Below are 71,474 nucleotides of genomic sequence, written 5' to 3'. Positions count from 1 at the left end.
AGAGCCCTGTACATCAGATGCTAGAGATGTACAGACTTTTATTATTATGTGCCCTATATTTTCTCCCTTTTGTTGTTCTCACTCTTTATGGCGAAGAATATTTGCATGGACACAGAGGGCCAGATAGTCAGCTGAAGTCAGTAGAGCTACACTGATTTACATGAGCTGAGGAGCAGTCCCAGAATTTTTGGGCAAGGTCACCTCAGTCACAAAAATGACACAAGATGAAGCAGTAGACAGACACCATGAAGTGGTAAGGGCAGCCAACCAAGGGGTTGGAAAGCTGGGCTGTGAGCCTTCAGAGAACCTGGGTTTGATTTAGATCAGGGAGCTTTTGGAGACCCCGTGGTAAGTCTTGTGTCCTTTAATGCCCTTACAAAGAACATGAGGGGACTGCATCGATTCCCTCCCTTCAGATATGTTCTTTATTTTTCCCTTTTTTTGCTAGCATGCCTGAGTCTGAGCAGCAAGTAACAGGATTACAGCTATATCTAAAATAAATCATACCAGGCTCCAAATAGAACAGAGGAGCAAAGTGCTACATTTCTCATTTTATAAATAAAGCAGGGGAAGGAATATTTTTCAAGATTTTAAATAAAATTCCCTTAATTAGAGTTGTGAGAAAATCATCAGGTGCTAAGGAATTCATCAGGTACCTAGGATTTGCCTAACCTGCCCCTCTCCCATCATTAAACAGAGATCTGGGCTTGGGACAGATCCCATGGAATTGACCCCTGAGATTCATTTACTCCAGCCATCATACCCCATTTTAGCAAGGAATGGGAGTTAGGCACAGACATAGGAAATACACTCCTGAAATGCACCTAACCCGCTGCTATATCACCTTTATTATAGCAGACTAGACTCACTTTGAACAATGTCCCAGTTCACCCATAACACATTATTAACACTCTGCCTTTGTGCTGTACTGAACTGGAGTTACCTACACTCAACACTTAGCCTATTCCACAGAAAGAACATCACATCTGCTGAATTTTACCTAACTGCTGTCAATCCCCTGTGCCCCACTGCTGACACAGCTTACATAATGCAGCACTGAAATGAGGCATACTGGATCTCTCAAGGTATACATGCATCTCTTTCCTTTGATCACACAGTCAGGGATCAGGGAAAGGGGCTCATATACACTCACAGGGCGGCACAGCCCCTCAGATCACAATCAGAGCTCTTCCTTCCACACTACATCTAATACAGTGAATGCAGCTGGCATGCATGCAAATAATTCCCACTGGTTATTGACAGCTCCAGGAGAGCAGAGTTAAGGTTGTGTGGGTGCGTACCTTAACTCCATTTCCTGGATTTCAGAAGTGAGTTTGAAATACCTTGATTTCCTGGTTTTCACAAGTTTGAGTTTTGCTGAACTTGATGTTCTGGAAGGCCACAAGATACCACCGGGCAACCATGACTCTGCACGTTTTTTTGTCAGTGAAAAAAGGAAATGGGATGAAATGGGTTGGATACCCCAGAAATTTTGTAAGGAATATAAAGGCACATGATAATGTAGATGAGTCCTTTTCAAGTGCTGGGTTGATAGAGAAGGGCAGGGATGGTGACTCTGTCCTGTCTTGGTGTTGGGATTGTGGAAGGGAGGCAGTGGGGTCTTTACTTTTCAGGCATTGACATAGAAGCAAGGCAAGAGGGACTGTAGTCTCTCCATTGCAGTTCTTGGGAAGGAAGAAGGGAAGAAGTGATGATGAGAAGGAGAAGTGGGAGTGGGAAGGAGAGTTGACTTTTCAAAGCATATGAGTGGAGAGCTGGGGTAACTTTTCAAGGCATCGAGGATCAAGAGTAGAGGGAGAGTAGGGGATTTTTCAAGGCGCTTCTTCTCTGGAAATCTTCTCTTCTGTTTAGAGGAAAAAAAATCTGTTCAAAGACAAAATGCTCCCAGGCAACATGAATTTAGAACAGTTGAATGATGAGGCTGCTCATGATGAGCTTGGAAAACTCAGAAGTAGGTCAAGTTTTAAACTATATGAGAACAAAGACATTAACATTTTACAGAGGAGGCTTTCTTGTTCTGGTGGTAAATTAAAAACTGGAGGAATAAATGCAAAGGCAGTTGATATAAAACTGAGTGGGAAACATTCCAGCAGGATTATTGTATCACCCAGTCATGACTGCATTACTCAGGATTCTCCATCATTGAGACATGACTGCATCACTTTTTCTGTTAGAAAAACATCCATCACCTCTTCTGTATCACAGCACAGCACTCAGGAGCCTTCATCATCAAGACATGATTGCATCGCCTCTGCTGTAGCGCAGTACAGCATTAGGGAGCCATTTGCAGTGAGAAACAGCTGCGTGACTTCTGCTATTTTTCAGGCAAAGTGTCGAGAGACTGAGTATTGAGAAACTGAACAAGTTGAGATCTTGACTGTTCTGGCTCCATCCTGACCCTCATCATCCTGCTGGATTTTATTTCTTTTCTTTTCAAACCATTGCCACCCGTGTGTTTTCCCTCTTTGCTTGACAAGTGCAGCTCCTCCTGTGAACCACCAGCAAAGCCATGGCTTCAGTTCTCTCACCAGATACTATGAAGGGAATTGCCAGCCTGTCCCATGGGCCTCACTCCCCGTTACACACTGCTCACTTTCCCATCACTTGAGAAATCTATCACTGTCATCCAGGACAATTTGTGGGAAACAAAACAACACATTTCTGTAGTTCATGTTACTTTAAACACAACATTTCAGGAGTCCAGCATCACATGAGGCCCTCATTTTCTTCCCCACAGTCCTGCTCCTGACACAGCAGGGAGAACCTGCTTCTCAGACCTTGCCTGTCCCTCTTCTACAACATCAGATTCATACCCTCCCTCTCTCCCTGTTATTCTTTTTCTTCTCTTTAATCCCACCTCTTCCCCCAACTCTCCTGCCCCTGCAGTGAAGTTCCCCCATCACTCTTCATGTTTCAGGCAAACACTGGCAATGCCCCATTCACATATCCCCATTTCTCTAAACTGGGGCTCTCAGTCTCTCACATGCTCACTTGCCCTTGTTTCTCCTGCAGTTCAAAGGACATCATCCCCTGTTCTCTTGTGTTTGGGGCAGTCCCTTCCTCAACGAGGGTCCATTTGTCCTCCAACAAGGCCAGCACAAGCAAAGCAAGTTACTGCTGATGCCCCTCTTCTTTTGGAAGCCTCACATCCCATGCAAGTTCTGGAACTCCCACTAAGATATCCCTTATCTTCTTCTCTAGCAGCAGGACCAGAAAAAGAGGTGTCAGCTCACTGCCAACCCTACCCTTTCCCCTTACCAAAAAAGGAGGCACGTCATGGCCAGATTTCCCCATTCTGGCAATTTGGACACCTGCAAAGCACAAGGATGGCTTTGTCTCCTTTTGTCATTCCCTACTTCTGTCTCCATTCTCTCCTCTGGGGATGCGGAGGCAGTGCCTGGAAGAAAGGTGTATGGCAGGTCTGCTTCCTGCCCTGCCCATTATCTGATCACACTTCTCAAGGCTTGGAGAACAGAAATTCCCTGCATGGAGACTGAAGGATTTGTCCCTATAAGGGGACATGATCATCTCCATCACACATGGGCCACAAGCACCTGTTGAAAACCAGGCAGGCACAGAAAATAGTATGGACAGAAGAGGCTCAGGCCACTGGTGTCTCTGTTTCTAGATCCTCTTGAGAGTTTCTCTGGAATAAGCATTATTCTAGCTCACACAGAGATGGGCTTTTTGGGTGCACGTGGGTAAGAGGCAGAGACTTGTTTGTTTAGCCTCCTTGTCCCCCAGGTTCCTACCCTTTGAGAGAGAACAGTGTGTTCATTGCTTTTGGCAGCCACACTCAACCTGACATAGTTGGTTTGGTGGGAGCCACAGAGCAGGCAGGGATGACTCATTCTGCCTCAATGGCTCATGTAGGAGCTGCAGGGAGAAGCTATTTATAACCAGTCCTTTCAGGTTCAGTGCAGCAGCATCTTCAACACAGGGGAAGGGAGGGGATTTTTCAGTTAAAAATATAAACTCGACAGTGCCTCCAGAGGCACCCAGCCAGCAGCTGACCTCAGCCAGTCATTTATCCCAGTCCCTTCACCCAACTGTCTGCATACGTTCTTGTCCCATCTCAGGGCTCTGCCCATAACTCTGTAGTTCTCCAAAGAGAGCAGAGTCCCATGAACATCGTCCAGGAGCACAAAACACAGACTCTTGCCACTAGCCTATGTGACCCTTGCCCAGCACTCTGCCGATGATCCCAGCACCCTCACTCCACCCAGTCTGTCTTATCATTGAAGCAAGTTTTTTCCATGGATGCTCTCAAACAATATTCATACCAATAGGAAACCCCCCCAAAACATGGGTTGCCAACATTGTATTAAAAAAATAAGGGACTGTTTTCTTAACACCCCTACCTCATTCCTCCCAATATTATTATTATCATCATTATTATAATCATTGTTATTATTAATGATAATAATAATGAGCAGTACTCACCTACATTCGCCCTGGGTATTTCTTGCAGCTTTTTGTAGCTCTCAGCAGCTCCTGATCTTGTTGTACAGGGATGAAAAAATAAGGGATGTCTCTTGTAATAACGGACTGTTGGCAACCGTAGGTGTCTCTTGTATAGCAGCTAAAGCTGTAATTTATGGGATTCCTGCATTATTTTCTGACCCTGCTACAGACTCACTTCATCTCTCTGTGCCTTAATTTCTCCATATGTTAAATGGGGACAATGATATCCACCTTTGTTTAGCACATTGAGACCTATGGATGAAAAGCACCCCATGCTGTAATTATGAGAGAGAGGCACAGAATAATTTGAAATCATATCACATAATAGCAGGGGACAGCATGTTCAAGAGAAATATTTTCTATAAGCATCTACCTGTTTAGATCTAGATATATCTGTGGCCCACATCATGTAGCATCTGAGCATGTTTCAGGATTCTGAATTTTATATTAAAATAAATAGTTTGGCTTTTCTGTCCTCTGAGCTGCTTTTGAAGTCAAAGCTTCAACATCCTAATAAGCTCCTGTTGCCCTGACATTTAGTGTGTATCCCTGACCATATTCTTAAACCCACATGCATATTGGGAACAACTCAGAGATCGAAGAGCTGCATGGCTTGCATCATTCTGCAACCGCTCCCCACAGATTCTGCACTTCTCACCTGGCTCTGCAGCATCCCTTCATGGTGGGCCTCCTCTCTTTTCCCCTTCCCACCTCTTTGTTTTTCATCTCCACTTCCACCACAAGACCACTGCTCCTCCACTGTTTATAGCCAGCATATAGTGCCAGTGCCCTCCTGGGCCATCCATCACATCCACAGCTGCTGAACCTTATACCAGCAGACCATCTGCTCTTCATAGTTGCCCCAGCTGCCCAACTCCCTTCACTGCTGCTCCCTTTCCTGGCTGCTCCAAGTCACCGCACCCTGAACCTTGTGGGCATATTGGCCCTGTTTTCAGTGTAATTTTGTTCATAGTTTAGGCCCTGAAGCCCTAACATAAATAACTGACTTGTTCCTGTTTTCTTATCAATTTGCAATATGAGTAGCCCACACTTATAAAATAGCCAAGCAATGATGCTGCAAGAATAATTCCTTTCCCAGTGTCCAACTATGAAGTATATGGCTGAGATCAGTAAATGTGAAAAGATCTCGTATTCTTTAGTGGATGCCAGAGCTTGCACTGGGCCAGTAGGCGGTGGTATGGCAGACCATCACATCTCTCAAGCTGCTATCTTCTTCCAAATCTCAGCTTTCATTTCTTAAAAATTAAGGGCTTGTCTACACTTTGAAATGCTGCAGTGGCATTGTTGTAGCACTTCAGTGAAGATGCTACCTGTGTCGACAGGAGAGTTCCTCTACCTATGCCGATGGGAGAAATCCTCCCTCAACATATTGCTGTCTACACCAGGAGTTAGATCAGTATAACAGCATCCCTCAGGGGTGTGGATTTTCCACACTCCTGAGCGACATAGTTATAGCGACATAAATTGCAAGTACAGATCAAGCCTCAATCTCTGTCTGTGATGGTTGCAAAGAGAACCTCAAAAATATTAAATGAATAACAGATGCAGAGGTACATGAGCCTGCAGAGAGCTTGGGACAATATCTCTGAGAGGTGAGAACTGTCCCATTCATCTCAGATGACTAGTGATGATAAATTAAACGTCAACACTATTAGCTATTTCATTTCTCAACTCGTCTCACATAAGCCGTGAGATGGTACCCAGTGTTGTCCTTGGCCTCTGGTCAAGGGCTTACCCTTTCCAACAGCTGCCTTGCCCATTTCCTCTCCTCTACTCTGGACACCAGCTGGCACTTACCTCACCTGTTTCAGACCAAGTACTCCCCTGCATTTCTCACCATCTTCTCTTTGACTTAGGGTTGATGACACTCTTCAGGAAAGCTCAGGAGTTGAAAACTACCCTATCCAAGCTTAGGAGGCCAGGACTTAAGTGCCAGATGTGAGCTACTCCCAGTCAGTCTCCATGATCCCAGAGTTGTCAGGGCCATGGAGGGGAGATCAAGAGTGTGGACATGTCAGAGGCTCAGGAGGGATTTACCTTCCTGCAATTCCAATTGCTTGTTTTCTATTTGGGGAAAATCCCTTGTGACAGCCCGGGCGGAGAGCTTCTAATTCCCGTCTACGGCTCATTTTTCACTTCAATCCCTCAGTGAAAGGATTTTAATGCTTGATGGATTCAAACTAAATTATTTCCGTTCCTGTGGCTTTGCAAAAGCCTCTAGGGTGTGTTTGTATGCAGGGGAGGAGGGCGAGGGCTTGTTTTCGTTACATTCCGATAATCCCCCTCTCCAAGGGAAATGTAGTTCATTTCTTCATTTAGGAGCTTTACTGATGATCCCTCTCATGCTGTCTTTCTGGCTCTTAGATCACAGCAGTGCCCATAGGAGATCTGCCATTCCAGGGACAAACCAGCGTCCCTTTCCCCTGCTCCACACCAGTATTTCTAGTGCAAATGTGTACACAAATAAAACTACCATCAGGATGTGCTCCAGCAATGGCACTGGAGTGGTGGTTGGCTGTGTGGAAACTTGCATCTTCCCCAGTCCTGGCCTCTCACAACAGGAATTTTTGCAGGGAATGGGGAAGTAGCACTGGTTATGAAACTAGCAGTTACAGCCTGGTGCATGGAATCACCTTAGCTGAGTTCTATTCTCATTTCTGCCATTGTCTCACTAAGTGACCGTGGGCAAATCACACCCTCTCCTTTGCCTCAGTTTCTCTTTCTGTAAAATAGGGATAATAATGTCTTGCCTCACAGCAGGAGCTGTGGTTGTGAAAATTAATCCACACTTCTAAAGTATTTTGAGATCCACAGATGGGTGGGACTATTGAAGGGGAAAGTATTGTTATTTATTCCAGTCCCAGGTTCTCCCATCAGCAAAAGTCACTACAGGGAATGATGCAGGGGCACTGCCTGTGAGGGAACTTGTTTCAGGCCCACACTTTCCCAGCAGGAGGCTCTCTAAGGAGTAGAATAGCCACAGAGGCTATGGAAAAGCTTACCGCTCCTCCAATCCCAGTGTGTCCCGGAAGGCATCTGTTGGGTAAGTAAAATGTAATTTCAAAATGAAATTAGTGCTATATGCCCAATTATAACATGTTGCAAAGTGGTGTTTCTTTGCTAAAAACAACAAGCTGAGGCCACCAGAGTGGTTGTTTCCTGGACAGTGGCAGGAGAGATGGCCTGGTCTCTAGGGGAGATGATCGTCTGCTCATTCAAACAATCTATGGAAGACTTTCTTTCTTTCTTTCTTATATATATATATAAAGTAAATAAACATAATACAAAAGAGTTTGTTTAACTAACACTGAGCCTGTGAACCCTGGCTTGGGCTCTCTGCCTGGACATGTGGAGTAGGGAGGCGAATTCAAGGCTGAATGGGAAATACAGAAGGCCACATTCTGCTCTCACTTTCTCTTTTGCTGCCCCATGAGAGCCAGCAGGGCTATACAGGTGTAAATGAGAGCTGAGTTTAACCCCTTATTCACTGGAAGACATGACCACAGAGTGCACATGCCTGAGAAAAGGAAGACGTTCTAATCTCCACTCCCAGTTTCTCCTCTTTTTTGTTGCTTTCTCATGACCTCTACAGAGTGTTTTTGCATTGATGCTTGAGATTTCTGCCCCCCACACTGCTAAAGATGTCACTTCCCACCTCCTTATTTGCCTTTGATCACAGCCTTGCAGATGGCTCTGACATTGTGCACATTCCCTACACCAGTGCAAAGCCTTAATCCTTTTAATAGCTGGAGGTTTTCAGTTCAAGTCATTTATTAATATTCCATCTTAATTGTAAAGCATTTTAGTAACATCTGAAAATCTGTTTTATATAACACCCTTATCCATACTTGAGTCCTTCAGATCTGGAGTGCCAGGGAATAACTCCCTCTCTCTGTTTGATCTCCCTGTTCTGTCATTAGTCCCTGTGCCTTTAATGCACAAAATCATTAAAAATGTACACTACATTTCAAGAGTTTAAGCTCAATTAATGTATATTTAAAAAAAAATCCCGCTGTATTATGTGGAGTGTGATTTGCTGTCATGATTACATTTAAGTGCTGCAGCAGTTAGCAACAGGAGTAGAGCAAAAGACACTATAAAGTCTCCTAGGTGCCTTGTTATGCAGAACTAATTCACATGGGAAGGCCTTAGATAATACCATGAGGTATAAACAAACTAGGGAAATACAACCTAGATGGAGCTACTATAAGGTGGGTGCATAAATGGTTGGAAAACCGTTCCCAGAGAGTAGCTATTAGTGGTTCACAGTCAAGTTGGAAGGGCATATCGAGTGGGATCCTCCAGAGATCAGTTCAGGATCTGGTTCTGTTCAATATCTTCATCAGTGATTTAGATAATGGCATAGACTGAGAATACACTTATGAAGTTTGTGATACCAAGCTGTGAGGGTTTGCAAGTACTTTGGAGGATAGGATTAAAATTCAAAATGATCTGGACAAACTGGTGTGAAGTAAATAGGATGAAATTTAATAAGGACCAATGCAAAGTACTCCACTTAGGAAGGAATAGTCAACTGCACACATACAAAATGGGAAATGACTCCCTAGGAAAGATTACTGCAGAAAGGGATCTGGGGGTCATAGTGGATCACAAGCTAAATATGAGTCAACAGTGTAATACTGTTGCAAAAAAAGCAAACTTCATTCTGGGATGTATTAGCAAGACTGTTGTAAGCGGGACACAAGAAGTAATGCTTCTGCTCAACTGTGTGCTGATTAGGTCTCAACTGGAGTATTGTGTCCAGTTCTGGGCACCACATTTCAGGAAAGATGTGGACAAATTGGAGAAAGTCCAGAGAAGTGCAACAAAAATTATTAAAGATCTAGAAAACATGACATATGAGGTAAGATTAAAAAAACTGGGTTTGTTTAGTCTGGAGAAGAGAAGACTGAGGGGTGACATGATCACAGTTTTCAAGTATGTAAAAGGTTCTTACAAAGAAGAGGGAGAAAAATTGTTCTCCTTAACCTCTGAGGATAGGACAAGAAACAATGGGCTTAAATTGCAGCAAGGGAGGTTTGGGTTGGACATTAGAAAAGACTTCCCAATTGTCAGGGTAGTTAAGCACTGGAATAAATTGCCTAGGGAGGTTGTGGAGATGGGAGATTTTTAAGAGTAGGTTAGACAAACACCTGTCAGGGATAATTTAGATAATACTTAGTCCTGCCATAAGTGCAGGAGACTGGACTAAATGACCTCTCGAGGTCCCTTCCAGTCCTATAAGTCCATGATTTTATGCTGTAGAAAACTGTGAGACAGAGAGAAGATTTTTCTACAAAGTGCTGGGTGTTGCTAACTTTCTATATGCAATAGGTCTTGGGAATGGGAGCAAGTGATAGAGAACCTAGGACTTGGTGTTTTAGAGAGTTGGGGATCCTGGGGATTGGGAGCCAATAGCTCACTTATTTTTATAGATATTCCAGCACGGCACTGAGCCAGGGAAAGGGGAAAAGGATCCTACCTTGCCCAGAGTCATAATGAGCCTTTTTCAGTTAGAGGTTCTTAGGTCTGAACTCCCTGAAGATGATCATTCCTTTCCTGACCACAGTACTCTAGTTGGTTCAGCTAACTGCCAGGCTTTTCCTTGTGTCAACTACAGTGTTTGCATCTTTAAGTGAGTGCTTGAAGTAGTCTTTAAAACCAAATACTAGCCTCTTCACTGATGTGAACCTTCCTGTAGCTGATTGTAAAGACTTTCTTCAGGAGACAGACTCAGAGCGCTTTCAGACATGTCCTTAGCTCAGCGTAGTTGAATAATAGCAGCAGCTGGTATCTTGTACTGAAAATCTGTTCTCACTGGGTTTCTGGCAAAATTCTGCAGACTTTTGGAATGAGTTTCTGTAAAGCATCTAGATATTTGGGTTTGTAGGGAAACTAGACTTGAATTCCAAGGGTTTGGTCCTTCTCTCAATGACACTGGTGAAAATCATGAATAACTCCATGGAAGGCACTTGAAGCATGTTGTGTGAGATCAGTATCAGGCCTCTAATCTTTTGATATTTTCCCAGTATTAGTCCATGGGGAACACTCCTAAGTCATTGCAGAGCCTCCTTCCTCCCTTTGAGACTAGATAGTTCAAAACCGGGCTGTTTTTTCCTCCGAGCAAAGGACTCTACCAACAAAACTTGTTTTCAGTAGGATGCTGTCAGATGAGTTTGGCCCAAATCTAGCTGGTGTGTATGGGGGGAAAAAATTGATAAGATCTAAAACCAAAAGAATTGTTTCCATTGAATTATAAATGAAATAAAATGCAGTGGAAACAGTGTTGTGGTTTTTTAAAGAAATAAACAATCCCCTCCAGTGTTCACAATCCAAACATTGCTGCAGAGAGATAGAACATGAGAAATTGAAAGTGAACCTGACTTGAAACTGACTAGATACCCAAAGTGAAGTGACTGCTCTTTTCAGTTCATTGTTTGGCCTGAAAGAAATGCAAAGAGTAGATAAAGAGCATTGATGCTAAATTAGATTTTGAAAATTATTTCAGTTTTCATACACTATGGTGTTATTAGTAACTAGAGAAATTAGAGAAGTGACCTTGAACATTAAATCTGAACCTATCCCTTCTTCCCATCTTGGAAAGGGATGGGGGAATGGATTTGGACCTACTCATATAGTTTATGGGCAGGGTCACATAAAAAAACAAAAGGGGCCTGGTTTCTTGCATGTGGCTTAGATGCTGCCAGAGATGACAGGAAAACAATAATTTTAAAAACCACAATACTTAGTACTTTGTACTTAAATAGAAACCCTTAAATAGAAATCAAAAGGTTTCAAAACACTTTAGAAAGGTGGATAAGTGTAACTACCTACTTTACATATAAAGTATCCAAGGCACAGTGAGATGAAGGGGCAGATTGTTATAGGTGCCACTCACTATGAGAGAAGATGACAGAATCTTGTCTCAAGGATTCAGACAAGGTCACAGGGGATCAGAGAGGGGACTAAAACAAAGGTGTCCTAACTTTCAGCCTCCCTGCTGTATCCACTAATTTGTACTACCTGAAGGGGGAAAAAAAAGAGGGTGGGAGGATTTTTGCCATTGCAGGTAACTTTGAGCTCCTGTGTCATATCTCCTTACTGAGATGAAATATGGCTTGTTTATCGTATTTTCATCTAAAACATGCTATACTGTACAGTCCTAGATAAAACAGCTACTCTTTCCATGTGTGCTAATTTGCTCCTCTTTGCCCCTGTAAGAACTTGTCTCCTTGCTTTATGGAAAGTACTGTAGAGTTTAATAGGAATGAAACTAAGTCATTTCTCTATGTAGTTAGTAAGGTTCTGTAAAAATTGGTCTGAAAAACCATGTAAAATGTAATAAAAATGACAACCTTACAATGGAAGGTTTTTTAATCATCCTATGGAATTCAATAGAGAATGCTATCATTGTTATAGAATTCCATAGGATGGTTCAGAAAAAATCTATACTAAGGTTAACATTTTCTATTAAATTCTATAGGACTTTTCCATAAAAGTTAGGCTTCATCTAATCCAATCCAACCCCCTAGAGGCATGTTAGGAAATTGAAACATCGGAAATGGAAGTATCTCACGCCAATACCCTGTGAATTTTATTTTGGTTTTGTTTTGCCTGCTAGGATTTGTAACCATCCCACTTTCCATCCATTTTGACAAGGTGCTAGCACAGTCGCTCTGTGATGTGTATGTGAATTTGTGACATTTGAGAATGCATTTAGCATCTGGTTCCTTGTTCTTCACCTTAAATCCATCTCAGTGTGCAAGTGTCCAAGGTTTACTTTAGGCCTGCAAATGGGGCATAAAATATGCCTAAAGCACAGGTGTGTAAGTCAGGAGACCTGGAGTCTATTCCCAGCTTCTCTGCTGTCTTGGTATGTGTGCTATACAAATCATGTCAATGTCTTGTGCCTCAGTTTCCCCATCTGTAACATATGGATAATGAGTCTTATCTTCCTTTGGAAAGTGTGTTGACATCCTGGAAGATATAGTAAGTACTCAGATCTGGGTTGTAGACCCTAAAAAAGATTTTGTAATTTTTGCCCCAGTGTGGGAATGTTTCTTAATGCATATGCTCCTCATTGTTCAGTTTGTGCTCTAGTATATAGGATTCAGTGAAAGCCCAGTTAAGTGACTTGGGATTTAAATTCCCAGGGAACAGGGAGCCAAATAAGAGCTATGGCCTGAGGCAAATGTCATAGAGAATGCAGGTTTATCTATTGCAAGATTCAGTCTATTAATATCACTACTGATTATTATAACAATTTCTAGTTCGATAAACACTTTCCACCCTGAAAGATCCCAATTCTCTTTTCATACTGTATATCTAGAGATCTTTCTCCCACTGTTGAAATGCAGCCACCTCTGAGGTGGGACACGACAAGTGTTCTGTACTTATAACAATTCTGTAGGACACGTGAGCAATGACTTCAGTTGAAACTGAAAGGAAGATTAGGCAGAATGGCCCTGATCCTCAAAGGCATTTAGGTGTCTAACTCTCATTAATTAGGCAGTGAAATAACTTTGAGGCTCTGGGCCAATGTAACTATTCAAGCTATAATTTGCATAGGAAATTAGGATAGTACTCAAACTCTTGCAAAAATATTATTGGATCTTTTAATGACTATGAATCCTTAGTGTCTTTGTTTTATGTTTCATGTACAAGATGATACCTCCAACAGCATAGTGCCCCCTAGCACTATGCAAGGGTGTTGGTTCAGCATTGACTCAGAGGGAAGAGGACTCTGCTGGGCTCAAACTTTTCATATTATGACCTAGGTGTTTTTTTTTTCCTTCCTCTGTAGCATGTGGGCATCTCATTGAATGTGTGTCTCATTTAATCATTTTCCTGCCATTGCAGAGGCCTCAAACACTGGTGTACTGGTCCCTCCTATTCTCTGCCTGTGGAACATAATAGTCTCCTTTACTTTGTTCTCATTTCAATTGTTGGGTTTAGTGTGTGGTGCTGGGTGGTGTTGGTGGCCTGTGCTATACAGGAGGTCAGACGTGATGATCTAGTGGTCCCTTCTGGCCTTTAAATTCTATGATCCTATATTTGGGTGCCTAAAGTTAGGAACCTAAATCCATATTTAGGCACCTAAGTAAAAGTGGCCTGATTTTCAGAGGTGCTGAGCCACTGCAACTTGTATTGATTTCTATGGGAGTTGCGGGTGCTCAACACCTCTGAAGATTAGGCCACTTTTCCTTAGGTTCCCTAGCTCTGCTTTTACATGTATAATTTTAATGCCCAAGTTTGATAATTTTGACCTGAGTCACCAGCAGCACCTCTTGCAGCCCTGTGGGATTGCCTTAGACAACTCTCAAGTTCTAAACAGACTTAAACCTGCTTAGTGTATGCGAATTAGGTCCTGATCCTGCAAGAATCCCCTTGATTTTAAAGATCAGGATCCTAATCAGATCCCAGCCTGACGTGATGAAGCTTCAAGCTATTGTGGTTTATCCTCCTCTCCTCTGTGAACAGGGTTAAGCTGAAGCTGGTCAGTACATGTACATATTTTCAGACTCACGTTTTCATTTCTGGTTATTGGTTGTATGTACCAAACTGTCTCTCCGGAGCTATGTTCTAATGGCACCTTGTTGATTTTGTACTATTACATTATGTAAAATATTTGCATTGCAGGGAGAACAGCTGCCCTGGAGATAATAAGTGAACTACTTTAGCCAGTCCAAGCTGAGTTTGAGTTCAGGATATTTATTTTACATCCCTTAGCTCTTTTGCTGTAATAACTGATTTCCCCCGCCAGTGTCATGATGGCAGCTCATGTTTTAATTGTTGATAGTGGAGAGACTAATGGACAAAAATGAGCAACTGTTTGCGTCCCAGTTTCCCAAACACATGGCAGGGGGTAGCAGCATGAAATGGCACAAGAATCTGTCATCATCTGCAAATGGCACACACGGACACTTCATTCCCAGTGGATCCTGACTGCAGAAAGGAGCCTTTTCCCATCATAAAATCAAGAGGTGTCCTCTGGCAAGGATGGTTTGGCTGCAGCAAAGAACAGCATGCTAGAGTATAAGTAAAGGGAATAGCAATCCCCTTGGTCTTTCCCCAGTGCAGATCCTTCCTCCCACTCCACCCCTCAAGTAACCCCCCAAATGCAACCCTTCAATGTCTAGTAAATAGGGTCTGATAAATAGATAATAGTTTTTTCCTGGTTGGCACAGATTAAAAATATGCCTAGGCAGGCAAAAATGCAAGACTTTTACCAGATAGGCAAGGATACTTTCAGCTCTGCTCAGTTCAGCTTTCGACTCCACCTATGTCTCTGAAAAGAGGTCACTGCTCATGTGACCCAGGTGTCACTTTAGCCTTTCCTCTCTTCTCTTTAGGGGAAGAGATCACTCCATCACATGACCTGTTTCTCTGAGACTGCCTTACACTCTGACAGGCTGGAGGCTGTGAGCTCCCAGAGGAAGCAGGGTGTCTGGGAGATTTGGGCTCATGCAAGAGAGATGCCTGGGAGAGCAGGGCTCATCTGGAAGGAGAGTATTGTGAGGTCTCTTATGAAATCTTTTCCTCCCATGTTAATTGTTGTGCTCAATTTGAGCTAAAGATGAGTCAATTGATAGAACTTTCCTTTCCTGTTTACTGTATGGCACCATATGGTTTTTTGCCCTGGGACTTCCCCTTGCCATCCACAGACTGGCACCATGTGTCCCTGCTAGAGGCAAGCCAATGCTGTTTTTATTTTTTTGCATGGAGAATTCTGCTTTTTACACAAAGACTCCGAGATCTACACTTTAATGTACTGACCCAGCTGCCATGTGGTTTACCTTCCCCTTTCCCAACACCACAGTAGAGCCCTGCTAAGTAGAGGTGCAATGTGAAGTGGATCACAGTTTGGCAGGGAATGGGGCTGGCTTGAGGAAGCACCATAGTTGTCTACCTTGAGTGCATGGAGCTGCAGGGCCAACCCCACTGTAAGTATTTAATTAATTCCCTTCCCAGCTGAAGCTGGGTCTGTAAGAGGGAGGTCGGTAGGAAGCAACTCTAGGAAGATGTCTGGGTTTGTTACCAAACTGAGATGGGATGGGATGGGATGGGATGGGATGCTGCTTCTCAGGAGCGTGGGTGAAGTTAGGCCTTGCTCTTTGGCTCAAGGGAGCCCTTCTGTATTTTTCCCTTAGAGGGGCAGGGCATTTCTTACATTTCATTTTCTGCTTGGTTTGACCAACTGCAAAGAGGTTTAAAGTTCATTGAAGTGTCCAATACCATCTCTTCCTCTGAGTGGCCTCTCATGCTAGTAACACAGGGCCCTAGCCATGCAATGGTCTGCATCTTTCCCCAGCATCATCATGACAAGAAATGCTGTTTGCCCCTGTATCTTTCCTCTTCACCCCATTGAAGATTGCTCCTATCTGCCATGTCCCCACTGTCCTGCTAGGGTGGCACAACTTGCTTTTCCCTCTGACAGGTTCTTCAGTATCATTACCCACCCCCATAGCTAGCCTAAGAGGATAAGACAGAGTTTCACTTTCTCTCCTTGTATTTTTCCCTCCTCCTCTTTTCGCTCTCAATCACTCTAGTTTCTCTCATACTTTCCCTGTTTCCTACAGGTTCTCTTCTCTCTCGTAGACTGCTGTCTTTGTCTTTCCATCTCTATCTCCACTTAGGTTGCTAAACCCCTCTTTCTTTCCCATCCCTCCCCACAGAGCCACTTGTGTCCCTTTCCTCTTCAGAGTTATTTGATTGCAGAACCCAGTCCTCTCCTGTTTGCTTGCTGTCCTTGACCTAGTGCCGGCTGAAGTGAGCTTTCCCTTTCCAGTGACACTGCGTGTGTATGTAACCAGAGTGGATTTGAGCACAAGGATTACAGCCAGAACAATAATGCCTTTGTAATGCTGTGGGGATTATTCTTCTTCTATGGATTTAGACCTGAAGAGCAACGCCACATTGACAAGCAAACAGAACCTCTAGCTATCAGTGCGGTAGCTTCCTTTAGAGACAGACACATGCTTGGCCAACTGCAATTCCCCTGAAGGCAGACACTTGGCACCCTTCAACACACTGATTTTGCATCATCAGTTGACAGAGATAGAGAGATGGTAGAGGATATGAAGTGCCTTCTGCCATGAGACAAGTTCCCTCTCTAGTAACCCAGCATCTCTGTCTAGTCCACCTTTGCTTTCAGTTTGTTCATCCTTCTCACTCCTCCTTCCTTTGATGGATTTCTCCACCTTCTGGAAGAAAAAAATCTCTTCCAATTCCTACCCTACCCCCTGCTTCTTGAACTTCAGTTCCTACCCCTTTCCTGTACCAAAATGGGTCTCTGTAGAAGCCTTTCACAGATTCTTATCGTGCTTAGATCCCCATGAAGGCAATAACTTTCAACACTAAAACAAGTTCAGTTTCACTTCACTTTCCTCAGGAAAGGAATCTTTGTTCCTAAACAATCCTCAGTAAACATCTTTTTACCAATATCATTTCAGAATTGATTTTCTTTTCAATTGCAGCATCTGAGCCAGATTCTGGTTCCATCAACATCAATGGTAAAACACACATTGGCTTCACCTGGACCAGGAGTTGGTCTAGCACAGTGGTTCCCAACCTGTGGCCCATGGGGGCTTTCAAAGTGGCCCGCAGCTCCCCTCCTGCTGGCTGCAGAAGGGAGCTGCTGCCTAAGGACCCACACGAGATACGTTTCTATGGGGCTAAAAGACTGGTGCAGGCTCCTTGCTGTAGCCAAGGGGATGGAAGATCAATGCTCCCCTCCCCCTGACTGTAGCAGGGAGCACAGGAAAGCACTCTGCCTAGATCCATAGGCACTGGGATCCCTGCTGGCGCCAGAGGGAGGGGAGATCAATGGTCTTCTCCCCTGCCTCCAGCAGAGAGCAAAGTGCTCTGCCTGGCTCCCTAGGTGCTGGGGTCCCTGCTGGAGCTATAGGAAGGGGAGCACTGGTCTTCTGTCCCTCTGGCTGCAGAAGGGAGCTACTGCCTAGGGTCCCAGGTGGAGTGCATGGGGCTACAGGACGCATGCGGTTTCCCTGCTGCAGCCAGGAAGTCGGAAGATCAGCGAGGAGGCAGCCTCCTCATTAAACTCCTTCCATCTGGCTGCAGGGGGGGGCGCTGCTGGTGGCCCTTCAGGGTTGTAAAAATTACATCTGTGGCCCTCGAACCAAAAAGGTTGGGAACTACTGGTCTAGCATGTTTTGGAGTGATTGAGAGGCTACTTCATGAGCAATAGTAATGGGCTCAGTGCTGTATGGAACACAGAGGAAGAGACAGCTTGTTGCCCAAGGAACTTACAGTCTAAACTTACACTCTAAACCAGTCAGTACAACATAATACTGTAGTTGTTTATCAGATATCCAAGCAGTAATGTATCCCTTTTTTAAGGTAATGTCCTACCTTTCATCCCCTGATGGGATGCCACTAATGGGTTTCACAAGGCAAGACGGGATCTTAATAAGAAGAGAGTGTTCATTTAATGTATAAGGTTAGCGAGTGAGTTCAAAGCCAGAAGAGTCCTATGGAAGAAGATATGAACATGAGCGAGGGAAAATGATAGAAAAGGAATACTCAGGAGGGGACAGAATAGGGACTTTTGGGAATCAGGACTCTTATATTCCCAGCTGTCGTTGACTAGCTATGTGACATTGGGTAAAAGTAATTTCATTTATCTGTGCTTCAGTCTCCCTACGTGTAAAATGAGGATGAGACCTGCTTGCCCCATATGTATAGTTGTGTTTGTAAAGCACTTTGAAATCCTCAGATGGAGGTGCTCCAGGAGAACAGAGTATTATAATTTTCATAGAAGAAGTTAGTATTACTCCAAATGCAGTGTAAGGAAGACAAGGACCAAGGAAATGTAATGCTGCAGAAAGGTCTGTTCCAATGAATCATAAAGCCCGTGGCCTCTCCTTCCACAGGCTTTTTGGGGCTTCAGAGCTTGTCCTGGGGTATTTCTCACTCATCTCATGGCCAAGCAGCTACTTAACAGTGCTGGTCCCTACTCTCTTTTTAATACAAACTGAAATGTGCTCTAGTGAGTTCCCTGTAGGACAGATAATACATCCCTGATTCCTTTGAATCCTGCTCCATTCTTCTAGGCCTTTTTCACTAGTGTTAAGGAGGGGCAAAAAGATTCAGGTCCCAACAGCGAAGAGCTTTTGATATATGTTACAAAGACTGCACAGGATTTTTACCACCTACAGGCAGTACTATATTCATAATTGTCTGCTGAAATGGGACAGGCACCTCCATGCCACCTGCTGACATTGAGATGCCCATGACTTTGGGAATGGAATGCCATCCCCTTTCTGGATTAGCCTCTGATTTTGAATTACACAAATAGCTTTGACATTAGTTTCATCTCAGGAAGCAGTGAGTGTGCATGTTATATAATATAATCTTAATGTCTCAAGTATTTTGTTTTGTCCTCTTTTGTATTGCCAGATGGCATACAATATCCATGCTCTCTGGAGAGATGTTCATATACATCTAGCAGCTGGATTTATGGTGGTTCACTCTATAACTGGGAACTGTTGTTCTTTGGTACTTGGCTCCTCCAGATCAGCTAGCTCATTAGTATTCAGTTGATGCCGCACAGCCTCTTGCCTTACACTGTGATCCCAAGATTAAACTGTGTCTGCCAGAGGAGATAAGTGAATAACTTTAAAAGCTAATTTGAAAGGAGGGTCTATTTCAGATTCTCTAAATATGTTCCTTCCCTAGTGAGACCCAGGCCTGAGTTTAGTGAACAAGTAGGTGTTAGATCCATGCTCTCATTGTGTCCCATTCTGCACTTGCTTCAGCTGCTGCCTATTTTCTTGCTGCTCTGTTCTATAACATGGCTCTTAGGCTGCATTTTAATGGCTCAGTTAGTGAAGCTGTTTCTTACCCTCACCCCTGAAATGCTCTCCAAAGTGATGAATCACACACCTGCATAAGTGACTCCCTTCCCACTAATGAGGCATCTGCTCAAAATTCTGCAGTGCTCAGTTGATTGAGACAGGGAACTACAACCCATCTGTTGGCAGGAATATCACCACAGGCCTCAGAAATAGCCCCAACAATGCCAAATAGGATTCTAGTGGTGTGAACTTCCTCACAGCAGTGCCCTGTCAGTGCCAGCTGGGACTCGAGGAATGCCAGCTTCTCTAAAAGCAGTACCATGTCAGTATCGAACTCCAGCACTATGGGCTTCTCCAAAGCACAGCTAATGTCTGCATCAGTTCCTCATTATGAATTCTCATACCAGTGCGCTAAGTGTGAGCTTCCTTGGGAAATGCCTCTTCAGTATCCATGAGTTTTCCAGCTACAGTAGTTCCAGCCAGGACTCTGCCTCTCACATATGTAACCATACTGCTTTGGGAGTGTAGTTCTGGGTTAATATTATAAAATATGAACAGCCAGCTATACAAAAGGGCAGCTGGGCTGTAATTAGGAGCTGGAATGACACTGTAGATTTGAGCAGGAAATTGCCATTGGACAAGTGTCCCTATCACAGAAAACACCATCACAATGGGCACTAATTAGCCATAGACACTGGACTCTCCTCTTGACCCTAGAGAGGGCAGGCTTGAGGCATATTGTGCGCAAATCTTGCAATGCAGCTGAACATGCTGTACTGTTCTGTAGCTAAGGTCTTCAGTCTCCAGGCCTGTCAATGAAGCATAAGTACAGCATGCAAAAGATGGGGAAGGGGCGAGTGTGGCCTTTACTCATTGAGAACATGTGTCTGATTTGAACATTTAGCTCTCATCTTTGTCCAGCAAAGACTGATTACATTTTAAAGCCCCTTTTCAAACCTGTCACCCGCTGGGAATAATTTCCTGGGTTTGATTACAGTAAAACTTGAGACACCCATTTCGTAGATGCAAACATTTATTTATTTCTATAATGGCCCTGACCCAAGGCCCCAGGTCCATTTCCAGGCTTGCAGCTGAGTTCACAGGAAGAGGTTATCTCTAGAATAGTCTAACTGACTCCAACCCTCCTGAACTTTGAGAACATTGGGATCAGGAATGTTCTGATTCAGGAATGTGTTTCTGTCAATTATACCAATAAGAGGTTTGCATCCAAGTCTAGGATTCCAGTGATGTCCTAATTAAGCAGTCTGAGCACCCTAAAAACAGTGCTCAGAAAGTGCCTGCTAGGACACTGTGGCATGTAGGCTCCCCGATTGCAGCACTCACCATCACTTTCATAGCTGCTGCTTACTCACAGCAATTCACCAGTGGAACCTGTCACTCCACAGCAGTGCCTTCAACTCAGCTAGCACCCCAGCAGTGTGAGCTTCCTCACAGCAGTGCCATGTGGCAGCTCTGAAAATCAGGCTCTTCCCCCCTGCCTGTGCCTCATTTCCCCCATCTGTAACCTGGGAATAATGATATTGAGCTTTCTTTGGAAATGACTGGAAATCTAGGGATAAAAAGCCACCCAGCTGTGTGAGCTTTCACTTAACAGTTGCCTATCCCTGCCCTCTGCAGGGTGAGCTTCCCCACAACAGTGCCCCACCCCTGCCCTCTGCAGTGTGAGCTTCCCCACAACAGTGTCAAATTTTGTCTCTTATCAGTAGCCTGATTTAGTCCCTTTTCTGCTGTCCACTTTCCTCTCTTAAAATTCATGCTCACAAGAGCTGGGCCAGGGCTGCTTGGAAAGTTGACCACCCTGCCCCGAGTCCGGGAGGGGACTGGTTACCAAGACAAGGGAAGGGTTTAAAGTGAAGCGTGCCTGGAAGTTCACGATGGAGCTGATTTCCTGCCTGACACCGAACTGACCGGCTCCCTGAGCCCCTCCTGCTGGGTGAGCGCGACGGATTCAGGTTTCGGCGTCCACGCATCACACGATCCCCGGTTAAAAATTCATGCAGCTGCTGCAGTGATCTCCATCCTCCCCCTGCCTGCTGGGAGCTGCAGACAGCGCAGCCTGGGCTGGGTGGGAGACGGCTGCTGTCCTCCGCATCCACCCGAGCGGAGCAGCCGAGCGCCCGTCGCCACGGTGTTCTCCGCACTCGGCTCGTCTCCGACCGCCTCCGGGTCCGCTCCTGGGGCTGGGGCGGGGAAGAGGAGACAGCGCCTCACCTGCAGGAGCTGTGCCTGGCACCTAGCGCAGCCAGCAAGGGGAGGGTGAGGCAAGGGTGCTGCGGAGGAGTCTGTGCCCGCCAGCCCCCTGCTGCCTTGCGGAGCGAGTCCCTTCCCGGGCCATTGTCTGGAGCTGTCACATGGGCTGCAGTGCTGAATTTAAGCAGGTTTCTGAAGGACATGCCATGAGCACTTCCTCCAGCCTGCGGGGACTGCCGGGCGGAGAGCTCCCCCCTGACAGCTGCCTCCGCTGGGCGTAAGATGCTTCTGTAGCCTCCCCGCGATGAGCTCGTCCATTGCAAAGAGCGAATCCAAGACTTCGCTGCTGAAGGCAGCGGGGAGCCGGCGGGCTGCGGCAGGAGCAGAGTCCCAGCCCAGGAAGAGCCGTGCCCGGGACGGGAAAGGGCAAGCCAGGTACCCAGCGAGGGAGCCGAGCAGCCAGGAGCAGCTCCATGGGGACCCCAGTTCCAGGAGGCCACTTTGCCACCCGGGAGTCAAGGAGAATGGAGTGAAAGGGCTCAAGAAGCAGTCACATGGACAGGGTGAGAGCCAGCCGGAGCCAACAGAAGGAGGTCCAAGCAGAGGCAGCAGCAAGGAACAAGCGAGGACATCTAGGCATCATCACCATAAACAGCAGCAGCAGCAGCCCAGCCAGGACCAACAGCAGCAGCACACCCAGAGGGATGAGGAGGAGAGGGAGGAGGACTTTTTCTTCGGTCACAGAGAGGGGTCTAGCAGAGAGTCCCTAAAGCTCTCTGAAGGCTCGTCGCCTCTGTCCAAGTCCAGCAGCAAGTACTCCAACAAGTCCAGCAGCAGCGACAGGTCCGGGGAAGCAGATCCCCTCTCCCACCAGCTGCACCCCATCCTCAGCTCCGTCTTTGGCCAGGTAAGGACCAGGGGGTCTCGCCCCCGCCCCCCTCCCCTCCTTCCCCAGCACCCGTGTGTTTCTGCCCCTTTACACATCTTCGGCTTGTCGGCTTGGAGCTCTTCTGTGCTTTAGAAATAAGATCGCAGCGGTAAATGCACTGCTTCCTGGCTGCCTCTGCAAAACTTCTCTGAGCCATTAGACATCACAGTGGTGCAAAGTTAAAGGGGCGTCTTGCTGGCAATTGTGAACTATGGTGCGTGTGTTTGTGTGGCGCCGTGAGGTTTGCACTGCGGGAAGGGCATGGGACAGGCTAAGGTGTATGGGCTGGGAGCTGGCTTTGCGAGTGTCTGTGGATAAAGGTGCGGGGGGCATCTGTGCACTTTGTCTTCGCTAGCGAAAGACGAACCCTGTCAGATCAATGGCTTATAGCAATTCCCTTTGGGAGGCGGACACTGCCGCAGCTGCTCCGGTCTGCTGGGGAACAAAGGGTGCATGTTTGTGCGGAGCGTGGCGCTCTGAGAGAGACCAGGTAGTTAATTGTCGTTCAGCCCAGCACCAAAGTGAATCCCACCCCATCCCCAGCTCTCTTGGTTCTCTGAAAATACACTCGAGTTGTCTGGGCTAATTTGTGGTTCTGTCTGGTGAAGGGGAAGTCAAAGAATCATATTTGAAAAACAAATGCAGACATTAGAATCCTTCTCTCTCTCGCCCTTTCTTTTCTTTGTGTTCACTTCTCCTTAAGGTACATTTCTGCACAATGAGAATATGAATCATTGGCAGAGCTGTCAGAAAAAGGGAGGGGAACAAAAATTCCTCTGACCCAATTCTGAATCCCTCTTAGTCAGTGTGTTGAGATGGAACAGATGCTTTCAGTGTTTGCAAGCTCTTTCTTTGCAAAGCTGTTGTTTTTAACTGCTCCTGGTAACGAAATTACCCTTGACAGGGCTACTCTTTAAAAGTGAAAAGGCAAAGGGAGCCTCTCTTCAAATTTTCGCTTAAAGCCATTATGGGATGTTACTGGGAAATGTAATCTCCAGGAAGATTAATGTAACTGCAATCTCCCAGAAGCACAACTGTAGGTATAAACCAGTAGCCTGAAGGGCTAAATTCTGGTACAGGAAGTGATCAATGAAACCAGAATTAGGATTTGTGGTTTTGTTTTATAGAAAAAGCTGGCTTAGGAGGTTCTGTAGAAATGTCTAGGCAAGTTGGGATGGTAGAGAGAAAAGGAAGAAGCAGAACCTTAGTAGTCAAGAGCAAGGACAGTGTGCACCCAGCCAGGTCAGTTTAGTTCAGTGGCAGAAAGTGCTATCTACCTCTGATTATCTTGACTGCACTGGAGAAAATCAACCTCACCTGTTCCCCTTCCTCAGGACCTTGCATCATCAACAATAATTTGTCTGTTGGGATATGGATATTATTGTTGCAGTGAACGCAGAACTAGTATTTCCCCCCAGCCCCACAAACAAACTCAGGGCAAAAATCTTTCAATAACAACATTCAGGGGCCTGGTCAATGCCAGTGCTCAATTAGGCTATAAAGAGCAATATTCCAGCAGCGTATTTGGAAATCTTTGGGCTAAATTCTGTTCGGGTACATCTCTGCAACCCTGCCAACATCAGTGGGGATGTAACTGAGTGTGGAATTTAGCTCTGTAGCACTGCATGGCTCCAAAGTATCAGAACCACAAAATAAATCCACGTCAGGCTCCCCAACACAAACGCGACTGTGTACTTAGTTTTGAATTGCATACCTTATGATTTTTACCCACTGCTGTAAACTGGCTCTGAATGCATCTTTATTATATCAGTGTTGCCTACCCACTTTCAGGTGTCACCACCTTCTGTTGAATGCCATAAACTCTGCACGATTTAGTTCCTCAGTTCAGCAATACTGGCTTGCTTACAAGAAAGAAGGGCACAGATGAAATATTGCTTCTGGTTCTTTTACCCAGTGCATAGCCCCTGTTCTTGTGAACAAACAGAGATCTTTTTTCATAGCCTGAAATTCTGTATCTGCATCTGTCTGCCTTTTGCCTTCTCTGAAAGGATTTAGATGAAATGACCATTTAATGGGCAATATAAGGCAGGAGTGTGCAGTTATAGGAAAATATGGGAATCAGTGGACCCAGCATTGCAAGAATGCCCTGATAGCTACAGTATGGAATGCAGAAATAGTTGGATGCGGGAGCACAGGTACAAAGTAAATAAAATTGTAATTTTTAAGTTCAGGAATGGATGGAGGCCCTAGGACAGGAACAGGTGGAAGTTCTGTCATGGTAATAGATAGGATAGAGGCTGTATCCCAGGAGCAGAGAAGCGAATGTTAGCAGTTGGACATAAAAGTGAGTTTGCCGTAGTCCGGGAGGACAGGAAACGAGACCTACAGGAGCCCAAGTGTCAATCCTAGGCAGATGCAGCGTCACAGAAGTGCAGTAATGCCCAGGATTGCAGGATAGCGCTGCAGGAGCTGCAACACCTATTTCTTATACACTGTAATTAGAAGAGAACACAGCAACATATAGCCAATAGTTTCTTTAGTCCAGGAACTTCTATCTCACATACCATAGTGAGTGAAACAGTTAAAATAATTTTTCGGTTACACATTAGGAGGGGAGCACAGTGCTGCAGATTTACAGCAGTGACAAAGCAGTGACAAAGCATAATCCAGTAGCATCAGTATGTGTTGCTCCAATGCTACAAAGCAAAACATGTTCCTGTACTTACACAGTGGTGCAACAATATAGCCGCGTATGCAGAATACTACAGTGGTGCAATCAGAGAGGCAGAAAGCATTGCAGGGATGACTTCACACGGTATGCCTTTATTGCAGTAGCAATGTGAACCAGCAGCCCAGGACTCCAGAGTTGTGTCTTAGGTGGACAGATTTGAAACTGTACAGGGAAAAACACGAAGCATGACAGAGCTGCTATATATATATAATTGGTGTGCTAGCATTGCATAGCAATGTGGTGCATTGATGATGTACATGACAGGGTAACGCAAAGGCATGATACGGTCAGGGTACGGTAATGCAGAAGTATTTTATTAACTACACTCAAGGTGCATTGGTGTCATGGTATAATAGAGCAGTAGTGCTGTTTCAGTGCATCGTACTGTACTCTAGTAATTCAGTTGTGCATGCATAAATGGATGTGGCATGGTGTAATAATATATTAGTATAAGCTATGGTGCCACATTAGTCTAATGACATGTTAGTGCATTGGTTCTGTGAAGTAATATATAATACTAGAAAAGAATTTTAGTATGGTACTTATTCCTGGGTGTTGTACAGCACCAGAGTGAATTGATAGTACAATACTGACAATGTAGTAATATCTTAACACAGTCCTGGGCCAGTACAAAGAAGGGATACTGGTGCAGTGTGTGCGTATTTTGGAAGTTCAAGGCTGTGATACTTGTGTAGGGCTGTAGCGTAGCAGCACAGTGGTGTAGCAGGTTGGCAATCTAACTATGGAGTAATATAATATTGTAAAGGCATGATATTCTATACAATCACATGGTGATTGCATTTGGTGTGATGTTAGCACAGGGCTGTGCCAGTCTGGCAATGCAGTGTTATTGTACTTCCATAAGACAGTTAGTGAGATGTTAATACAGTGCTGGAGGGGAGGGTTAGTGTGAATTAGTGAGAGTAGAATTAATGCAACATTATGGAAATACAATATTGTACAGTGAATTTAATGCAGTGTTGTTATGCTCCAGTAGTGAAATGTGTGGAGTAGTTTCTTAGAGTGACAGTGTAGCGGTGAGATATTGGTGCAGGGGTGTGGAAGAGTGGCAGTGGCGGGAGGATAGTGGTGTGGCAGCATGGATGTAGGAGGGTGGTGCAGTAGTATTGCAGCCGGATGTTCGATGTTGGGGCAGCAATGTGGCAGCAGGTTGCAGGGATGGTGGTAGAATGGCAGGGAGGTGATGGGATGTTGGTGCAGGGGTGCAGAAGTGTGGCACTGTGGTATTGGTATAGCAGTAATATGGCAGCAGGGATAGCAGTACAGCATGAGCATGACAGAGGTACAGCGATGCAGCATTAGCATGGCAGCAGGGATAGAGGAGCACAGTTAGCATGACAGAGAAATAGCGGTGCAGCATTAATGTGGCAGGAGGATGGTGGTGCAGCTTTAGCGTGGCAGCAAGGATAATGGTTCAGGGATTGCAAGGCAGAAGGGATAGCATTGCAACATTAGCATGGCAGCAGAGACAGTGGTGTATGGCAGCCAGGATAGCGGTGCAGCATTAGCATGTCAGCAGAGATGATGGTGCAGGGGTAACATGGCAGCAGGGATGGAGTGTCGCATTAGTCGGGCAGCAGGGATAGTGGTGCAGGGGTGGCCTGACAGCAGGGGGGTGGTGCAGCATTTTTAATGTGTCAGCCGAGGTAGCTGCCAGGAGTAACAGGTCAGTGGGATGGCGGTGCACAGTAGCATGGCAGAAGGGACAGTGTTGCAGCAGTAGCATGACACGGATAGCGAAGCAGTGGTAATGTGCCAGCAGGAAAGCAGAGCAGAAGTAGCATGGCAGCAGGGATAGCGGTGCAGCAATGGTCTGGTAGCATAGCAATGCAGTAATGGTGTGGCAGCAAGGATAGCAGTGCAGCTGTAGCAAAGCAGTGGGATAGCAGTGCAGCAGTAGTGCAAGAGTGATAGCATGGCAGTGAGATAGTGGTGCAGCAGTGGCCTGGTAGTAGAGTTAGTGGTGCAGTGCTAGGATGGTAGCATGGATAGGGATGCAGTTGTAATATGGCAGCTGGATAGCCGTGCAGGGTAATGGGGCTGCAGGGAGAAGGGTAACTTGGCAACAGGGACAGCGGTGCAGCAGTGTAGATGTACTGGAGTATACAGACAAACTTCAGTTATTTCTTGTTTAGTTCTGTTGGCTCCATAGTTCTGGCCCTTTAAGTAGAGCCTTTCCTGGCATTTGTCATGAAATATTAATTTGTAAGCGATCCCGCCATGCGAGACCTGGCCGTTTTCAGAGCCGTTTTGCTTTCACGCCCTACCTGGCTGTTAAGTTTTTTAATGAAGTGATTTCCCAACACAGTTTTCTGTCAATTGCTCTCTAATAGCCTGGGGATCATGCGGGTCAGAGAAAGCCATAAGGGGCTATGAAATATTTACATGCTCTGTGTGTAAGTACCCATGGCCGAAGGGCCTGTTGTATTTTCATCTGCAGAGGCCATGAGAGGCTTTATTTTTTTGGCCTCTTTGTCCCACTCCCAGATCAGGTTTTAATTCTAGTGTCCAAATGAACATTAAACAGGAGGAGAAAGATCTTGTTTGCACTCCCCCTTTTCTTTTCCTTTCCCTTTCCTTGTCAGTCTTCTTCTTCTTCTTCTTCCAACTCTTCTGAGTTTACTAATAGAAGAGCAATGGAGCCAGGGTACATCATGGATCAAACCAGAGTGAAGGGAACTATCTCTACTTATCAGGTGGTTGGGATCCCAAACTGTGCGGGTGAGTAACAGCTATAAGGAACGCTATTTTCTAAAAGGAGCCAGAAACTTCAAGGCAAGAAGATATTTCCCAGCCACCTATAGAGAAGGGGTGAGCACTGTTTCTCCCTGTTCTCCTGAGCTCCTTACTAAGGCAACTCTGAGTTCCCATTGATTCGAATGGGAGTGTTGCCTGAGTAACAACTGCTGCATTAGGCCCACAACTTAGAGCTCTCCAAGCAGAAACACACAAGGATATTCTTCAATCTGAATGAGGAGAGAGAGAGAGAGAGAGAGAAGGAGAGAGTCATTTCTATTTCAGTGATGGAAGTTCCCATATCCCACTGTCACACAGAAGTGTGTGACTGGTGGAGGTCCTTGTGTGCTGTGTTGTGCTATAGCAAAGGAGATGTCATTGTGTTGCAGTAATAGAGGCTCTTGGACGTAGTCCTGGGCTGTGCTATAGCAGAGATGAGTAGTCATGTCTCACTGTTTAGGGTGAACTGAGGAGACTAGTTCTCACAGCGGCACATTTAGGATGTTGGATTCACAGAATCATTTGGGGACAGGGAATTTCTTCAGTGGGTCATAGTCCAGTTCCCACATTAGCGCTGACTCCGTTAAGTCTCCTTCTTAGCTGATTAAACATTGAACTTGAGTGCACAGTGTAACACAAAAAAAAAAAAAAAAAACCAGAAGAGGGAAGCCTAGTCGCCTCTCCAACTGCTTTTCTCTGGCTGAACTATTATTTCTGCTGCCTTTATTGTGGTATCTGTGTTTGATAAATAGAAGTGAGTATCTAGAGTGAGTCCAGAGGCAGGGAAAGGATCAGTAATGAGACCAGAATGTTGAACTATAGAGGAGAGGGAATGTAACAGGATGTTGGCATAAAGACCACTCTGAGATCCTAACCATGGGCAGAATCAGAGGATAGGAAAGAGTTGGTTCCCAGGCCCAGAATGCAGCCTGTAGCCTAAAGCAAACCTGCCAAAGGGAAACAGCTGGTTTTGACACAGACACCTAGCAAGAATTCAGTGCTGTGACTCTGCTTTCAGGGGAAGGGTTATGATTGTGATCTAAGGAAGATCTTCCCCAAGGGACCCTGTTCTCTGCTCCATTTTCCTACACCAAACATTTTTTCTCTGCCCCATTCCACTCTGGAGACCCTCCCCCTTTTCCATCCCTTTGGGACCCTTCTCATCTCCCTTCCCAGGGACCCTGCCTTTTATGGGACTTTATAGTGACTGAGGTTCTGCTCTGTCAGTGTCACCAAGGCGCCCTCTGCTGCTGGCTAGCAGAATTCACTAGCGTCTCAGTATAGCTTTCTCCTTACTCTAGGATAGTGGTTCCCAACCTTTTAGCTTGAGGGCCACAATTATCATTTTTACAAACCTGAAGGGCCACCAGTCTCTGCCGCAGCCCCCAACCTCCTCCCCTACTGCAACCAGATGGAAGGAGTCCGCACTGAACTCCCGTCCCCCTGGCTGCTGCAGGGAAACCGCACATGTCCTGTAGCCCCATGCGCTCCACCTGGGTCACTAGGCAGTGGCTCTCTTCTGCAGCCATGGGGATGGGAGATCAATGCTCTCCTCCCTCTGGCTCCAGCAAGGCCCACTGTGCTTAGGGACCCCGGTGAAGCGCTTTGCCGTGCTCCCTGCTACAGCCAGTGAGAAGGGAGCGCTGATCTCCTGTCCCCTTGGCTGCAGCAAGGAGCCTGCACTGGTCTTGTAGCCCTGCAGCAACGCGCTCCACCTGGGTCCTTAGGCAGCGGCTCCCTTCTGCAGCCAGTGGGAGGGAAGTGACGGGCCACTTTGAAAGACCCCGCAGGCCACTTTTGGCCCCTGGGCCACGGGATGGGAACCACTGCTCTAGGACTTTATATTCTGGCTTAGTCCCCACCCCAAAACTTCCAAGGGCTCTTCCCCTTATTGACCCCACTGTGGGAGGGTATGTGGCCCCCAAGTCCTTCCCAACTTCCCAACAGGACAGGAGGTATTTAAGTTCAACTGCTCCTTCCTCCAGGAGCAAGGAGGATGCAGTGAGCAATTCTATGCCCTCATCATCCAACAGGTATTTAGTACAGGAGATGTTGCATGGTGGGAGAAGAGCCAAAACCACTACACAAATATATGCCTGTATGCACCCTCACATACACATCCTTTATGTATACACACACAGTCAACATACATTCATCCATCCATGTACATATACACACAATCTACATATGTGCACCCTTGTATCTATACATATGGTCTTCATATATACACTGCTTTGTGTGGATACACATGCACTTTCATCCCTGTGTGCACAGACAAGCTGTATATACACACACATACATGCATACAAATTGCTTCCATACATTCAAATGTGTACCTATTCACACACAAACTCCTACTTATATAGAATCCTTTAAATGTATCCACACAGCCTGCATCACATAACAAAATCATTATATATAGTGGACACACAAGCTTACATGTATATGTACACATATACACACACACAAAACCCTATATGTTTACACACACAGTACTCTCCATGAATACGCATAAATATAGGTACACACAAAACTCTCCTAGAAGGATACACAAACACAAAGCACAGCTCCCTCTATGTAAAAATACACATACACACAACTCATATGTGCACACAGTTTTCTTACAATTTCATATACATATACGTGCACATGCCCCTGCATGAATGTATGTATATGCATATGATATACAGGTGCCTAAAGAAGAATACCCTGATTTTCAGAGGTGTTGAGCACCCACTTACTGACATCTTCCACTGGAAAAGGAAGGAGGGACTTGTGGTTAACATGCAGAATTGAGAGACAGGCTATCCCCATGGCTTCTAGCTATGCTATAGATAGGGTGACCAGACAGCAAGTGTGAATAATCGGGACAGGGAGTGGGGGTAATAGGCGTCTATATAAAAAAAAGCCCTGAATATTGGGACATCTGGTCACCTTAGGTATAGACCATGGACAAGTCACCCTGTTTGTGCCTTGTTTGCCTATTTTTATAGTGGGGATAATAATACCTACCTCACAGTGGGGTTTGTAGGCTTAATTCATTAATGTCTTTCAGTTTCTCAGCTGGAAGGCACTAAAGATATGCAGAGTATATTCACAGAGTCCCCTGTGTGTTATGAACTCAGTAAAACATGGTTTCACTAGAGTACTTCCATGCAGTCTACCCTTTGCTCAGCAGGGGGAAGAATTTATCACATTAATTGCTTCTAAACAGCCTGAGGGATGGAAGCCAGGCACACAGAAGCACTGAGGGGCAATGGGCAAGCTTCCTGCACACAGCAGCTCTGCCAGGGAGCACTAATCTTTGTCAGTGATGTATTTTTAAAATAGATCTTTATTTTAAAAGGATTTGGTAAAAACATCAAAGTAAAATCAAGCTAAACAAATATCCATCATTGCTCCGCTCATCAAATACACAGCATAATATCTAACCTACTGACATGCATAAACCTGCTGGTTGGATCAGGCTCACCTTTTGAGAGAGAAAAAAAAATTAAGCACCATCTAAACTAACCCATTGTAGATTTCAAGGACCATGTATTGCCTTGATTTATGTTTGATGAAATCTCATTGGAGTCAATAGGTTTGCACAAGATGTAAATCAGGGAAGAATTTGGCACCAGGTACAGTGCAAAACCTGTGTATTTGTCACCAAAATTAGCTGTGGTTCATTCCAGCATCACAGCTCCAGTTGCTGTTTTCCTCTGATGAGCCATGAGTGGTATTGATTTCCAATAACAAGCAACTGCATGATGTGTATCCAGTAAAAGATGCTTAGCTAACTTTGGGCTGCCTTTTAATTATTCAGTGTCATTCGTGTGACCTTGCAGATAATCAGCAGGGTCCATAAACCTGAATTGCCTTTCTATTCCAGTTCAAGATCCTTTCTTGGACTAGAGGCAAACTGTTACAATTGGTGTGGTCCTGTGCAATTGTTTAGTAGCCTATTGTACCAAGATGAGGCTACCAAATCCAATATACTTGAGACTAAAGTAATTGTTAAATCAAGGGTATTGGCATATTCTAATCTCTACATGACCTATCCCTTACCTAACATACTTGGCACATCTCTAGTCCCCCAAATCACCTGGAAGGGATATACATGGATCACGTCATCCCACACTGATACGCAGCCTCCACTCTGGGGTGGAATGTGGCAGCTATGTAATGCTGCACAGCAACATGACACAACCATTCGGGACAGGAAGTAAAGAAACCTGTATTCAGATGAGAAGTTGCAAGGGGATTTAAGAAGGCAGAATCTGATCACCTGAGTTGGAATTTGACCAGGAGACCTCACATTGGCGTTAACACCCTGACTCTTACAAAAGGTGCCATTGGATCTTTAATGAGTGCAAGTGATTTGGACCTTGGTTTTATGATGGCACCTCCAGCCTCACACCAATCTGCAATGTCATACGGGGGTATTGGTTTAATGCTGACTCTGAGGCTAGAGCACCACCTGTCTCGTCACCAGCACCACTCACAGCAACACCTAGTGTCTCATCCAGGTATGGACTCGGGCTGACCCTGGGATCAGAGCACAAGTAGTTCTTTCTGCAATGTCATGTTTTTTTCAGACAGTGAGACTGATTCTCATTTCCCCTATTTCTGAGTTTAGGGCAAGTATGGGCACTGGGGAGAAAGGTTCTTTTAAACTAGACAGCCATTTCCTCTCCAAAGTGTGTAACTGAGATTCTGGCCCACTGCTTTTATTTGACTAGTTTGAGAGAGAACTGTCCTGAGCAGCAATTGTAGGTCAAGGGTCTGATTCTTTGGAGGTTCAATTTTGTTAACAGGTGTTCTGGTTGTGTTTGAATCTGATCCAATCAGTGTAACACAGAGGAGAAACACTTATATCATGTTATGGTCAGCATGAGTCAGCAACAGACACCTAAGAGTAAAGAAGGTCCCAAACTCTTCAGGCAGCTGTACTTGCCTGCTAGACTAAGACCGTCCCTATACCAGCCTGTGTCCGCTGGTGCCCCCCATTCAGTTATACCTGCCTTTGCCTGACTGGAGCATAGTACAGCCCAAGCTCCATTCCTTGTTGGAAAACGCACAACTGAATGGGAAGCAATAACATGTCAGGGCCTAACACAGAAGGAGGGAAGATGACCAGTCTTAGTTTTTTGGAGGCCCAGAGCTGGTACCAGTGGTTAGGAGCTGTAACAGAAGGGCCGTTGGGTATCACTGACAATGTAGCTCCAAGGATGTTAATAAATCCTAATCAACAGGCTCATCTAAAGTCATCCAACAAACAAGATTGCATTATGTCTTGCTACAAAACACAGAGTGATATAGCCACCATTTGAAGGGTGAGAAGGAACAAGGTTGAAAGTTAGCAATACAGATGCAAACTCATGGCAAAGTAGAGAAAGAATTCAAAACCACAGGAGGTGGAAACAACATGTATAAGTGGGGTAAATTAAACAGGCAGGAATCACTGTTCAGATGGGATTTCTCAAGTTAAAAAATAATGAAACCTTCCAAGTATATAATGGGCCAAATTCATCCCTTAGGTTGCTCCATTGACTCCCATGGAGTTACACCAGTGATGAGTTTGACCCTCATACACATATTCCCATCAGAAATTAAAACACCACACTAATATTTTTGTTATACCAGTCACAAACAAAGGTCTGATCTAATGTGTCAGAAGATAAAAGATCACATATTGTAAGAGACCTGAAGTTTGACAAGGAACAGGAATGCTTTTTCCTCTGCAAATTGTTATTTGCCCAGAGGAAACACTTTTCTCTATGCTGCCAAGCGAGGCTGCGATCTGACAAATTCCCCTCCTCCCCTCTCACATCTCAGATTCGGAGTTGGTTTTTGATCTTTCTCTTGGGGCTCTCAGGATTCTCTGCCGCTGGAAGGAGCCCCTAGCAGCTGCCACTGAACTAATCACAGCTGGTTCCAGCAACATTTTTCTTTGGAAAGAATATCCTCTTTAATATCTGTATCTAAAGTGTCAGTCCCATGTTTTCTCCATAAGCAGGGGTGTCTTAGATACCTGCTATTACGGGTGAAAACCTGGTTTGCTAGTTTCCACCTCTCTCAAGAACAACATTGCTTTTGATTATAGAATCTAGAGATATAAAAGAATGACAGTATTTGGCCATCTAGTCTATCCCCCTGTTCTGTACCTTGCCCAACCTCCATGCCAGGCTCCTTCCTGCTCCATGCCGTGGTCAGTTTCCACAACAAGTTTCTCCCTCCTGTATGCTAAATTCCAATGCCAAGCTAAGCATTTTCTTGCTCCTTGCCAGATTCTACATTCACGCCAGGCTCCATCCCCCATCTTTGGAAGTCTTAGAGGGGATGTAAGGACCCAGGTGAGATCTGAATCTCAACAAAAGTCCAGTAATGTTTCAAAAAGTTTTATGAAACAATTCCAGACTTTTCTGAAGAAAAGAAGTGTGTGGGAAAACACATGTGCACACATCTACATGCACCCACCTTCACTCACCCAGTGATGTGCACCCACACAAAACACTTGTACACACATATCCTTCTGCTACCTCCTTGGCTTCTTTTCCTTGCAGCAGCTACAGAGGTAGAGGAGGGGTAAGGACAAACTTTACTGGCCTTTGCCTTTCTGGCTCCTTCCCTCCAGATTTCTTAGTGCCCCCTCTGCCATCTCTGATGCCACATCTCATTGCACATCACTAGAGGTGCTGAGGATGGGAATGGGAATCTGATTACAGCCTGTAAAGTGAATTGGCTGCTTAGGATGTACACCTCTGGGTATGCTTAGGCTCTCTGCTTCCTAAATTGGAGGCTTGCTGGACAGGTGCTCTGTTTCTTTTACTTTAGATGAGCTCATCTAAATTTAGATGAGTTCTAGAATTGGGATTGAAGATTTAGGATTGTGCCCATGTTGCACAGGTGAGTGCAAACTGAGTCCCATCCCGGACACACCATTCCCTTCCAGATCTGGAAGTGCTGCTCCTGGCCCTTCCCTTCTGCTCTGTCATCTGTCCTGTCCCCCTGCACTTCCCTGTCTTTGCACTCTCCCTTAGCAGCTTGGATCATTTGATTAATCCTTCTGCCAATGCCATCTCTGGAGATAGAAGCCTGGATAAATTGCTCCATTTCCTCCGCCTCTCAGAGGACACAGAGGAGGCAGACACTGATCAATTGCGGGGCGTTCCTGGCCACCACGCTGCCTGTCATGGCGAGATTCATGAGCAGCCGGGAGGTGATTCTCTTGTAGTTTTCCTCTGGAACTGGAGTCATTTTTCTCAGGAAGGAGCTGAGATGCCTCACTTGCTATGTGGCAGCTTCTGCTCAAGGGAGACAGGCGCTTTGTCAATAAACAAGGAGCCCAGGGACAGCTCCAGCTGACAAAGAACATTATTAACAGCCAGCAGCGTGACCCAGTGTAGATCAGCCCTTCATTAACATCTCTGAGCAGTGCAGGCTCGAGCTAGAAGCTACATACATAAGAGAGGAGGAGCTGGGAGCTCCCCCATGGCTAGTGCTCCCTATAACTCTCCTGCTGAGAGAGGCTGGGACTGGAGCAAACTCCCCCACAGCCACAGGGACCTGCATTATCCCCTGCATCTGTGATTCTCAAACTGCGGCACACAAATGACAGAACAGACAGCAGGCCTGATTCACTGATGCTGCTGCAAGAAGGGGTGAATTACAGCTCTTTGTGCCACCTAGTCCCCTTCAACTCTGAGGAAGGGTGGGCTGTGTTACTGCCATTGTGCTCCCTGTAGGGATTTTGCAGGGATTGGGAAAGTGGAGGTGAAAGCAGCTAAATTTCCCATCAGGGTTCCATAGGGCCCTGCCCATAGAGTCTGCTGAGGGTATGCCCTGATCACTGCTTCCCTATCCTCCTTGCCCACGCCCCTCCAGGGTTAGATAACCCCCATTTGACCTGAATGCTAGGCAGTTTCTGGCCAATTTCTGCCACCACCACCTCCTCCATGATGAATTTTCCATCTTGGAGGCCTTATGTCTTTCAGTTGCGTGTTCAACCATGTGCAGGATCTGCCCCAGAAAATGCACTGGAGAAGGAACTCAAGAATATTGAGAGGCTGGGTATAGGGTGCGGCGAGGAGGCTGCTCCACATGATTTCACCTTTGTGAGATAATAGCAGAATAAGGAGTGATTCCTGCTGGACTGGAACTGGAGACGCTGTTGGCTCCTTTCACAGTTAGGGCTCCTAAGCCAATCCTTTAAGTGACTTTTGGTAGAAGAGACCACATGGCTGTGGAGTAGCTGTGACTTCTCTTCACACCTAGGGGTCCTACAGTATTCCCCACAGCTGGGTAGTATGAAAGCAGAAAAATTACTTCTTTGCTGTTGTCTTCTTTGCTGTTCATCCTTCTCCATTCTTACAATCCTGCAGGTGAAAACTCATGACAGGAGAATAATCCTATGTCTCCAGAACAGCAGCACAGGGGCTGAGATCCTGGGGTGGATCCTTTCACAGCTGTTGTTGGAACCACACTTGTGAATAATGTCATAAAGCAGTTCAGCTGTAGGTGAGAACTCCTAAATCCCCTAGCAGATGAATGCATCTTTTAAAGTACAGCTGCAACTCCAGCATCATCTCTGTCTTTGCAGTGATAGATGGAAGCGGCTCTCTGTCCCATCATCTAGTTATTCTTGTGACTCCACAGCCATGGTGGCTTGGTATTTAAGGATACCTCCACCATTACATTCAAATCCCTATTGTCTAGGATGGTGGTGGATCTGTTCTGAAATTTAAACCTGCCTTCAGACTGAACGTTCTCAACCTTCTCAAAGTCTGAGACCTGAAGTAAACTTGTTTGAGACTTGAATCCCTGTTGTTTCAGGGGTATTGCATTACCCTGTGATGGGGAAGGTGGAAGATTCTGTTATCTCCATGTGCCTTTCAGTTCAGGTCCAGATGTATGTGTTGGAAACCTTAGATTTTGAGGGTGTTTGGAGCTGGGAGTTTAGCTTAGTTCATTGCAGATATGGGGTGATCTATGAAATTTGGATCTGGAATCTGAAGTCTTTCCCACTACATCCCCAAAACTTGGGGCAGTCCAGCTCTGTGACAAAGCCAGTGGTAGGCATAAGCAGACTAAACAATTACTTAGGGCCCCAAGCAGCTCAAGCCCCCCAACCCCCAATTCATTATTTGTATGTGTTGTGTTGGGGGAGCAAAAATATTCCTGCCTAGGGCCCGCAATGGGCTAGCACCGGCACCATCCAGGGTTTGGGTTAGGCTCATCTCTGCTCACATGTGTGCAGGGAAACCCAGCTTTGTTCTCTAACTACGAAGGCAGGGGAGACTCTGGCATTTGGCTGCCACTTGGTCTCTCCTTCACAATGAAAACTTGCTCTCTGGAGGTGGAGGGGTTTGGGAGTCACTGGTCTGCTGCCTTCAGCTGCTTGCTTTGATCATAGCAGAAAAAGAGCAGTACAGGAGCCAGCCCCCAGGTCGTCTATTATTTGTAGAGCAGGAGCAGGTCCCATTCAGATAAATGGTCCATTGCTGTGCTGGTCTGAGCTCCAGACTCTGCTCAGAGCCTCTAAGTGGATTGCCTTCCATCTAGCCTGGCTCTTTGGTAATTGAAAAGCTCAGAGTAGTTGGAAGGGGCGGGGGAGGAGATGCAGAATGAGATGTTCAGGGGCTATGTGGACCCAAAGTGGCCAGATTCCCTGGATTCATCACTGAAATAATTCTTATGGTGCCTCTCTGCTTTAATTTCCCCTGAATCAACCCTCTCCCATGAGTGAAACAATCTTCACTGCAGATTGAGGGGGGTGGGAGGGATTTGAGCATTAATCTGATGTAGATTATACATCCACCTCCCTCTTTCCTCCCTCTCTCTTCCTTTCCTTCTCTCTTTCTGTTTCTCTCCCCTCTCTCTCCTTCCTGCTTCATCATTTCAAGAAAGTGAACATAAAGTAAAAACACAGAGAGAGAGAGAGAGAGAGGCAGAGAGAAAAAGCCCCCTGAAGAGGGAAACCCCAGCAGCCAACAGCTGTTTGGATTTGACTGGTGCTGCCTTTCTTGCTTTGCTCCCAAGGAATACCTTTAATGGAATCAATTGCCTCGGTTCCTTTATAACCAGTCCATCGGAAAGGCAGACTCATCATATTATGGGCAACTGTGTGAAGTCTCCACTGAGAAACCTCTCGAAAAAGGTATGTTCCCTGAATCGAAGTGCGTTGTGCGTGTTTCAAGCCCTGCGTCTTGGGACGGGTGACGTTGCAGATGGGAAGGGAAGGTGGGAGGAACATGGAGACTTGTCTGCAAAGGATTCAGATCCCTCCGTAAGTTCTTTCCATAAGAGTTGTAAATGCAAGTGCACTATTCAGAACCTGTGATGGTGAACGCCAGAGCTAGTGTGTGAATATGTGTGTACATATGCATGCTTACAAGCAGGTATGTTTCCATCCATGTGTTTAAGTGTGTGTGCGTGCATATACATGCATTTGTCCACTTGCATGTTTGTGCGCATGAATGTGCACAAGCATGTGGGCACGTGTTTGTGTACGTATTTGGTTATACATACACATGTGTGAGTATGTGCACACAATTGTGTGGGTGTGCATGTGTACAAGGTAAGACACATCTGTCTATCAATGTGTGTGCAGGTGAAGGTGTGAATATTTGTGTCTCAGTGTGTGTGCAGACATGCATGTGAAAATGTGTGAGCACACAAATTTGTATGCAAGTGAGCACATGAATGAGTGTGTGTTAAGTGTCTGTGTGCATTTGTGTGTACATCTGTATGTATGTACATAGTCACATATGTGTGTGCAACATCTGTGAGTTTGTGAGTGAGGATGTGTGATTGTGTATGCATGAGTGTGTGTCCACACGAATAAATATGTGTGTGCATGCCTGTGTGTGCATTTGTGCCCGTATGTGTGCACTTATTCTTGGGTGTCCTCACGTGTGTGTGAATCTGAATATCTGTGCATTTGTATGTATCCATGTTTGCATGTATTTGTATGTATCCATTGCACATGTTTATGTATCTGTGCGTGCCTGCTTTCTGTGGTATGTGTGGGCATGCCCATGTATGAGCACATTTGGCCACGTTTGCTCAGGTGTGTGTGTTCATGCTTTCCCTCGTGTAAGCATGCCCTATGTGTACACACATTCATGCCCACCTGTGATGCCATGTGCGTCTGTTTGGATTTAACCCGTGGGCTGCTGTGGGCTTAGATCTCAGAATGGTTCAGGAATTAATAAGATTTAGGAGCTGTGCTGCTACTACGGGCTGAACTGGCAATGGGAATAGTTCTCCCCCGGTCACTGTGCGTATCAGGATGAGGAAGGCGTTGAGATAGGATGTGCCCATTAACCCAGCTGGAACAACAAATTCCCTTGCGGATGCTGAACCAAATAATAATTCACCACAAAAAAACTGCTTGTTTCTTAAAGAGGGGAAGATCTTAATAGGCAGTGGCACCTCATGGAGGGAGCTCACCACACAAGGCTTCACTGGCAGTGAAATGGCACCACCATGAGGAAGCCATGGTGAGGAGGCCTCACCAGCCGTGAACTGGCCCTGCCACGAGGACACTCTCAGTATGGAGGCCTCGCTAGCAGTGACTTTTTTTCTGGCCTTGGGTTTGTCCCTTCTGTGGGGCAGCACACTCTGCTGTAAGCTCAGCTACCACAAACAAGGCACAAGTGTAAGTTAAACTTGGAGTCTTTCCTTGTAATGACAGAGCATTGCTGTAGCAGGACCCTGCTGACTGATGGGGTTTGTAATGAGGCAATTCATTCCAAAGCAGCTAGAGAGTGCTGAGCTCTCCCTCTTGGTCAGTGTGACCTGGGGAAGAAGCAGGAAAGGCACTTGAGGTTCCGCCAACTGGAGGTGCCTAAACTTTGCAGATCTGAACGGGCCATTCTGGCAATTTGCAGGCTGCCTCCAGTGCACAGAAAGTAGAACAGACTGTACCTGCACTCCTCTCTCATGCAGTGCAGAGATGTGGTTTGCAGAGAATACAGGTCCAAGCATGCAACATGCCCTGGCTTCGATCAAAACGGAGCATTGCATTCTGGATCTTGTAGCCCAGTGGTTCCCAGCCTGTGGCCCGCGGGCCTAAAGTGACCCACGGAGTCTTTCAGAGTGGCCCGCAGCTCCCCTCCTACTCGCTGCAGAAGGGAGCCGCTGCCGAAGTGCCCAGGCAGAGTGCATTGCTGGTGCAGGTTCCTTGCTGCAGCCAAGGGGACGGAAGATCAGAGCTCTTCTACCCTTGGCTGTAGCAGGGAGCATGGCAAAGTGCTCCGCCTGGGTTCCTATGCTCTGGGGTCCCTGCTGGAGCCAGAGGGAGGGGAGCACTGATCTCCCGTCCCCCTGGCTGCATACTGCAGAAAGGAGCCACTGCCTAGGGACCGGAGTGGAGCACACAGTTTCCCTGCTGCAGCCAGGGGGACAGGAAATCAGTGCTCACCTCCCCTAGCTCCAGCAGAGAGCAAAGCACTCTCCCTGGATCCCTAGGCGCTGCCTAGAGGAGCACTGATCTCCTGTCCCCCTGGTCACAGAAGGAAACTGCTGCCTAGGGACCCAGGTGGAGCACACGGTTTCCCTGCTGCAACCAGGGGGACGGGAAATCCTCCTCGCTGAACTCCTTGGAGGGGGCAGGGAGGGGCTGCTGGAGACCGGTGGCCCTTTAGGATTGTAAAAATTATATTTGTGGCGATCGAGCCAAAAAGGTTGGGAACCACTGTTGTAGCCTGTATAGCCCTACCTTTATCTGTATTTAATCCTTTATTCCTAAGAGCCATTTTATGTGATGCATTCTGCACATAGTTCCAAAGGCTAGGAATGGAGGGATTAAAAAGATGAGGATGCCCACAGGCCGCATTCTAGAACTGGGCAAGCTGCACTTTGCCCAGCCCTTTGATTAAGGCCTCAAGGCCCAATACTGTGAGGTGCTGAGTCCCCTAGACTGCTGTTGACCTCACTGCATCCTAAAGTCACTGAATACCTTGCATGATCAGACCCTTAAATGACATAACTTCAGACTGCTGCTCTGTATAATGCTTCGTCTGTCATCCTCAGGTTTTAACATTGGCAAACTGAGGGGAAACTCAGTGAAGAAGAAGAGGTGGGACATGGGCTGAGCTAGGCTTTGTCAGGGACATTTCCCCCATCCCACACAGCTCCATTGAGTTTTCATGTCCTGTTCTGAGACTGAGGAGCCACCTTGGCTAGAATGGTGCCAAGCAAGGCCCTCTTCTTGATTGTGTCCTCCATTTGTTCCTTCTGAACACGGCCTGTCGAGAGGCAACAGGGACTTGAATGTGACTAGGAGAACAGGCGTAGGAACCTGGAGGTCTCTTGCTTTGATAAACCTTCCTCAGGAGAAGAAGGATGGATTAATTTTTGCATGACACAGATGCTGCCTCCTGCACTTCCTTTGAGCGTCTTTTGGGCACCTGTTCAAGCAGGGCCTCGGTGACAGACAATCCTCTGTCACCCAAACACTCTCCCTAGTAGCTTCTCTCACTGCAGCACTCCCAGCCCTTTTTATTGTGGAGGCAGCACAAAAGTAAAGCTGTGTATATACGAGAGAGGGTCTTTACACAGACAAACTGAGACTTCCCTGAGTCTCCCTGGAAATGCTGAATGCGAGGGCTGTCCTGAGAGAGCGGGGAATGAGCTCTCTGGCAAACAGCAAGACAGCAAGTTCAGAATAATTTCTCAGAAGGACAGGATGGCACAGGGGTTGTGGTTTGGAACCGGTGTATGGACCTTTTTCACTTTTGCCTCCTTGGCCCACATCTGTATCTGATTGATAGTGACCAAAATTCATTCCCATCCTGTCTTTTTTTTGGTAGCCCCCTATTTAGTGCACTGTGCGCCAGTGTCCCCACAGCAGTAAACACCACTGTCACTGCGCTAATTGACAGGCTCAGCAGAGATGCCTAGGTGCAAATGAGATAAATCTCAGCACTCAGGCGTGTCCCTTGGCATCAAGACTGAGGCACGTTGCTAAGGGAATGTGGGGAAGCCTGCCCTGCTTCTGCCTCTGCAATGCTAAATAGAAAGCTTCATTCTCCAAGGTACTGAGTTTGAAACCTATGGCCAGCTCTACAGCCTCCTCTCTGGAGGAGTCTGGCCAAGTGCTTGTATCATCCCAGGAACAGCTATGGGTTTTTTACTGGACAGGAAGGAAGAAGAGCTTGAGCCGACCTTACTGTTACCTTGCTTCCATCAGTACTCAGGTCTGCGCGTTGCTGCTTCTGCCACTAACAGGTGGCTGGCCTCATTTTGCCTTGTATCTCTCTCTGGGAGGAGCTGTCTCCTCTGCTTTGGCTTGATGTGTTTGTGGGACACATGAGGGAAGGGAGACTTTCCAGCACCACACTGGGATGTGGGGGAGAGGGGCAGCAGCAACGGATGCTCTGTAGGGCAGTTCTAGATGAGCCCTGTAAATGACCCTGGGTCACTAGTGGCAGAGGGTGGCGGGGATGCTCACAGGTGTCACACTAAGACAGAGAAGTCCCATTCTCTTTCCCTGCACTACCTGGGGTTTTATGGATCAGCCTCTTCTGTGTCTCTGGAAATTCCCTCCTCAGATTTGTGATTTCTGTCCACATAGGAAAATAATAGGCTAATCTCATCCTTAGTGGAAATCCACTGACTTCATAATAAGATTGAGAGACTGGGTGGCTTAGATAGTGATTAGGAATAGGTTTTAGAACCTTTCACCTTTCATTTGGCTTCAGTGGAATTACACCTGTGACAGATTTGGCCTGATGTTTTTATTTTCAATCTGTCATATGTTGAAAAAGGCTCTGGGAAAAAAAGCTGATTATTTGCAAACTATGTTGTGCCAAAGTGATAAATGTTCATGTCATTATCACACAAATGTCATGACAATTATCTGTGCCCATGATGTGCCAGGTGTGGATTGATGTAAATCTGTTATATTTGTAAGGATAAAAGCTCCTCATCCGCCATGTATAATCAGGTGAAGGGTTTCCTTCCTATCTGTGAGTGCAATTAGGACCCTGTTATGCTATTTCCTTTCTTTTGTGAGTTTCTTTTTGTGTTATATTGGTTTTGGTGCTTTTGCTGGATAGTCATATGACATTATACATGAGCAGATTGTCTCAAGACTGTGTTTAAAAATGTAAACTACAAAGCATGTGTGCGATGCAGTAACATATGGTAGATGCAGCAAATAGCTACAAAAAGTGTGAGCAAGTGTGAGTGGGATGCACATGTGGCCTGCTTCTCAGCCTTACAAGAAGAAATTCATGATTTAAGAGATGAATCAATATAGAAAGACAATGGCTGCAGACAAAATCTCCCTGATGAACTCTAGGAATGCCATCTGTACAAGTAGGAGCTCCTTCCTGAAGCAGAACTATGATTGTATAAAACCAAGGGTCCTGTGGGTAGTGCTGGTTTTTTATAGCTGCATGGGAATTGCAGGATGAGACATTTCCGCCACAGCCAGGGAAAAGCATTTCTATATAAGGAAAGCAGTGGCTCCTCAGTGTAACCTGGAGTTCCAACCTTGGATTCTATTCTGGAGCCCCAACTGGCTGGGATGTGTGGACTCCTTGAGCTTGGTCTGTGAAAATGCAGTGCAGACAAGGCTTATGGGACTGGGATTGACTGGGACTTTGGGACTGTAAATTACCAGAATAGACTGATACATTCTCATAGCCTCAGTCAGTTATTGCAACTAATTAGGATTGTAATTGTCTGGAACCCAGCCCGCTGACACTGTAAATGGCCCTCTGACAATATTGATATGTCTGTAGTACAGGTGTTAATACAGAGCTGTTGAACTGTGTTGCCTGAATGTGACTTGAAGCCTAACTCGGTCTCTCTGTTCAGGTTCTCTGCCTGCTGTTCAGTGAAGGCCCTGATGGAAGTTTCTCTCTAAATAATCTCCTTCTGTACACACACAGACTGTTATGTCTGGATGTGCTATTCCCTTGCAGCCCACACATGAAATCATTCACTCTGGGGCTGGAGATGGGAGGGACAGGAGATGTTCATTTTCTATCCTAACCCTTTCGTCTGTAGCTGGAGGGAGGTGTGCAGCTTTGGGAGATTTTGATGTCGTTTCAAAGTGAAATCTTCTTGGTTGGCTGGACTTTCATCAACCATTGAAAGTGAACTCCTCTACCTACTGCTTCTATACAAACTCGTAATAAACTGGTAGGAGGGACCCAGCATGGAAAGATGAAGGAAATTTAGGGCTAATTACTCTGTCAGGAAGCCCACTAAAACATCAAATCAGATCAAGGACTGAGAGACATAGGGAGGTAACTTCCTCTATTGTATTGTTTACTTGCTGCTGATTGACTGGGAAGATCCGTCATGAGGAGAAGACATGCTATAAGGCTGTCCAGACGAGTGAGGAGGGGCCGTCAGCCTGCGAGCACCAAGGTCCACTCATGGTGCTGGCCCAGAACTGCGCCGTCATGCACAACCTGCTGGGGCCAGCATGCATCTTCCTGAGGAAGGGCTTCGCAGAAAACAGGCAGCCTGTACGTAAGTTACACCCTGCTGGGAAAGAAATATATAAAACACAATGCCCATGTTGCCACAAACGTGCAGTCACATGCATGCCTACGTATATGGGACTGTGAGATCCCCCAGCCACAGGTCACAAATGTACAGCCTCACACCTGTAAATGCAGATTTACAGACTCATGTACATACCCAGGCATGTGTACTGAAAGATGTGTGGAGATATCTTGGCACCGAGGTAGTAGGCATTGTAGAAATATGTATATAGATGGATAGATCAGTGCGCACTGAAACACTCACAGTCATACTAACTCAGATATACCTGAGAGGTCCAAATTTGAAATATGATACTCCAGTGAGACATCCACATCCCACACATAGAGGCTCAGATGAGCACGCAGGGCCTAATTGGCTTCAGGGCCTATATTTGCTTCACTGGATTTGGTTCTCCCATCAAGGTGCTCACATTTGAAAACTGGGCCCAGCAGTACACAGGTGAGCACACTCAAATATGCCCTGAGATGCATACCCATTCACATCCACTCTGACACACGAGCTCAGACGCCTATACACGTTCATGCACACTCTCATGTCTGCACAAGAGAACACATACATGCAAACCCCAAAATATTTACCTGTTCACACACCTGCAAATAGTAACACACAAACAAGTACCATTCCCTACATACACACTAATATACAACACACATACCTATATTGATATTTCCATATGTACATACGTACATATGCATACATACACATCCATTCCTGCAACCTTAAAAATATGCACAAAAAACACATCTGCATTCAAATTTAAGTAAATACACACAGACATGTTAAATATACATAGACACATGCTTACATACAGTACATTCACCTAACATAAAGCACATATACCTGCACACAAACATTTAATACCTAAACTAAAAGGTACTTAAACACATCTACAGACACCATATTATTAACACAAACATATGCACATATGGGTGATTAGATGTACACACTTGTATACTCTCATCCAGTACATTACATGCTTCTCCAGTCAAACTAAGCTCATCCTCAACCTCTGAGATTCATGGCAGTTAAAATATAGTTGTCAAATATCCCTCCATAATGAATCTCTGTTCTATATATTCACACACAAAGACACCCTTTTCCTTAGCTGGAATAGAATCCATGACCTTTAGTTCTAAACCTAGTCCCTGTCCACTTTAGCTGAAGGCAAATCACCATTAAATATTGCTCATTGTAAGGTTTTTATCCCCTGCAGCCTCCAACCACTAGCAGGCAACCTCATATTCCCTTAGCCAGTTCATTAAAAAGCATGTAGAAATATTCTCAAGCAAGTGCACACTCATATATACTGGCACACAAACATCTACACAATCACGTGTTTATACAAAGAAGTGGATCCAAATTTCATTTAGAATGCCAATAGCTTGCAGGTGTCTATATCCACTATGTTCAGCGACTGGAAATTCATATCTTAAGAGGCTCCAGAGACAGGATCACAGACATCTCTGACAACAGCCCTGTATGGAGCGAATGTATGTTATAAACAGCTGTTCTCATTGGCTCTTTAGATCAGCAGGAGTTTAGAGTGCATAGGACAGAAATAAATGAATGCAAGAAAGTTTCTTATGATGTACTGGTTGATGATCACCACTAGTGCACTGTTAGGACCTGAGCTCTCTGCACATGTGTATCTCTTTTTCCATGTGTTCTCCTCAGAAAGCTTTACACTGATTCAGATGATTTCTTCTTAAGCAGATGTTTTCCTATTTAATTATTTTAAGGGATCTTCCTGGGACTTTAAAACAGAAAATCTCCTCATGACACCAATTACAGCTTGGGCTAGATTTTCCAAGGGACCTAGAATGGCCTCTTTTTTTGCGCACACACAGTAATTGGCTCCCTCCAATGATATAATCTGCACATACAAAGAAGTGCTCACATCCTTCTATGTGCAAATGTCTCTGTGTGCAAAAATAGAAGCCAAGCTGAAAAAGTCTTGAGACTTCCTCTTGGACAGTCTGGTGTGTTCATGATGCTGGCTATAATGGGGTCTCAAACATCTACTATGCTACAGCCTGATCTTGTGATTAAAGCCCAAGTCTAGCTGGCAGGAGACTTGGGTTCTCAGCTAGACTTTCCACAGATGCAGTGAGTCTGAAAAATAGAGGTGATCATGATGCCTCTGTATCTTGGACAGTCATGATCAGGCTGGTGGTGCTCAAGAATGATTCCTGGGGTAGATGTGCAAAGTGTTGTCTCTGTAATTCATGTGTCTCTGTAATTAATTATGATATATCTGATAAGAAGGCAAGGAGGCTTCCTGTGCCTGGCTTAAAATGTATGAATTCTTTTACAAATCAGTGCCTATGAAAGCAGAAGAAATGGGATGACATGTTTGAAATTTACCAGATCTGTGAAGGATGAAACTGCAGAGTTAGAGCTCTCTGATTGTTCCATGCAGCACAGAGATGCCTCTGGGAAGGTTATGAATGGCAAACTGATCACTTCTCTGGCACAGCCCCTTTTTGCATAGACGTAAATCAGCATGTGTCCTAGTTTGCTGTGTTCTTTGGGCATCTGCCCCTAGAGTTACCACAGAAGCCTGTGGTTAATTAGCAAGAGCTCATCCTTATGGAACTGATCAAGGGCACAGTCTCCAGAGAGCTGTGATGAGGCTGCAGACCCCTGGGAGATGAGGGGAGAAGCCAGGACTCAGAGAAGAAAGGAAATGTTGTCTCTGTTTCCAAATTCTCAGATATTTTGGATTTGCCTAGGAGCTATGAGTGGAGTGAGAAGGGGATTTTACTAACCAGAAAGCAGTGCATTTTCATGCTCATCTTTTCTTCCTCTTGGTGCAGCCTCTGGAGTTTTCCTATACTCTTTTGCATCCCCCTCCCTCTGAAAAGAAACACAAATTGGATGTTTGAAGTTGCAGTGTTTCCTGATCATGGTGAATCCTTGTCCTGTTTTGTTTGTAGATGACCTTGCTGCTGTATATTTTGTTTCTCTGCCTACGTGTCCAGGTTTGAAATGTTTGTATCTGGAGTGAGCTCACAGCTTTTACAGTTCTAGCCCCTGACAGCAGGAGTGGCTCTCAGGAATGGCATTTGGAGAGCTCATGGCTATTTTCCTTCCCAGCAGCAATCACTATAGGCTTGCTGGTTGTGGGGCAGCTCACCGCTGTTTCCAGACCCAGACATTCCCAGCAGAGTTGCTGTAGGGAATACGGTAAGAGCTTCAGAGGAGCTCCAAAATATAGCTGTGCCGTACTCTGATACCCAGAATCACTGTAGGGGCATGATATAGACACATTGTGAAGGCTCTCAGTGCCAGCTGATACATCTGGAGTGGAATCTCTTTGAGAAGCCTGTGTTGCACCAGATGCGAGGTGTGGAACAACACTTCTATTTGGCCACATGGACAGCAGGCAAAATGGAGAGGGGCTTCCAGAGAGAAGTGCAGGCGATTGCTGGCATCCTCCTTGTAGGAAAGGGAGTGATGCCAAAGCCTTGCCAGGTAGATGGGATTAAACATGTCATCACCTCCTTGTTTCTTCTGTCATTTTCTTGCTTGTGCATGATGCTCCCAGGCCTGTCTGTCCTCACAAGTGCTGTTCTGACACCACTTCCCTATCAAGCAATTGGTTTTAACAGAAGATGTTCTCTCATTGCAGGACAGAGAACTGCGACCAGAAGAAATCGAAGGTAAAACTTTGTCCCTTCATCCGTGTCTCCCTTTCTCTCTGCCCAGTGAAAACATACTGCTGGCCAGACTGGCCACAGGGTCGGTGAAATCTCGGGTAAAACAAAGTAGAAGCGCTCACAGCTGCACCCATTCTAGCCACTCACAGAAGAAGGCATTGTAGAGAATGGTGCAGGAGTGCTGACTTTGGAGCAGCTCACACACACTCCATCTGAAGGAGGGACTGTAAAGCATAGTGTCAGAGTGCTGATTTTGCGGAAGCTCACACACTTTCTCCATCCAGGAGTGCTGACTATCTGACAGCTCAAAGACTCTGCAGTCTGAGCAGGGACTGCTGTAAGGAATGGTGCAGCAGTGCTGGTGTGGGGAGGAGCTCAGAGTTCCTCCAGTTCTAGCTTTTCTCCGAGGAATCTGCAGGGGGAATGTGCACCTTCCTGGAGAACATCTCTGAGATCTTAGCATTCCAGAGTGCTACTGACTCCTTGTGGGGGTGATCTGAGAACTGTGTCTAACACTATCCCTGATAGCACTGTCCTTATTGGGTTCATCCTGACAGAGTTAAGAGAAGCCTTCAAGGAGTTTGATAAAGACAAGGATGGGTTTATCAACTGCAGAGACCTGGGGAACTGCATGCGAACCATGGGCTACATGCCTACTGAGATGGAGCTCATAGAGCTATCCCAGCAGATCAACATGAACTGTGAGTAATATCCCTCACCAGCATGTTCCCCTGTCATTGCCATTCTCTGCCTCTGTGCTTTGGGCTTTAGCTGTCATCTGTTCCTGAGTTCCTCTTCCTTTGTTCTCTTGTCTGCCTGCTGTCTGTCACCCATTCTCTCTGCTAGTCCATCTCTCTGCTTGCCTGGTTCTCTGGGCATCAGTTAATTTGCTTGTCTCCAGCCTTCCAACCTACCTGGGTTTGTAGATAGTGAGGTACAAGACAAATGTGTTGAGACAGACACATCAATGTAGGACTGCCCTTTGTGTGTGTATTGTTGCAGTGTTGTCCTTGATATGGGAGTTTAAGGCCTTGGTATGCAGCTGCTGCAAGTTGTTGTATTGAACCTGGTCTAAGAGGGTGTCAGGCTGGGCAGTGTGTGCTGAGGAGAGAGACTGAGTGGTAAGAGGAGGGAGATTCTTTGGTGTGAGGGTGCTGATATGTAGGAGCAGAGTGCTGGGATTTCCATCCTGGCAGGTGAGTGTACTGAGGAGATAGCTCTGGTGCGTGGGTAGTGATGGGCTGAGGGGCTACCCTCTCTCCACTCTCTCTCCACCTGAAAGGTGGAATAATTGGTAAGTGTGTTGGTAAACATGTCTGTGATTGGGTGTGGCTGTACTGTATTTCCTTCCATCGTCAATTCTTTATCCTTCCACTTGTCTGCAGCAGTGCTGTGTGGTGCCATAGTCACGAGTGAACAGGAGTATTCACTAGACATGATTTGTTGTACTCCCCGGGCTAGAAAGTGTCAATCGTTCAGAGAGGGACAGAAACAGTACCATGTGAGAATAACGTAACAAACAGCAGATGACACTGGCACTGGTCCCATGTGATCCATTAGGTCACAGTGGTGATTTGACAAACAGATAGGAATCTGAGAAACTGCTCACCAATGCAGCTAGCTCAAAAGCAGGAAAATGGATGGATTTGTTGAATACACTGTTTGTTACAAATAGCTTGCCCAGTTCTGGTGTTGAGCTTCTGGAATAGATTTTCTCCCCTGCTCCAGTGCGGTATAGGGCCCATACAGGAGATTCAGCTGGCTGAGGCAGAATTCCCTTGGTTCAGAAACACCAGCATAAGCCTGCCATGTGCTTGCCCTCTCACAAGCCCTGAGATAGGGTGTATACTGGGAGCAGATCCATAACACACAGTGCTGTGTGGGTTCTCAGCTGCTTGCAGCCCACAGGCAGCCTGGGAGGGCTGCTATAATTTAGAGGAGCTGGGACCATTTCAGCCCAATCCAGAAGGTGCAAAGATGGTGATGCTTCTCCTCCCTCTGAACTGCATCCTCTGCTGTGCCTCCTGGAGAGGCAGACCCTGAAACTCCCATGAGAGGCTGGTCTCCAGTGGAAGCCATGTGTAGACTTGTTACCCTGGGTACTTGGCTGGGTTAAGGCGGAAGGGTATATTAATGTCTTACACATAAATTTCCCCTTGATCCCAAGTGGGCGGCCATGTGGATTTTGAAGATTTTGTGGAGCTGATGGGACCAAAGCTTCTGGCAGAAACTGCAGATATGATTGGTGTAAAGGAGCTACGTGATGCATTCAGAGAGGTGAGCACCCCCTGTGCTTTGTGACCCCCTTCAGAGAGGTGAGGGCCCTCCTGTTCTGTGTCACCCCTTCAGAGAGGTGAGTGCCCCCCCATTCTGTGTCACCCTGTCAGAGATGTGAGGGTCCCTTCTCATGTTGTAAAAGTGGAGAGAAGGGGAGAGCAAAGGCAGGAAAATGAGAAGACCCAGCAGAGGAATGAGGAGGAGCGAGCATATACATTAAAGAGGGGCCTGAGAAGGAAAGAAGAGAAACCAAGTCTGGAAAGGAGAGGAGCATGAGGAGAGAAACGGGGCGGGTGGGGGGAGGCAAAGGCCCAAGAGGGAACAAAGTGGGCAAGCACAGCAATAATGTGTGGGGTCTGTGAGGAGAGGAAAAGGACCTGAGGGAACAGACTGGCACCGGAGCAGGAGGAGAAAAGAAGCCCAAGGAAAGAGAGTAGGAGCGAAGAGCGACTCAGAACATCATGGACAAATATGTGCACTCAGGAGGGGAAAACATGGGACTCAAATCTGGAGACTGTAGGTACCCAAGAATATAAGTCAGGGTCCACTTCAGCTAACTGTGCTCTTTCTGCTGCTGTTTGTTGCCTCTCTCCAGTTTGACACCAACGGTGATGGAGAGATCAGCACCAGCGAGCTGCGGGAGGCCATGAAGAAGCTGCTGGGGCAGCAGGTGGGCCATCGGGATATCGAAGAGATCATCCGAGATGTGGACCTGAATGGAGATGGGCGCGTGGATTTTGAAGGTGAGAAAGAATGTTCCACTGTCCATCTTCACTGGGTCAGGCAGGATTTCAGCTCAGAGACTGGGTCATTGCCCTACTCCGGAATGGAGGAGGGGAAAAGATCTGCATATCCTAAGAGGCCCAAGTATGTGTGGCACGAGGTGAGAGACAGCTGGGTCAGAATCTCCTGGGGTTTGCCCATAGTTAAGATAAGGTTATTGGGGGAGAGATAGCTGGTGTAGGAAATTCCTGATTAGTGGTGTCTGGCTGTACTACTCTTCTCAGTTCATCTCATTGTTAAGCATGTCTCCATGGATTTCATACTAGGACAGATTGTCCCTGTGTCAGAGGAGAAACCTGTGTGGCCATGTGCAGCCCTGGTTATCTCTGTGTAATGGTGGATTTCTGTTTCCTCACTGCTTCAATGGGCCTTGAGGAAACTGCTTTGGCTTGGCATCTGGGTTGCATTTTCTCTTTGCCCAGCTGGGTTTGCCATTTCCCTTAATGCAGCTGCAGCTCATTTGGGTTTTGTGCATAGTTAATTTTTGCATCTTTACCCTGGAAGATGGTCACTTTTCAGACTATGTTGCTGGCACAGCAGATATGTGACTTGGTGTCTTCCTAGTTTGAAGTCCAGGCTTGGTCTCCCACTCTCCATGCGGGAGAAAGCTGGGGACACTGAGCAGGTGTCATGCTGCTTCACTAGCTGCCTATTGTTTCATGGCAGTCCCTGCTTGCCTTTAGGAGTGTTGTTAGTGGAGATCTTAATGGGGTTCCGGTTTCCCAGTCAGGGGAAGGGGTTAGAGAGATGTAGAGGTTAGTGGATGGATGTGTGTGTAGGGAAGGGGGAGAGTGTTTGAGAGGATGTCAGGCTGTTCTGGCTTGTATTGTGTGGGGAATGAGAGACTCCCCCTGCACTAGAGGGAAAGCAGAGGAACTAGAGAATTAAACAAAAAGGGACCTGTTTGTTGGCTCCATGAGCACTCGTGGGACCACTATATTGAAAACAGCCTTGTTCCTTTGGACTTTAAAGATACTCTGAAGCTACAAGTGTCTCCTGTGGAGAGATTCCAAGCTGCTGTCTACAGAGCACTTACTGGTTTTCCAGAGAGCTGGCTGGTTTGTGGCACTGGCTGTCCTTGTCTCCCGCTGCTCAGTTGTACTAGACAGATAAAATACACTACACATTGTCCTGATTGCGGTAGTTGTTCCCTGGATGTTACTCCATCATGAATAGGAGGAGTTGTCCAGGAGACCATTGCTGTATTAAGCTGTTGTCCACACTATGAAAAGACTGAGAACACGTGTTCTACATGATACAGGGACTGCTTCACCACTGCCCTGGCACTGGAGGAGTCATCCAGTCCTGTGCAAACAGAGTGCCAAATGGGTGTAAAACAAAACCAGTCATATCTGGGAGCACTTTACACTCCCGTCGCACAGGTAGGTGGAAGTAACTCCACATAGGACAGGGCAGTGGGGAATCACCCGCAGGGTCTCCCTAAAGCTCACACATCTCTTCAAGACTGCAGTGTCCATCAGAACAAAATTGTCTCCACAGAAAATCTACCATCTCCTAAAGCTGCAGTAACCCTGAGAAGTGGTGTCTCCCTAAAACGGCAGTATGTCTCTGAAATGAGAGTCTGCTCCCAAAACTGCAAAGACCATTGGAAGCAGTGTTTTCTCAACAGCACTGTCCACCTGAAATTGCAGTGCAGTCTGGGGAGATATTACTCTCATGGTATGTGTAACAGCAGCTGGGCGAGTGCTTCCCAGTGCGGACACAAATTAGTGTGCTAAAAACAGCAGTGTGGCTGCAGCAGTGTGGGCTAGCCACCCGAGTACAGTCCTGTCCGATGCCCTGGGTACGTCAGACAGCTAGTCTGAGCTGCCACCTGTGCTGCTGCGGCCACACAGCTATTTTAGCATGCTAGCCTGATCAAAACTAGAACTTTTACATCTCTCCAAGCTGGGAATCACATCTCCCAGCTGCTGTGTAGACAGACCGTCAGTGTCCACCAAAGAGTTTAGTGTGGAAATGAGACATCACATTGTTTTAGGGCAGGAGTTCTGAATCACAAACTGCCCTGTCCTTGCTCATGGGATTATGTAACTCTCTGAACAATTCAGCAGGAAGCAAAGCCCATTTTGCGTAAACTCTCCAGTGTCAGTAAAGGAACCAAACCGGTGAGCAGTGTGGGTGAGGTTTTCCATTTGGCTGCATAGTATCTCAAGATGATGAGAGGTGGGATGGGAGTAGTTTGGTGCAGTTGATGTGTTCTCCTTTAGCCTTTCTGTTTGTCAATGGCTGCAGAGTTTGTTAGGATGATGTCCCGTTGAAGATTATGCTCATCTGAAGAGGAACCAGAACCTTAATGAGGGCAGAAGAGGTCCTGAGTGGAGCATCTAGCCCCGATGTTCCCATGCAAAGGTTTACAGGCTGGCTGCGTTTGAGACAGTGTGAGATGACCCGCCTCTCCTACCCCAAAATGGTCCCCACACCTCTTCACCCTTTCACACTGTGAAAGCTCATAACCTCCTATAACTGGAACCGTTCCTCGGAGAAGGCGACAGCAGGAAACTGCAACGCCAGGACAAGCCATGATGTTTTCAGGAGACGTTTGCAACTTTAGAAGCCTCCCCGCCTGCTTTTATTCTCCCACCAACCACTGCAAAGCAAGAGAAGGAGAAATCCTCTCGGAATGGAGGATGAGAGAAAGCCATCTGGGATCGGTGGCTGCAGCAGGTCGTGCTCTGCACCTGTTGGTTTCCTTGGTGAACTGTGTCCGTGTTTGCTGTGTGTGTGTCTCTGTTCGTCTGGAGTTATTTATGCCTCCCCGGTACATTCTTGTGTCTCCGGTGATTATGTTTACTAAGAGCAAATACATGTTTGGAAAAAAGATGATAAATGTGCAAACTGATGCTGTGTGCAGCCCTGGCCTTTCTGTGGGAGGAGAAGTGGGCTCGTGGGAGGAGCATCTGCCAACCAATCCATTCCAACCAGTCTACTTTGGGACCCATGTTGTGGCTGAGTGGAGGAGCTGGAGCCAGGGGAGGTAGATGCTGCTTGTTGCAGGGTTGGTGACTGGATGCTGTTTAGCAAGAGTGATCCCTCCAGCCATTCTAGACACAGGCAGTGTGATACAAACACAAGGTAAACCTACTGCCAGCTACCAAAGACTTAATGGGCTAAATTCCTCCTTGCTGTAGCTCCCTTGAAGTCAGTGGAGTGTCTGAAGCTGTACAGTCATCCAGGATACAGAGACACTATGTCACCTTGTCTGTTACCTCCTAAGAAGTGCACCCAGGAATACAGTATGTGACTCTGTGGTATGTACCATGATACTGGCCCCCAAGCTCTTGCTGCCCCTTTCCTATAGCATCAGATGCATACTGCCTGTTGTTCTTTTTCTTCTTTTTATCCAAGGCTCTCCCTTGGACTGTCCTGTCCCCCTCACTCTCTTGTTTCAGGCAGATGCTGGTGGGACTGCCCCATTCACATCCCCATTTCTCTAGGCTGGGGCTTTCAGTCGCTCACTAGTTCACTGGGCCTAGTTCCTCCTGCAGTTCAAGGGGCATCATCTCCTCTCTCTAGATCTCTCAGCCTTCTGGGAGCATTTCCTTCTCCTTGGCTGTCCCTCTTCCCAGGGTAGGGGCTGAAGCACAAGAGCCTCCTACTAGCCCAATGTTGCTATATCTCTTCTTTCCTCTTAGACTGTCAGGTTCCAAAATTCTGTCTGTCCCAAAGGAGCAATGACCTGAATGAGGATTTTCTCTTGCTTCAATTTGCTTGTAGCTATGCCAATCAGCCGGGCTGCAGCAGCGATTGACATTCCAGTAGTAGGAGAGCTATGTCCCCTTTGCAAGTGTGCATGTATGAGAGTATTTGCACGGGAATGTGTGTGGGTAGGGAGCTGAATGGGAGTGGGCACATGGCTACTTGCATGAGAGACCTGTGTGTGTGTGTGTGTGTGTGTGTGTGTGTGTGTGTGTGTGTGTGTAAAATACTGCTGTAGGTATGTGGGTATGCCCACCAGAAGTGAAAGGAAAGTGTATATATGAAGGCCTGCGATATGTGTGTGCAGAGGGTTGTGTGTGCTATGCAGATACTGCAGTGACGAGCACAGTACAGAACCCTACATAATTATGTATACATTGATATATGTCTGATGGGAGTGTATGTAGTCATGCCCCTACACAGTGGGATTGTGTGTGCTTGCATGCCCTGTTTGTGTGCAATGGGAGTGCATGCAGGGAATGTATGAAGTGATGGAACAGTGTGTGCATGCGTGTGTATGTGTGAGTGATGGGAGGAAATGTGCATGCGTGTCTCTGTGTGTGCACATCATGGGAATGCATGCACAGGTGTTGAGTGATAGGAACTTGGTGCATGTGTGTGATAAGTGTAAGCATGCATGCACATGGCATACTAAGCAATAGGAATGGGTGTGGGGGGTGTGATGGGAATGAGTTTGTGTGCACGGCCAGTGGATGAATGGGTAAAGTAGTCACAGCAACCGTCTCTTTGTCTGCCTGCTTGCTGCCTGGCTCTGCACTGAGCCTCCTCTGCCTGCAGCAACAGATGGTGGGACATATTCTTAATTTATTTAAAAACATAAACCCCTTCATGGAGGTTGCCCAGAGTCCAAATTGCACAGGATTCTCCATAATGCATAATCTCACTCACTGGGCACATTCTTTGCTCTTTATTGCTGATGGAGGCTTGCAAATAATCATTTATGCTTAAAGTAACCCTGCCAAAGCATCAGCCTGTGGTATGTGGGTGCAGTGCATGTGTTGGGGGAAAGAATGCTCTGACAGATGGAAGGTGGGGAGGTGCTTTTTCTGTCTGGTGATGGGGGATATTGGGCACTTTCTAACTCTGATCTGGTGCTGTCCAGGAGAAAAGAATATCACTAAACACAATTTCACATGTCAAGGTTGAGTTCAGCTCTACCGTTTGAAGACACCAGGACTGAGGATTGTATCAGGGCACAGCTGTGCTGCATGGAGCGGCTGTAGTTGGGCTAGAGTAGACATGAAAGCCCAAGGCATCTGTTAAGGAAAGTCTTAGCATCCCCCATAAACTCACTAGCTCCTCACTGCAGGGTCAACCCCATGATATGTCAGAGAGGGCAGGTCTGGATGCATGCAGTGATTGCTGTTTGTTCCAGCAGAAGCTCTTCCTCCCAGGGCTGGTTTTCTTTGCCTATGCAACCTCAAATAATCCCAGGGAGGTTTGCTATTTTTTTTTGTGCTGACAGGGTCAGAGATTAAATCTTCAATCTAATAATCTCATTCCAGGGATAATCCTTTTTCTTTCATCTCCCAGCCACTGCCAGAAAGGCTTCCAAATAGTCCTGCAGAACAATATGGAACAAGCAAGGCTCCGTCTGTCTCCCTTCTCTCTCTCTTGTCATATTGGGTGCTAAGCAAGCCTGCTACTCAGCAAATAATAAGCAGCCTGGCTCTCACAAAGGAAGATACTCTTAACTGGAGAGATGGGGGGTGGCGGGGAGACAACAATATGCCACTTTTTCTTTTTCCTATTCACAGCAGGGACATGTGACCCTTTCCAAGCCAGCTGAGTCTTAGAATTGAAAGGAAACAGAAGAGAGAATAAAGAAGCCACTAGTATCCCAAGGCCTGCCCAGCACCAGTCCATCAAGAGGAGCACCTCCCTCTGAGACAAGAAGGAAGGTGTTCCAAGGCCTATGTGATATGCTACCAGGCAGGGTGGGATGAATCAGGTTTTCTCACTCACATCCCAGAGGAAGCTGAAGTAGGCCTGATACAGAAAAGCATCAGAGACCAGACATTAGGGCCCTGTGTAATCTCCTCCAAGCAACCCCAATGAAAATGCTTTTCACCAGCAGCTGTGCAATCCTGAGTGACACATACCAGCCCTCAGTGCAGCAGTAGGCATAGTAGGATGGCAGTGGCTGCCCCCCTCCCAGGTAAACCTGGGCTCCATATCTGAGTGAGCCTCTTCCTGGTTCACATGCCAGCCCAGCACAATAGGACAGGGCGAGTGCCCAGCATGCAGTGCAGACTTCTGCTTGGACTGAACAAAGCAAGGCATGGTGATCTGTGTGTCTATGGGCTGCACCTCAGGAGCAGAGATGCAGGGGAAAGCCTTGTCTTAGATCCCTGTGAGGTGGGGGCTGTGCTAGGCCACCTCTTCATGGAACACAGCCCAGTTCCGTGCCCCTTTCCCTGCCCCTCCCAAGCAGAGGGTGCCCCACCTTGATATGGGCTGGCTGACTGCTCAGGTTTGTCATGGCTGTGACATCAGCCAGCCCTAACCCCCACCAACAGAGCCGCCAGCTCTCGCCATGCACCTCAGCGAGGGGATTCTGGCTGGGCTGGAGCCCAGCTGGAGTTGAAAGGAGGCAAAAAGCTCCAGGCCTCTAACAAGATTGAGCCCTGCCTGAGGGACTGAGCCCAGCCCCCTGATTGGCTGTCTGCCCCATTCACCTGACTCCTGGGGCCCTGCAACCAATCGGAGCTGCTGTAGGAAGAGCTCCATCAGCAACCCTCACAGGTGGAGGGAAGGGAGCAGCAAGAGCCCAGGAGCTCCACTCCCTCCTGTGAGCAATGGGGATGGCTCCTCCACTCCACCCCTGCAACACTCAGCCTGCAGAGGAGCTGGGGTAAAGAGGGGCTCCTGCTGCAGCCCCCCAGGTGTGGATGGGGGGGTGAAGAACCCCAGGAGGAGCAGAGGTGAGGCGTGGGGCTGAACTGATGGAGGTGAGGGATGTGCTGAAGTGATGGGGGTTGAACTTATGTGGCAGAACTGATGACAGGACTGGATTGATGTGGAGTGGGGGAGGCAGCAGTAATTGCTGGGCTGGGGATGGGCAAATGTGGGGGTGAGAGCTCCTACAGCAGGGGCCAAAATCACTTTACACAGTAAAACTGGGACAGTGGACAACATTCATTGTGTCTGTCTCACATGCAAGCACGCAGGGGATGGGCTGGGGGAGTTAAAAAATCAAAAGACTGACCAAAAAACCATAATATCATATTTTTTTTAAAATCTCATGAATTTTAAAGGGTCTGCACTCATGATTTTTGATCTCTTGAGGTTGACCAAGTAAGAGTGTTTCTCAGCCACTTCTGATCATAACTGATAAAACCTGACATGTATATGCTGTTTATAAACTTTAGATGCACAGCCCCACCAAAATGCAGCCACCTGGGGCAGAGGGAAGGAAGAAGCAGAGGCAACCCCCCCCTACTGCCACAAAAAGTGCCAGGGGATCTTTAATGTCCATGCACAGCAAAGAAGGGCTCTGTTTTGAAGGTCCCTTGACCTGAAGTGCCCTACACAGTAAGATATCTGGTACTCAGTGTGTCTATCCCAAACAGGATATCAGGGCTCAGTTGATCCTGTATGGATTTGAATCCATGGAAAGATTAGCTTGAACCTGGAGTTTATATCTTAAAACTATCCCTTTTTCATGGGTGTTTTACAGACAGACTATTCTTACTCACCCTCTTCTTGGCCATTTCATTTCCCTTTTCTAGCTAATGACTCATTACAAGTAACTTGTGACACACAAAGAGTTTAAGTGCTTGGAAACCGTGCTGCTGACCCAAGCTCTGCACAGCTTAAATTGAGAAATCTTGAGGGATTAGTGAGGATCGGCTGTAATCGGTATAAATGAGCCTAATGAGGCCTCCCTCTGCCCTGCCAATGGGATGGCATTGTTCCAGTACAGGCTGCTTTCACTCTCTTGCTAATTGAATTTGGGGGGCACCCAGGAGATCACAGGCACAGCAGGAAGATTAGACTGGATTTAATCAGAACCATCCAGGCACTGGGTCAGTCTGAGCTAGCGGTAATGCCACCCAAGTAACTTTTGTTCCTTCATGGGTATGAAGGGCTGTCAGGAACAGGCAGGAGTCAAGCATCTTGGGGCTTGATTTTGAGAGGTGCTAAGCATGAGCAGTGCAATTTCTACAGGTGCTCATGATGTCTCACAGTCAGGCCTTTCCCTGCATCTCTGCCTCTTGCAATTTTAACAAGCCCTTCTTTGTGGCAGTGGGGGGCATAGTTACATCACTTCCAGGTCAAGTGAACTAGGCCCATCTAGAGCCACACACTAATGAGGATATAACCAATGCATTGAGTCCCCATCAGGGAGCTGGAACTTCTGTGGCTGCAGCTTGTGTGTTGCCGCAGGCAAGGCTAAAGCCAGGTGAGCCTCCACCAGACCAGTTACTAGGATTCAGACTCAGCTCATTTGGAGGCTGCTCTCTGCATAGCTCACCTCATGAGTATTCATGAGAAATTATGTCTGGAACCATCACAGCAAAACAGGGTGTGTGTGTGAGGGGAACAAAAGCTAGTTCTTTCCTAAGCTCGTACCTTGATGCCACGAGTGCACAGAGTACAGCTGGCTTCTCCTTTCCCGGGGCTGTGGAAGCAAGAAGTCGGTGAGCTTGGAATCTGCACTGACTCAGAGTGTCAAGTACCAATGGGAAACTGAAATGCCTGTAACTCCCTCTAGTTACTCCACCATTTGAAGAAAAATTGACAATGAATGTCATGTAAAATTATCAGAGCACTAATACATCTCCTAGGACTCTAGTTATCACTGGGGCTAAAGAGCTGAGGCGCTGTCCTCTCTGTGGCTTGCTTGGGCAGGCCTCTTGTTCTTTTCATTTGCATGTCACTGTTATGGTGACAGAGTGCTGCTGAGAGTGCTGAGGTCCTGGAGGCAACTCAGAATGGGTAAACCCTCCAGTTCTTTGAGAGGCTAAAGCCATCTTGCTGGATTCAAAGCTGAATATTGTCGATTGCTTGCGTGTGGAGAGGATGAGGCTAGAAGGCAGAATGAGGTGGAGTCAGACTGATTAGGCGCAGACACAGACTAACATCCTAGCTAGTTAGAGCCAAGGACAGTGGCATTTTGGAGGGGTTCCTGTGAATTTGCTTAATTAACAGTGAAATTTCCAGACAGACAAGGTGGGTGAGGTAATATCTTTAACACAGTAAAATCTCTACACAGTTGAAGGTACATACAAAAGAAGGTCCTGTCTGCACATGGCCTCCTTAGCAGCCCCTGGTCTGTCAGACAGTCAGAATGCAGCCAGGAATTCTGCAGTTGCTGTTTGAGCAAATTATTGATTTTTTTTCAGCCCTGACTCATATTCCTGAGGAAGGAGCCATTTATCTGCAAACACTTAGAGCCCTTCTGAGCCAAAATGTGCCTGTGGCAGGGTGGACTCCTGCCAGACTCAGGGTCATCTAAAAGGGAAGAAAGCCCTTCTATTCTGGGACCGCCACAGCACTTGTATCTTCCTTGCTGGACAACCTTGAGGTGTGTGTCTTGGAGGCCTCTGCATCACAGAACCAGTAACACCAATGTGTATCTCACTGGAGGATCTCAGACAGCTTTACAAACAGACAATCCCAATACCACTAAGTAATAGATGTTATCATAGTGAGAAATGGAGGCAAAAAGCAGCTAAAGACTGGGCCAACGTCACAGACCAAGTCTGTGGAAGCACTGAGATTAGAACTCAGGAGCTATGAGTTGCTGTACCTGTTTTAGTTAGGCTGATTTGCTGCTACTGAGGCTTAGTCTGGGTCACCTCTGGCCCAATTGATTCAGGCCACACATGCACACTTTCCTCTAACAACAGTTATTCAACTATGCCCTCAAGTGGGGGGTACAACTAGATCATTCAGATTCTCTAAAAACAGCACCCTGCTTTTACCCAATGGGCAGCCTTCACCGTACAACCGAAACAGGAAACCCTCTTGACACTTTATATGTAGTGGCTGCAAGAAACACCATGTTTGCAATATCAAGACTTGCGCCTATTCAGCAATGGGCAGTGGAACTACCCAAAAGTCATAAAAATTACTCAATTGGTACATATGTTGAAACCTTACCCGACTTTGATGATAATACTGTAGCAGCTCAAGTGAGCACGTAGAAGCTTCATGGCAGCAGAGATGAGCGAATGACACGGATCCTGCTCCAAAAGCACAAGTGTGAACTAAAGGGAAATTAATCTATCTTTCAGCAGTAATGACATGCAGTTGAGTAATTCTGATTCCACCCAAAAGAGAGCTGCAAGACACACCAAAATACATTAAAATGTAATACAAATGTTAAATTCCGAAAAACCAAGAAGGCCATTGCCTATGTTACTAAAGTCTGTGAAAAAGGACATGCTCATCATTATTTCAATGCATGGGAGAGGCTAGATATTTTTGCAATTAGAAAACGAAAGTTTGATTTATTAGGTTTTGTGTGTGCAGTAAATTTAACATTAGTTTAATATTTCCTCCAGGTGTCTTTCTAGTGACTAGAAAGATTTACCTTCGAACAACTGTGAAAGCTTCCAGCCTCTCAGGCTGCTACTTAGTTACAATTAAGGGCCAGATTCTGGGGCCTGCCCATATGGAGCAGTGTGCAGGATTAGGCTTCAGGCAGCAGACTGCACATCCCACTCCTTGACAGTTCCCAGTCACAGAGATATTAAAGGAACACAACTTGGAATATTTTTAATTGACTTATTTCAAATAATTCACTGTTCTAATGGAGTCACCTTTCAATAGCATGGAAACACCATTTAAAAAGCATAAGGGTTTGCTGCTCTCCTGGTGATATTTAGAAGGGTCTGTTGGGCAGAGCTGAGAGCAGCATCACTAGATCTGCTTAGAGCCATCTCTCCTTCCCTTCCTCTTGGTGCACATACCTGCCTGATGCCTTTTCAGTTTGTTTTGCTGCCATTCATACTAATAAACATATTCCAGCAGGACCTTGGGTTAAGCATATGAGATTCCCCGAGCAGTGCTTGAGAGAGATGTTGCACGCTAGCACGAGATGGGAAGTGCAACTAACCATCAGCAAAACAGTGAAACTGATTGCACACAATGCTGTCAAATGGACAAAGAAATCTGGAAAAAAAATAAAAATATTTTTTTCTTTAATCTGTGTCAGCAATACCAATTTTACCAACAGGCACAACATTTTCAGAAGGAAAAATGATTGTCAGGACAACGGTGTCCCTTTAAAATAGTGCCGGCTATTTTAAAAATGAGTTGGAAAAAGTGTTTGTAATTAATGTAGTGGGAATGGTTGAAAGGTAACAGTCACTTATTGATATTGACTACACCTTGATACATGGCCATGTTTTCTCCCTTTCAATGGGAGTTAGATGCCTAGATATCTTAGAGGATTTCTTTTTAAGGGTGTTACCTTTGGATGGCATTTGTCTCTCTAGCAGCATAGATCAGTTCTAATTAATGTAATCATCCTACTCTACTGTTGTGGGCTTCCCCTCATTCAGGGATTGGTCTGTGAGTGGATGGCATTTGAAAATGAGGCTCTGGGAATGGGAATTGACACAGAGTGTTTTGTGTGTGGCACTACCTGACACCAGCTCTAGGGGAGGCAGATGCTGCTGCACCAGGCCTCTGGCTGCATTAAAGTTTGTTGGATTTTTTTTTTTTTGGTTGGAATGTGGTCTCACACTATATTCCTTTGGACAACCCATATATTATTGCAAAGCATCTTGGGACATAGTTCTAACCAGATACTGCCCTCTCGTGACCAATTTATGCAAAATCAGGACTGGCTACTTTATTCACTCAGGAGATAAGGGAATTCCACTTGTGGGGCTTCACACTCTGCAGGTCTTGTGAATGCTTAGTATCCTATCACTGAACCAACTCCGCTTTTGCAAGGCTGTATTTATCAACACTTCTCAAGGCCTTTAGAAAAGATGTACAATAATTTCAACTACAACCTGTAGTGCTGAGCTGATTAAAGGCAAAGACTGGACAAAAACACTCTTTGGAGCTGATTTTTTAAATATGGCAGTGCCTCGGGCCAAAGTGTAGGATAAAAGATGGTAAGTGGTCAGCAAGACAGTCACCCAGTGTGGAATGTTTAGGAGCAAGTAGGACATCAGATGAACTCAGCTTGAGTCTGACACTTCCAGGGGTAACCAGAGCAGAGCGAGCGAGAGATTGTATTGCAACAAGAATGATATTCATAGTCATACTGGGGCAAATGTGAAAATCATGAGGCTGTTTGGCCCCATTTACCTAAGGGAAGAACTTGGTTAAAAATCAGGTTTCATTCAAACTCTAGCCATGAAGTCACATCCAAGTCTTCTGAAGATCTTGCCATAGTCCTCCAGGATAACATAGGAACACTTGAGGACCTGACATTTCTCATGTAAAACACACTATGAGAGGTGAGGTGCAATAACTTTAAACCCTTTAAGGAGCACTAAAGGGCATAAATACTTTCTTTTCCTGGCAGTTCATCTTTCAACTATGTTTATTATGATGATCAGAAAAGGAACTATGTCCCCCAAGACTTTTGACTTCCCAGCATCTTCACTTTTTGCAATCATCCCAGAAACCTTTCACTTCCCCATCTGTCCACCTCTTGTACTTTCCCCAGAGTCAATTTGCTTCCCCTCTCACATCAGAGATCTCTAAGTAGACTCCATCCACAGAGACTTCACTTCCCTCAGTATCAAAAGACATTTACTATCTGTTTTGCTGGGTCCTGTGTTTATGCCATCTTCTACAGTCTACAGTCAATGCAAAAATAGAAACTGGACAGTGCATTGTGTAGAGGCAATGTATTGCTTGGACTAAAAACGGGTTAACATTCCCTATAAAGAGCATAAACACAAAGAAAGCACTGTTCTGATCTAATGAAAACCTGCACCTAAAGAGACTGCCTGATGATGAGTCTCTCTCAGCAGCTGGTTACCCCCATCTTGTTTCAGTATAGTTTGCACTCTAACAAACTGGTTTCCCATCTATCCAGCATAGTAATGGGCACTCAAATAAAAGGATTAACTGTGGGAGCAAAGAATGGAAGGAAAAGCATTTTAAACAGACTCTGCTGATGTTTAAAGAAAAACTTCACCAGCTTGGCCAAGCAACCTGAAAGTTTGTAAAGCATGAGTCACATCTCACTAGGAATAACCTGTGAGATGTGTCTGAGAGTAGTTTTCTTAATCATGTGACATTTATATACCTCGTCCTGCCTGAGCTGTGTGGTCAATGAATGTCAGCAACTGGATGGTGTAAGATGTGGGCTGACTCCATCTAGAGAATTCAGTTTAGTTGGGTCACCTACAGTTCTTATGCAGAACTCCAAATGAAGCTAACAGGATGTTCTTTGCATCAGTATGATAGGATTTAGTCCTATGGCCATACAAATAAAACAAGCAATTAAATAAAAAATGGAAATCACATTATTCCCACAGATTGCACTTCCCTAGCTTCTCTGCAACTAGAGAAACTATAACTGGATGCCTGATGTAAATTAAGGAATGAGGTAGAGAGAAAGAAGGAAAGTAAGACAGCTGGAAGGCCAGGGAAGAGTGCTAAGAAGTGGGAGAGAAATGTGTAGGTGGAACACCAGGTGAAGACACCCTGATCTAAAAAGTTCTCCCTTTTCCTTTGGACATATACTTGTTTGGCGTGCAGATGTCTCATAGGAGTGCCTGGCGTCATGAGATCTGCTTAACTACTTGAGTGTCCATTATGAACATAGAGGTTAATTCCTTTATTTTATGTAGTGACTGCCTGTGGAGTGGAGATTGGGGCCTCTCAGGTGCTCAACCAGTTATGGGTAAACCAGGGGCTGAGATTACAAATAGGATTTCCCACCCAGCCTGCCACATCCGTGGGCAGGCCCTGAAATGCTGGGCCCCACCTGCCCACTTCTCTTCAGACCCCTCTGCCCAAGGCGCGCAGCAAGCTGGTAATGCCGAAGGAAGCATTTCACAAACGCCCCCTCCGCTCCCCCAGCCGTCAGTAAAATAAACCAGCCGCTCCCCTGAACCGGGCCACGGGCTGGGTGTTCACAGCATCACAGCTGCTGCACCCAGCGTCCATAGGGGATCCCCCTCAGTGTCACTGGTCCACAAGGCCCTGGCACCCATCTGGTCCTCCCGCTTCCTCCTGCGCCCATAAATGGATCCGCCCCTCAGGCTACAGGAGCCCGGCGCCCCAGGGAGCCCTTCCTCTCTGTGGCACCCAAGCGGGGATCCCTGCCCTGGACCCCCCGGGCCGGGAGAGACGCGGGTCTGTCGTCACTTCGGCGGCGACAGGGAAGGAGAGTGTTGCCATGGGAACCCTCTCAGGCGCCTGCTTCCGTTTGCCATCCCACAATGCATTGCGTTCGAGCCGCGTTGGAGCTTCCTGATTGGAAGGGCCCTTGGGACCAGCCACCACCTCGACCGAGTGGGAGCGAGCCGGGGATTCCGTCAGGCCGATAGAAAGGCCGGTCTGCCTGGCTCGGGAGTGGCGGCAGTACCGAGGCGACACTGCGTTGCCGTTTTGCCCCCTGTATCCTAGGGGTCGCGCAAGGAGCCCGGCCCAGCTGTGGAGGCGCTTCTCTCACCTCGGGCAGGTGGTGTGTTCCGAGCCCCCCCCCCTGAGCGAATGGTAAAAGCCCAGTGGGAGGAGGAACCTATCAGCCGCTCGGAAATAGGACTTGTTCGGGGGGAATGTGGCACCACCCCCTGCACATGGTCCGCTCCCGTCCCCACTTTCCCCCGCCTTTGCCAACCCAACAGCCTTAGCTGCCTTGTACCTTATCTCTCAATCAAACCTGCTATCCTGACTCGTTCTCATTGGCTCGCTGTTCTATTAATATACAAATATGGGAAATCCGTTGGCCAATGGGAGACGGGCAGGTAGTTAACATTCAAGACCCCGGGCGGTGACTGGTTGGCTGGTCCCCAGTCTTCTGGCCAGCGGGTTAGGCTGCCCCTTTGCCGCGGTAGCGGCAGGAAGAGGAGGGCGGCATGTGCGGCGGGGCGGGGCTGCGCTGAGCTGAGCTGAGCTGAGCTGAGCGCAGGAGCCGGGAGCCGGAGATGGGGGCGGCCGGGGCCCGCTGGGCGGCTGGGGCGGCTCTGGTGCTGGCGGCCCTGCTGGGAGCCTCGGGCGCCGGCCTGACAGACAACGTGATCTGGGCCGTGAATGCGGGTGGCGAGGCCCATGTGGACGTGAACGGCATCCACTTCCGCAAGGACCCGCTCGAGGGCCGGGTGGGCCGAGGTGAGGGCCCGGGGGGAGGAAGCCGGAGGCCTCGCCACGTCCCGCCTCCCTCCGATCTGTTCTCGTCGTCTCCTCTCCTCCCTGCCTGCCTGCCTGCCTGCCCCCGGGCCGCTCCCCCGCCGTGCTCCCTTCGCCCCTCAGCACGTCCTGCCCCTCCAGTGCGCTCAGCCACGGCTGTGCCGTCCCCGTGCGCGGCGCTGCCCATGCCCGGGAGAAGCAGGGTCCGTTCTCGCCATGCAGCGGGCGGGCGGTGTGAGGTGTCGATAGACGCGTATCTGCTGGGCACTTCACCCTCCCCCGAGGGGCCCAGCCGGCAACACCACGGCTGCCCCCGCGGCAGGCTCGGTGACCGTTTGGAGCAGTGGTTAATGGGGCTGTCTGGAGCCGGGCTAGGCTCTTTCCCGCTCCCTTGGCCGGGGAAGTATGGAGGCTTCTGGGTCAGGGAGCAGATGCCAGGTGTAGATGGGGCTTGCTGCCCACCTACCCTTACCGGAGGAACGGCTCCTAGCCAGGTATCTGTCAAGGAGGGGGAATGAAGGGGCGACTGTCCGTCCATGACGTCAGAGCCCTGCTGGCATGTGTCTGTCAGCACCGGTAAGTGTCTGGCTGGAGACCCCCGACAAGCCCTGAGGGGCCAAACTCCCTCCGGGAGCAGCCCTGTATGTGCTGCACAGCTAGGTTAGCCTCCCGTCCCCTTCAGCCTCCTTTGTCCCTTACTGCTTGCTCCTGGCCTTTCTCCTCACCTCTTCCTTTCCCCATCTGGAACTCTTGGCTGGGGGGGTCTGGACTCCTCTGGAGGATTCCCTGGCTCAGCAGTTCTTGTCTCCAGTCACCAAGCAAGTGCTGAACCCTCTCCACATCTGTTAATATGATAAAGGTTCCCCTGCTCCTAGACTTCTCTTTGACTTGGCTGCCATTTTGCTGCTGGTAACCTAAGCACTTGCCCTGCTGGGTACCCATTCTGCTCCTTCATTCCCTCTCCTGTAACTTCCAGTCACTGAGGAGGATTTTTGTTGGGGAGTGAAGAGAGACCAGAAAGGACTTGGTATCCTTTAGTACCTTGTATGTTATGAGCCATGTGGCAATGGAAGGCTGCTCTCAGGACTGTGCCCTTATTCCTCTCCAGATGAGAAAGGGACAGTACTGGACTCTGTAAATCTTAAGTGCTGACAACACACACATGTGAACTTGTATAACACTCAGAGCTACCTGTTGCTGCCACCATGACTCCCTTTCTGGCCTGAAGCATCCATGAGAGCAAGTGTTTGTAGAGGTGCAGAGTCTGACTTTACAGCATGTGCTCTGTTTCAGCAGGCAGGGGAGAACAGTTGGGAGGTTGGTGTTTTCCACCTCTGTGATTATGTCATGAGTCTAGCATGTGATCCTAACTGAGCAAAAGTTGCTTATTTGTTTGTATCTGTGAATGGCTGCACTCTCGAAACTGCTAGGCCACTAGAGTCTCATTAAGAGTCTAGATCTAACTTCTGAGAGGGTAGCAGAGGCTGCAGGGCACCCTGCATCAGACCTCATAGGAGCAGACAGTTTGGGCTCCCTCTGCTGTCCATCAGAAAGCTGTAAATATCAAAATACTTCTCAGTGACAAGAACTTTAATAGAAGTTATTTAACTTCTACTAAGCAAAGCCTTTGGGCAGTGGTAGGGAGGATGCCTATAGGAGCTGATAGACTGCTATGTTGGCTGTAGCTTGCAAAACTGGATTGCAAACATTTAAAAAAAAAATCCCCTCTATTGAGCACACTCTGTGTCTCACCAAAAATATGGTAGCTCCCTGCTAACTGGATGAGACTTGCAGGGTTTAGTCTGGTAAAACTGCTAGCTTCCTGCTTTAGACAGCAGGAATGTCATCTGAAGGGAAGTTTGTCCTCATGGACTGAAGTGGAACTTACTCTTGATAGGTGATGTTGAGAGGTCAGGCTGCCAAACTAACAACAGGCAGCAGCTTGCTTTTTCCAGAGAAAGACTCCAGTTTTCGCAGCAGGGGCTGCAAGTTTGAAGCCCAGCCTAGAACTGTCTCAGTGAGAGAAGCACAGGGTTCAGGCAATTTCCATGGTTGAGATGCGTGTTGCATGGTGGCAGCACCCATTACCCAATGATGGAATTCTACCAGAGATCAGCAGGGCTGAGCACCTGCTGGTGAATAAGGAACCCTAATACCTATTGCACAGAAGGTCAGGTTAAATGGAAATGTGGCTGCTGACTCACTCACCGTTTCTGGCAGCAGAGCTTCAGCCCTCAGTTTATGGCATGATTCTCCATTAGCTGTGCTCTGTGTGAAAGCAGTAAATGGGAATACACTAGTAGGGGTTATGTGCCACTGTTGTAGCTGCTGGAACAGTGAAACCAAAAATCCACCAGAGGGGGTAGGACGTAGAATGTGTTACAGCTACACCTTGGATCCCCTGTTTCAGAGTAGGAGGGAAGCCAGTCAGCTCTTAAGCCTCATGAAGTGAGAGGCTGCTTTCTATATCTGCCCCCAGCGTGGATAGTGTGTCTCGGGAAGCAAGTTACTGTGCTCCCTTGCCCCACTTCTGGGTGTTCTAATATTACAATCATGCCTGAAGTTGAAGATGGTGATCCCTGTTCTAGTAAGGTACGGTGGCTCCCAGTAGCAAACACTCTGGTCCATATTCAGTGTTGCAAAGGCTGCTGGGCTTGCAAAGCCTTGTCTGTGGTGTGAAAATTGCCCACTGCTGCTGATGGGAGCAGCACAACATCACTTAGCTGCAAGTGTCACAAAGGTCTAACTGCCTTAAGCTGCACCATTGTAGCAACAAGTACCTCTTGTAGTGCAAGCAAGGCAAACTACCCATTCAAGGCTGGGGTCGCCTTCCTATCACTGCTACAGCTGTAGCACATGGTGTTGATGCAACTCTCCTTGCAATGTTGGTATCACTACTTACACAGTGCCCTAAGTGTAGCTGGCCCTTCACACACAAGTAACAGCCCGGAGGAGTTTACCATTTAAATATATATACTCTGTAAAGCTTATAAGCTTTTAATTTGCCCCACCAAAGGCTTATCTGCTGGTGGCCTGTGTTTCAGTAGCTGTAGGTGTTCAAATATCATTATTAATGTTAAGGGGTAGTTGACCTATAACTCTATGCTTAACACTTGCAGCTGCAACTTGGAAGAAAATGTCCCTTTGGACTCTCACAATCTCTTTTTCAATTGGAGAAAAAAAAGTTCCTTTTCAAACAGTGCAGCACAGTTGTGGTTTGCTCCTCCCAGAAGAGTGTTCATGGTGCCTCTTTGAACAGCAGTCTGTTACAATAACCCTGCTGCAATCATGGTGTCAGGCTCAGCAAGTGAGAGACTTTAACCCGTGAGCTCAACTGCTATCTCGCTTCTCCCTTAACGGTTTTTATTGCACCATCATTTTGGTTCCCTCAGTTACTCGTTCTGCTCCCATTTGCATAGATGGACAGGTAATGGCTGCAGCAGAAGTCCTGCTGCTGACTACTGAGAAGTCCTAGGATGTTATTTTTGGGTTGTTTCCCTCAAGCCTCAAATTCTGATCCTGGGACCTCAGGGAGAAAGTATAGCTAAGGTATTTATAGCGTATCCGGGTGCCAAACATGAGATTTGTGGAAACTTCTGTTACTTTTAATGTGTAATGGTATGTTTCTGTCTTGGTTCTTCAGTCATTCTTCACCATAACTAAAATACTGCTAATTCAGATCCACTTCTGTTGCACCATACAGAACTGCAGCATGCAAATGAACTCAAGTCATTTGTGTGATTGGCCCAGTTCACTCTGATGGTCACTATCCCAGCCTGACAAAGAACTTCCTATCGCTAATCTGCAGCGTAACACAAGGATTTGGGCTAGTGTTTATGAGCTACTTGAACTACTATTTAACATGTAGCTGGAAAAAGGGATGTATTTACAGCTGGATGTGAGAACAGTGAGAGCTCTTCATCTCCTGTCGTTCTGATGATCAAGCCTCCATGACTTCCATTGGTTGGACGTTGGTGCTGGGCAACTGGGTGGAGCTTTTTGCTTCCTCCGAATTGGCCAGTCTAATGTCTGTTTCCATGGGAATGGGAGTGGAAATAGCAACTGTCAGATAACAACTAAAAGCTTGGATTAGCTTTCACTGCTGACTGCAAGTGCCAGTTGTGCAAATGCCATCCATAGTCTCCCCTTCTTCGTCTGATGGGAATAGCATTTTAGATTGTAAGCTCTTTGGGGCTTATGTCATCTTACATGTTTATAGAGTGCCCAGTACAATAGGACTCTGAGTTCCATTGTAATACAGATATTAAACATTAAGGAAGGGCAAACAAGTATTTAACCTCCATGATTGCTTCAGATACTAGCACAGCTATACATGTTCTTCAAAAATTCTTCATTGTGTGGTGTGCAGATAACTGAAGAAAAGGCTCACAGCACACAAGTGGCTCTGATGTGGAACCCATGAAATCATAGCTGGGGTGGTTTGCATGGTCATCAGAGCCCTCAGGTGCACACATCCTTATTGATTCAGGTTCCCTGTGTGGTGTTTGAAGAATTATTAGCAAGAAGAAAGGGGTTTTATTAAGATCCTTCTAATGCACACATCGGTCTCCCAGCCTCCATGTTTTCTCTTGGGTGGAACATGGCTTTTTAATTTTTTTTAGGAAAAATTGTAATTAGGTTTTTAATTTCAAATCAGGTACAGGGGATGGGATTATATTATCTGAGGTGACGCGGTCCTCAGTTGACTTTGTTTCATATGCGCACTGCAGTCATGCTGGTTACATTAAAAGTTCTAAGTGCTCTTTCTTTAGAGAAATCTGATTTCATGGCCAACTCCTCTGACCCTGTTGGCCTCACTTGACATGGATTAGGCTTTATTTCTTGGGAGACAGGATTAGGGAGCCAAATGGATCAGCACGCTTGAAACAGAATGTCTGTACTAGCTAAAATAAGGGCTGAGGGACAGGGACACTCGGAACCATTTACAATGGACAGGGTAACAATGGACAAAAAAGACTGAGTAAGATGAGGTAAGAGTAAGTTGTGCATGGACAGTGCGTGCTGTACAGGGATTGATTCTAGAAAGTGATTTAAAACAATCTCAAAATGTGAAATAGGACTTCTCTGCTAACTGGCTTGGGGGTGGTTGCTATATTATTAGAGAGCAGTGTGTTTGTATAGGATTCAGCTTTCTTCGGGTTCTGGATATTCTCCAGCCACTGCTCAATCTGTCTTTCCCTGTGATGTGCTGGATTCAAAAAAGTGTGGCTGTTGGTAAAGTGGGGAGGGGGATACTTGAATGATAGTAGTGCCCCCTATTGGTCAGAATTAGGAGGAAATATGGGGTGCTCAAGAGA

The 71,474-nt window shown here is 46.6% G+C and overlaps 2 protein-coding genes across 3 annotated transcripts in view; both read left to right on the top strand.

The window, feature by feature from the left end:
- Positions 1-21,164: 21,164 nt before the first annotated feature.
- On the top strand, positions 21,165-54,001 carry CABP1 (calcium binding protein 1). Of its 2 annotated transcripts, XM_067550281.1 has the most exons (7): positions 21,165-22,440; positions 44,206-44,382; positions 48,054-48,084; positions 48,639-48,782; positions 50,249-50,358; positions 50,954-51,101; positions 53,395-54,001. In XM_067550281.1, the coding sequence occupies exons 1-7, from the start codon at positions 21,838-21,840 to the stop codon at positions 53,418-53,420; spliced, it is 1,239 nt and encodes a 412-aa protein (XP_067406382.1). In that variant the 5' UTR covers positions 21,165-21,837; the 3' UTR covers positions 53,421-54,001. The 2 variants fall into 2 exon arrangements, with proteins under 2 accessions (XP_067406382.1, XP_067406383.1); XM_067550282.1 differs by lacking the exon at positions 44,206-44,382.
- An 11,773-nt stretch (positions 54,002-65,774) lies between these two features.
- Positions 65,775-71,474, top strand: part of MLEC (malectin) — a 13,397-nt gene continuing 7,697 nt past the window's right edge. The window contains exon 1 of the mRNA XM_067550087.1: positions 65,775-66,138. Within this exon, the coding sequence (XP_067406188.1) occupies positions 65,955-66,138 (184 nt within the window). The 5' untranslated portion in view covers positions 65,775-65,954. The remainder of the gene's footprint in view (positions 66,139-71,474) is intronic.

The sequence above is a fragment of the Emydura macquarii genome, unplaced genomic scaffold, assembly GCF_026122565.2.
Source record: "Emydura macquarii macquarii isolate MOO-44397 ecotype Brisbane River unplaced genomic scaffold, CSIRO-AGI_Emac_v2 contig_1254, whole genome shotgun sequence".
Taxonomy (NCBI): domain Eukaryota; kingdom Metazoa; phylum Chordata; order Testudines; family Chelidae; genus Emydura; species Emydura macquarii.
This window is presented reverse-complemented; position numbering and strand designations above follow the sequence as displayed.

Excerpts from the sequence above, each read along its gene's own strand:
- CABP1 (XM_067550281.1), top strand. The coding sequence starts at position 21,838 with ATGAGCTCGTCCATTGCAAAGAGCGAATCCAAGACTTCGCTGCTGAAG. Across the intron at positions 22,441-44,205 it reads TCAGCTCCGTCTTTGGCCAG|ATCCGTCATGAGGAGAAGAC; the intron begins GTAAGGACCAGG and ends TTGACTGGGAAG. Across the intron at positions 48,085-48,638 it reads GCGACCAGAAGAAATCGAAG|AGTTAAGAGAAGCCTTCAAG; the intron begins GTAAAACTTTGT and ends TCATCCTGACAG.